This window comes from Myotis nattereri (assembly GCF_964212035.1).
Source record: "Myotis nattereri genome assembly, chromosome: 7".
Classification (NCBI taxonomy): Eukaryota; Metazoa; Chordata; class Mammalia; order Chiroptera; family Vespertilionidae; genus Myotis; species Myotis nattereri.
In genome coordinates this window covers 2,958,638-3,028,752 of record NC_138082.1, presented here as the reverse complement: position 1 = coordinate 3,028,752, position 70,115 = coordinate 2,958,638, and the positions used below count along the sequence as shown (strand labels likewise).

The window sequence follows — 70,115 nt, the reverse complement described above, 5'->3', positions numbered from 1 at the left end:
ATAAAAGCATATATGCTAATTAGACCGGACGACCTTCCAGATGAAGCCGGGGCTGTGAGGGAAGCCCAGGTCCTGGGTGCTGGAGGGAAGCCAGGGTCCCAGGTGCCATAGGGAAGCCGGGGCCAGCAGCCGGGGGAAGGAAGGCCTACTCTTGCACGAATTTCGTGCATTGGGCCTCTAGTAAAAAATAATGCCATAAACTTTCAAAGACGAGGGGCAAAAATAAAGAAGGGAAGAATCACAGCAGGTGTGGATCCCAGCTCTGCAACTTTCTAGCTGGATGTTAAGTAAAACACTAACCCTTCTGGGCTTTGTTTTACTCCTCTGTAAGACGGAGGCGTCCTGATATGCAAGGTTGTTCTGAAGATTAGAGGTAATGTATACAAATGCCTGGCACATAGAGGACCCTGAATTAACCCTAGTAATTATTATCATACAGGGCATGTTATTTTATCTGTCCTGGAAATGCCTGCAGCAGTCAGGGTCGGCAAGGTTATGCTGAGGTAACAAAGAATACCACAGTCTCAGTGGCTTAAAAAAATGCCAACCCCAATATTTATTTTTTACTCCATTTTCCTACTCCTCATAGGTCAGCTTAGGGCCCCTCTTGTGCCTTCCTTATTCTAGGACTCATTTAGAGAGCTGGGATGGTCCAGAACACTTCAGATCACAGGGCAGAGGGAATAAAGAATGTGGCAAGTCCCACACGGATTCTTAAAATGTGTGCCTGGAATAGACACGTTACACTGCTTCCATGCTCCGGCTGAAGCTAGTTACATGGCCACGTCTGTCTTCACGGGAGCAGGAATTACATTTTCTAACATGTGCATAGGAGATGATAAAAGAGATTATTTGTCAACAGCCCCAGTGATTGCTACGTAACTCCTGAGGGAAATATTTTTTATTTTAAAACAAGACATCTGTGGCCCAGGGCGAATAAGTACTTGCCTCCTATATAGGTAGGAAATGGCAAAATAAGAGATTCAAACCCAAGTCTGTGTTGTCTCCTGATCATTCCAGTGAGACCTGGAAACTGAAGCTGTTCTACCCACAAAGCCATGTGAATATGTCTCCCTCTCCACAGTTATAGAAAAAAATTGCATATTTTCTTTGGGAACAAACTGGTACTGCCTTCTCAGAAACCAATTTAGAATAAAAACATTAAGAATCATAAACTGTTCACACACCCTTTGACCCAAGAAATCTAGTTCTGGGAATTTATCCGAAGGGAATCATCCCAAGAAGATGAAAAACTTACACTCATGAAAGGATCTATTGTGACACTGTTTATGATAGTGTAGAACCAGAAAGAATCTACATTTTTGACAAAAGGGAGAGTTAAAAAATGTATTGATTATATACTCAATGAGTTATTATAGTTATCCTTGATAATAAAAGGCTAATATGTAAAATATCCCCTCGACTGGGAGTTTAACCAGGAGTTTGACCAAGGGGCAGGGCCAGCTGGCAAACTGCCCACGGCCACTACCCCCGGTCAGCCCGGCCAGCCTGGCCCAATTGGCCTTGATCAGGGCAGGCCGGCTGGACACCGCCTGTGCACGAATTCATGCACTGGGCTTCTAGTCTATATATAAAAGAGTAATATGCTAAGTGTCCCTCCTACCATCTGACCGGACGCTATGACATGCACTGACCACCAGGGGGAAGACACTCAATGCAGGAGTTGTAGAGCTGCAGTGACTTGGCAGTGGTGGTTCTCGGGTGATGCACCCCAAAACCAGAAAGGAGGGAGCCTGATTCTTCGTGGGGCCACGTGATTCCACCTTCAGCCATGGGTTATGTTGTTGCTGGGGCACTGTTGTTCCTGAAGCTGATTTACTGCACACGTGCATCTGTGTTCCACACCCTGTATGACAGCAAAATGGCAGAGTGCCCTCTCGCACTCCGGGACCCCTTGGGGGATGTTGGAGAGCAGGTTTTGGCCCGATCCCTGCAGGCCAGGCTGAGGAACCCCACCTGCCAGAGGGACCCCGCTCACTCCGCAGACGCCAGGGAGGGACCATGGGAGGTTGGCTCCAGGGCATGTCCAGCCCGTCTTGCCCAGTCCCGCCCCGCTGGCCACCTTCTAATTAATTTCCTTTCATTGTGCACGAATCCATGCACCAGGTCACTGGTAACTTTATAATTAGGAAGACTATGTAGTAACATGAAAACAGCCTTTTGCTATAATGTTAAGGAAAAAGCACAATGCAGCTGTTCTCACTATAAAGCAGCTGTGTGATCAATTTGTGTGACGAAGACTAACACACCCCATATTTGTTCTGCCCTTTTTCCTTTTAGTGATCGAGCCCGTGTCCAGGTTAAGCGGCAGGGACAGCGAGCATGGACCACACTTCCCAGCCTTCCTGAATCCAGGTATTGTCATGTGACCAGGTTCATATATCTTAAACTTAAGTGAAAGATATATGAACAGCTAACACTTGTTGAGCACTTAGTATTTCCACACACGATTCTAAGTGTATTTACATGTATTACCCGTGTTCACTCATTTACTCCTCTCAAGTCCTGTTAGCTACACTGCCTTAATCATGAATCATCAAATCTAACAAAACATATAATCAAGACTTCAAATAATGAATTTGCTCATTGGTCTTCCTTAATGCTTCTGTCAGCCTTTTTAGCCGTGTAGATAAAATAACTAGTTGACAGATTGATTTTGTTTGAAATGAATTACACGGCAGTTACTAAAACAGATTGTAAAGACTGCTGTTCACAGAGCAATTCATTCTTCTCTCAATCAGTGCAACTCCCATTCTAAGCTGGACATACTGCCACCTAGCCACAAGACCACAGCATGGAACCACCTATGCAGCTACATGGACTGTGACTAAGTTCCTCATAGTGAGACCTAAATGGGAATAGGATGGTGACTTCTGGGCCGTCTCCCTAGAGAAAAAGGGCTCACCCTTCTCCTGCTCCTCCATCCTGCTCTCTGGGGAGTGGGTGTGCTGGCTTGCATTCCCTGAGCTGAGAATCACGCCTTAGCCGTGTAAAGAGCAGCAGCTGAAAGCTGTGGCATCGTCCGTGAGAAGCCACTGCTAGCCTCGGGCTAGCTCTCTCCAGACTTCTTTTCACAGGAAAGAGTAATGACCTGTTTAAACTACTATCTTGAGGTCTCTGTTAAGTTACTAGTAGCTGAACTTAATCCAAACTCATATGTAAATAAATCTAAGCTCACGTACTTCCCATTCAGACGTGTGGGACATCAAAATGTCACATAAAGACTTTAATTTAACTACTTCTCTTGTAAATGTCATAAGGAAGTAACTGAAGAAGACTTTACTTCAATGGCTATCGATTCTTACAGTGGGTTTGTAGGCATCTGTTTAAGGCAGTGTTTCCCAGCCTTTCTTATGACGGAGCACAAGAAAAACAATCGTTGTACAGTACCCTGCAAACTGTGGCCCTTGGCCAGAGGCTGCGGATCCGGGCTGTTTGCCTGTTCCAAGAAATGGGGGGCTCAATGCCTCAGTCCCCCACCCCTAACCTGTTTACCGCAGCCCAGCTCTAAGGGCATTCCACAACTGGTGGACTGCTTCCGGTTACTAGCAGATAAAATTTGAATCCGGAACCCACTCAATAATCATTACGGCTTGAGAAAAGCCAAGTGAGCAAGCTGTGCCTTGTACTTCATTGTTGAAAAAATGCACTCATTGAATGGTTAGTCAGATTACACGTTTCTTATTTCGCATAGAGTATTTTTTAGATGACTTCATTATTCACATGTACACTGAGTATGCTTTTCGTACCCAAGGTGTAATGAAAGGGTCTTGTGAATCAGGGACAGAGAGGGTTTCAGACAATGAGACGTTACCACTGAAAACTAGTGCCTGGCTTTATTTGTAAGAGGGGAAAGGGAACTTTTATTGATCATTTTCAATCTACCAGAAGCTTCCAAAGTGTGTTTTTTCATGACCTCTTTATTTTAAAGATTAGGGACCTACAAGCAGCAGGACTAACATTCAAAGGTCTTCCTATGTGTCTACATGCCTGGATTTATTCCTTCGAATTCATCTACAAAACCCAGTGGTTTCATAGCGCGTGTGCCATCGACTCCACTCCTGCTCCCACAGAGACAACCGCTGTCGAGCTTTGCCCTTTAGCTTTCGGGTGGTTCCCCCGTGTCTCAGAAATAACATGCCTACGTTGTCGTTTTCCTTTCTAGAGTTGTTCGCATTTCATTTAAGTTTAGAGGCCAAAATATATCTCTTCAAAGCCGTAAAGAGAAGGAGCAGCCCCATTCCCTGCACAGCCTAGGAGCGCGAGCTCCTCGCCATTCCCCAGAGCAACATGCTCAACGAGGCCGGCTATGCCTTCTGGTCTTTATCGCCACACTTCTACCTGCTATGTCGTGATTTTTCAAGGTTCTACATTTTATCTAGAAAAATATGGATTTAGTCTCTCATATGCTCCTCTTATTCTCCCCATATAGTTCTATCACGTTTTTCTCTGATCACTATTCAGTGTTTGCATAATTAAGTAAATATCATTTAAGGCTGAGGCTTGTAATGTACTGTGATTACGTTGAGTTTCTTGGTACATAATTGCTTTCCCTGGCATTGATAATTTTCTTATTTTATTTGTATGCTCACTTTGCTATTGACCTGTCAAAAATTAATTACCCATTCTTTTCCAGAAATGTAAATCTCTCGGCACATCCTGCCAGGCCCAAGGTCACACGTCCTGGGACGGCCACAGCCAGGGAGAGGGGATGTATTAGTCTGCTAGGGCTGCCATAGCAAAATACCCCGACTGGGCGACGTAAACAACAGACACTCATTTTCTTTTCTCACAATTCTGCGTGTTGGGCGTCCAGGACCAGGCGGCCAGCAGTTGGTTTTCTAGGGGGGCCTCTCTCTTTGGCTTGCAGATGGCCACCTTCTGGCTGTGACCTCACGTGGCCTTTTCTCTGTGGATGCACGCCGCTGGTGTTTCTTCCTTTTCTTATAAGGACACCCACCACAGCGGATCACTGCTCTACCCTGCGGGCCTCATGTTAACTTCGTCACCTCTTTAAAGGCCTCAGTCCCAAATCAAGCCTAAAGGGGCTAAAAGCCTGGCCGTCCGGGCCTGTCGTGGGACAATTCTGAGGAGCCACCCAGCTTCAGTGTTTCCTGTGGACTTGGCCGAAAAGGTCCCTGGGCCTCGAATCACAGTCCCACTTCTTCCTTCTACGGGTGCTGGTCCCAAGGGCATGCCCCGTAAACATTCTGAGCTCAACTCTGCCTCAGGGTCTGCTTCCTGGGGAACCCAGCCCGTGACAGTGTTGATTCTGACTCACTAAACTGATCCCATAGCCCCCTAATCATAACTGATTTCATGCCCCACAGTTTGAAAGACACGGGTCTCGAGGTTCGTTGGCTGGTTAACGAACAGCGCTTGGTTGTGTGGCAGGGAAGGGAGCACAGGCCTCCACCCATTACCTTGTAGACTCCCAGCTCCTCGAGCTGTACACACCCCAGGCCTTGTCCATGGGCTTCTATGAGGCCCGGTTTCTCCGATGCTCCGGCCTTTCCCACTGTGTGTCTCCAGAAAATCATCGTCCCACTGCCCGTCCTCCTGGGGCAGGCGCGTAGCCTGGCTGCTGACTTTCTGTGCCTGGGGGCACAAGACCAGCTGGCTACCCCGTCTGTAAGCTTTCCATTTATCTCATGCTTTGCAACCCACCCCCTCACCCTGCAGTCTCTTCCAAATCCGGTGGCTCCAAGGCCTGAGCCTTTGTCTTATTTCCAGTACCCCCCATTGTTCTATTCTTTTTCCATCAAATATTTGTTGCTACCTCTCAGCCATCAAACCCCTGTCTTGGCCTCTCCTGGGAGGAGCTATATACCTATGCTCATTCCACCATCTTTAGCTAGAGGCCAGCAGCTAGAAATGTCATGGCCATCCTAGCACCACTGTCACTGCGGAATGGGCAGGAAGTGCTCTAAGAGGAAATGTGATTGACGAGAGAAAGTGGCAAATGCATAGGCGAGCAGAGCCAGCATGGCGGAAATTTGACGAAAAGAGTAGTTCTCTTCAACATAAAGAGTAAGATGCTGGTGGATAAAAACAACACAATGGGCCCTCGGTTCAGTGCTGACGACAGAAATGACCCGGATAGGAAGCAGTTTCCCAGTCGTGGACTCAGCGCCCTCCACGGGAGGCCTGGCGCTCCTCCTCCCCGAGATGAACGAGGAGGAGAGGACGTCCCAGCCTCCCTGCGCGCTCACCTCGGTTATAAAACAGAGGAAGCCACAGGAACACACACACACACACACACACACACACACACACACACACACACACAGCCGTGCGCTCCTTACGGCCCAGCGCTCTGCTCCTGTTTCCCCGGGAAGCTCTGCTCCTGTTTCCCCGGGAAGCGCGGATTCACGTTGCCGAGCAGACTCCGCTCCCATGACGTGGCACATAGTCTGAACTCCTTGAAAAGGTCAGAGCAGTTGCCACGAATGGGAAGGGACTCCAGCAATACCTTTCGAATGCTTCACACTTGAAGCGTTGAGAAGGTTCCGGAATTGCTCTCTAGTGCTGCAATGTTGACATGGCAGCATCAAGGTGAGGGTGCTGGGGGAAGAAGACCTTTCTGGTGGCCTTAAAGCACACACACCAGCAGCCGAGGCTGGCCTCCCCACCTCGCCCGGGGCCTCCCCACCTCGCCCAGGGCGAGGGAGCCTGGCAGGGCGTTGCTGGGCTGCCCTTACCCCTGAGTCGGCTCTGGAGTTGCTCCCTCTTAATTCACAGCCAGTGGCTCTCGGCAGGCAGCCTGCTGGTTCCAGACGCTGTCACTCACATCACCGACCCAGTGAGCCTTGGCCTCGGTACCCACAGTCACTCGGACATGTGAGTAAAACATTCCCATTTGGACAAAAGATAAGGGCATCTGTTTTCCCTGAAGAAAGTTGCAACACTCAGAAAAGTGCACACACACGTTGGTACAGTTTTCGAAAATAGAAAATCCACTTACTGTGTATGGGGGAGTTTTGAAAACATAATCTAATAATAAAAGATCTGCTTATCAGCTGCTCATTTGGGCTAGAGCTTGTTAATGAAACACACACACCACAATGGTCATTGGAACAATTATTTCTTCCCTCCCTAAGCCACTATTGTTCTTCGGCTGCGAAGCAGTGGGAGTGTGAATATGTCTGTCTGTGTGGAGGAGGGCAGATGAGTGAGTGGATTTGTGAGGACAAAGCGGAGAGTGGAGAGTGGGCGCCAGGTCACGGAGTGTGCGCGTGGGAGGAGGCAGGGCCGTGAGTCAGCCGGAGTGGGAGGCAGGTATGTGTGGGTGACGAGTGGGCCTGAGGAGAAAACAGTACAGAGCCATTTTGCAAATGTGAAGGTTTTAAGAAGGTATCCACAGGAACCATACAAAAGAGCATCAGAAAATAATTCATTAGCGCCTCTAATTTTAAAAAGCAAAGGTTTCTGATAATGCCATCTTACAGAGAGCTGTTTTGAACTTTTAAAACTATGCTTTTTAAGAATTACTTTTCAATAAAAAAAAGAAAAAAAGAATGACTTTTGTGTCATGGAGGCTGGTGATTGGTGGTGACCCTGCCACTGTCGCTGATGAAGACAGTGTGTGTGCAGTTAGAAGGATGGTCTCTGAGTCGCCGCCATGAACAAGATTGGCCACGGCCGGCCGGCAGGGAGCTGAGCTGAGGACTCCTGGTTGAGACGCATTCACGTCCCAGGGAGAACGGGGCCTTTCCTTTCCCTGCTGCCAAAGGCATCGTGTTCTTCCTTTTGTAACTATAAATGCGATTTTTAAAAGCTGAACCTGACGCAGAGGCTCCCTTAACATCAGGGTAAAATGGGGCCCCAGATCAGGATGAACAACCACGGGTACCAACGGATGAACTTCGATGCAGAGGCAAGGCGGGAGGAGCCCCGGATGGATGAGTGAGTGAACCCGCCCTCGGGGCCAGGGACCTCCCTGCACTCAGGGGTCCTCCCTGCTGACCCCCCAGGTGGTGTGGGCGGTGCAGCCACTGGGACACAGTCTTGCCGGCTCCGCTTCCTGGGCTGAGTTCTGGGTGGGAGGAGCCCAAATCCCAGTTTCCCTGCTCCGGGCTGGCGTTAAGCACTGAAATACTGTATTTGTGTGGGCACACTATTATTAGTTCAGTATTTTCGAAAATCAGAAATCTGAATCACTCCTGTGAAAGGCATGCAGAGAACGCGTACACTGCATAAGTATTTCCCATGGGACAGGGTGGGGCGCGTTAAGAAGCATTTTAATGTGATTGACCGGAAGAGGCGCCTGCCCCCCCTTTGCTCTGGGTGGGGATTCTCTCTGCTTCCGTCATCCTCTGGCAGCTGCCCCTTCTCTCCTCCACAATTCATTTCAAGCAGCGCCTTCGCCAGTCACCCAAGACGCAGGAGCAGGGAATCCCTGTCTTGAGCCTCCACCCTCGGATAGAAAGCGCCTGAGGGCAAAGTGGACACATAATGAATGTGTTGAAGCCTGAACCCCAGGACCTCAACATGTGCCTCTCTTTAGAGGCAGGGCCTTTAAAGGAGCAATGAAGTGAAAATGAGGTGTATGGGTGTGCCTTCGTCAGCCGGATTGGTGTTACAAGAAGAGATCAGGGCGGTCGCACACAGAGGGAGACCAGGTGAGGACACGGAAGAAGTGGGCCGTCTGCCAGCCCAGGAGAGGCCGCCGAGGAAACAGCCACTACAGCAGTGGTTCTCAACCTTCCTAAGGCCGCGACCCTTTAACACAGCTCCTCATGTTGTGGTGACCCCCAATTTCATTGTGACAAATTGAACATAATGAAAGCATAGTGATTAATCACAAAAAACAATATGTAATTATATATGCGTTTTCCGATGGTCTTAGGCGACCCCGGGGAAAGGGTCGTTTGACCCCCAAAGGGGCTGCGACCCACAGGTTGAGAACCGCTGCTCTACAACCTTCAGGACATAAACTCCTGCGTAAGCCTCCCCACCTCCTGGTCTGCGGCCCTTTGTGACAGCAGCCCTAGCAAACGAATACTCACGGGCTTCAGGGTCCTGCCTGGCTGTCTTCTCCTGGGCCTTATTCCACTCACTCGGGTAACCTTTCATCCCATCCTCTGGCTTCAATCAGGACCCAGATCTTGCCCACGTCCCCTCCCTACGCTCCAACTCGCCCACCCACGTACCGATGAGATGTCTTGCATGTACTTTAACATCACTTCCGTGCAGAATTCATTATTTTTCTTTCTCAGCTCGTATTTTTGTTTTCCTATTTTTAGGAAATAGAATGGATAATCACTCACACCAGATGCCCCCAAACCACTTTCATGGGCAGCTGGAAACCACTGCCTTGCTTCAAACCCTATTCATCCTGACCTGTCTGCTGTCTCTCTCCCACCACCCTTCCTCCATGCTGCCACCAAAGCAATATTTTAAAAATATATTGCTTTATTGATTTCAGAGAGGAAGGGAGAGGGAGAGAGAGAGATAGAAACATCAATGATGAGAGAGAATCATTGATCGGCTGCCTCCTGCACACCCCCTACTCAGGATAGAGACCACAACCGGGGCATATACCCTGACTGGGAATCGAACCCTGACCTCCTGGGTCATAGGTTGGTGCTCAGTGGCAGGACCACTGAGCCACTCCAGCTGGGCCAAAACAATTTTTTAAAAAAAATTTTAAATGCAGCCCTAGCTGGTTTGACTCAGTGGATAGAGCTGTAGCCTGTGGACTGAAGGGTCCTGGGTTCGAATTTGATCAAGGGCACTTGCCGAGGTTTCGGTTCAATCTCCAGTAGGGGGCATGCAGGAGGCAGCCGATCAATGAGTTTCACTCATCATTGATGTTTCTATCTCTCTCACCCTCTCCCTTCCTCTCTGAAATCAATAAAAATATATTTTTTTAAAATTTTCTTTAAAAAAAAATGTTTTAAGTGCAATCCCTCAGGGGTTGTGCAACCAATTTAGTGGATTGCATTTTCCCAGATGAACTAGACCAGCGTGGGAAATAAAGGCTTCAGTGTCCATTGGCGTCGATGGCTGAAGCCAAGAAGTCAAGAGAAGGCGGAGCCTCAGAAGGGCGGCGCTGGAGGACTTGGGAGAGAGCAGCGAGAGGAGCAGCTTACTGTGGGTGCTGCTGTAAGAACGTCTTCCTAACTCATTGGGGTGTGCATTTATTTTGCATTGTCTTCTAAACTGTTTACGTTACAATAGGTATGATTAAAAGTAACAAAAAATATTTCACATAAATGGTAGCTATCGCAGCAAAGGGAGAATGTCAGCAAGGTTCTCTCATGCGTGTGATTCAAGATCGATGAAGTACTTAAAGGAGCATTTCCAGCTCAGTAGACCGAGCAAAGCGAAAGAGGGAAACAGGAAAAGGAGATGAAGAACCGGGTGGGACGGGAGGCAGGAAGAGGAACCTCTTAACCCTAAAACAAATCCAACAAATACTATGTGAGCCGTTTAGGTGAGCCGATTTTTTAAAATATAAAGTAGGCTTAGATTTTACACAGACGAATAAATCTCTATAAAGCCCCAGTCATCGGGAGGGTCTGGCCTTTGAAACTCAGAGCCTGAGCATTTCCTGGACCTGTTCTAGCCAGACCTTCATTATCGCTGAGACAAGTTCAGAGCCTTAACTGTTTAGATGGATTATTTTAAACATCATTGTTAGGCGATGATGTTTAAGTGAAAATAGAAACGGGAAAAAAAGGGAGGGGAGTGGGGGGACAGACCAGCCTATTTGAACCTGCATTTCCAGGGACACGCCCGCATGTGGTCAGGGCAGGCAGATTCTAACCTGCAAAACGCATGCCTGACAGGGGAGCCGCCTTCCGCCCGCTCCTGCTTGCTCCGGTCTCAATGGCTTCCCTTGCCCATCATTCCAAGGGGCAAGTGACCTAGTTCACACTCACAGGAGACCATCCCGATTAGTCACTGCTATTCTGCTCCGCCCTCCTTTCCTCTAGGATTCCCATCATCCCCGCCTTTCCCGCTGTAAGGCCCCCTCCTTTGTCGCTCCTTCTCGTTCATGATTAGAATAGAACGTATGCTATTTAGGGAACCGAATCCTCTAGGATAAATGTGCATTATAGATCTACTAAACAAGATCTATAGAAGGCAGAATACATATTTGATATAGAAGCAGCTCCCATGTTGAGTCCATGTGTAAATTTCAAAAAAGAAAACACACTTAACAAAGTTTAGAATGACAAATAAAACTCATTTTTCGCCCTAACCAGTTTGGTTCAGTGGATGGAGTGTCGGCCTGCAGACTGAAAGGTCCCAGGTTCTATTCTGGTCAAGGGCGTGTACCTTGGTTGCAGGCACATCCCCAGTAGGAGGTGTGCAGGAGGCAGCTGGTCAATGTTTCTCTCTCATCAATGTTTCTAGCTCTCTATCCCTCTCCCATCCTCTCTGTAAAAAATCAATGAAATATATTTTTAAAAAACTAACTCATTTTTCAAGGCAGCATAAAACTTCAGATTACCATTTTCAGACCTATGACGGCTCTGTGAGCGGTCCAGCATATCACAGCACCCTGGCCAGTGTGGCTCAGTGATCATTGCTCCAAGCAGAGAGCTTGCTGGTTTGATTTCTGGTCAGGGCACCTGCCTGGGTTGTGGGCTCAATCCCCAGTAGGGGACGTGCAGGAGGCAGCCAATCCATGTTTCTCTCCCTCTCCTTTTCTCTCTCTAAAATCAATTAAAAAAAAAAAAGAATATATATATATATACTTTATATATACATATACACACACATATACCGATAGATAGATAGATAGATAGATAGATAGATAGATAGATAGATAGATAGTATATATACGTCACTTAGTGTTTTCTTCCTGTCTACTTCTATTCCAGTTTTTTCTTCTGTGAAACTTCCCTCTCACTGTAGAGGCTGACACCCACTCCACCCCAGTTCTCCAGGGCCAGCGCTAGTCACTTGCCAATGGGAGCAGCAAGAGAGTTAGTCTGCTGAGGGGGTGCCGGCGAGCGTCTCAGAATGGCTTTCCGTCCCTGTTCAAGGAAGCGATGGGAGGGGAGCCACTGCCCCGCCTTTGGTCACAGTGGTGTGAGGACACAGCATCAGAGCAGTGGCCGGAGGGGACGCTCACAGACAAAAGCCAACAAGCCGAGCGAGCGAGCGAGCTGGTGGAGTAGAGAGCTGAGACTGCGCAGGCCTCCGCGGCTGGCAGCCGGCCCGGCTTCCTTCCCCCTGGCGCCATAAGCGTCTTCCTCGTTTAGGACACTTTTAGCTGGAAATTCTGTTACTTGTCGTGGGAAACATCCCAATACATGCTCTGATGACTCAGGCAGACTTCTGGGCCTGTCCTGTGGGCAGGCCTCTAATCACAGCAAACACATGTGGGGGGGAGGGGGAGGGGAAGAGGGAGTTACTGAAATGAACTAAGTCACACTATTTTTCATCTAAGGCTTTGCTTAATATAAGCAAAAATATATCTAATTTCAGGCAGAAAGACTTTAGAGGCAAAATATGATTAACAACATTAGCAAAAATTAGAAGTATATTAGTTGAATTATTTACACTTTCCACGCCTCATAATCTCTGCTCAAACATGACTAATCTAGAAATTATGATTTTTGTTGTTAAACAGTTCAGAACAGATAGACTTGTGTCAGTTTTCTTCATTCAAATAGAATACTGTTTTTATTATAAATAAAAACTTATAAATTTCCCAACAGTTGACTATACTTTCGCTCCATTCCCAAGATCAATAATAACCTCCTGGAAAGCGAAGGGAGTCAAACCTCTGCACAGCACTCCAGGCATTCTTGGATGCAGCCGGATACCCAACAGAATGGACGGCATGCTGGAAACAGAAGTCACTGAGATCTGACAGAGCGAGGGAGCGAGAGGTGGGGGCAGGAGGGGGCATGCCAGCAGAGGAACAAAGTAGGAGACTTACCTTTCTCCTCCATCTCCCAGGCCCACATGCCCCCTTTAGAAAATGCTTGAGTTCTTTCCAAAAACACATGAAAGGAAATAGACTGAAGAGTTTTCTGGATGGACTGTGGCACTGGGGCCATTCTGAAGTACGTGATCAGGAACTGAAAGCGAGAGGTGGAAATCCCTGTTTTAGCTGAATGGAAGGGCTCCTGATTCACACACAAATCTTTTCCATTGCCCGTAAATGACTAAAACACACACATTAAAAAAAAAAAAAAACAATTAAAGAATTTCATAAAAAGGTTATCTGCAGTTTATAGCTTTCCCTGAAAGAAAAGAAAACACTTTCAAATATAATTATCTCACTATAAACTGTTTTAATAAAACTTAATCCCGTGGCGGGGGGGGGGGGACGGGGGGGAGCCGGCTTACGGTAGATGGTTGAGAATAACCGATTGAGAAACCATGTTTCCTGAGGGTGTGTTGGCTGCAAAGGAGACAGTGGCAGAGGCTCCTTAGGGACAGAGCGACGTGGAATTGGAGGGGGTCCAGGCAGGAGACAGACGAGGGCCCCAACGCCGGGAAAAAGCATTTACAGTGGGAATTGTAATAATGGGAGAAATGATGGCATGTAGCGCCTGGAATCTTTATGGCATTGGCAGGTATCATTGCAGCAACAGACCAAATCTTTATGAAAGAACCAAAAGTAGTAGAACTTAGACTATTTTAAGGCATTTAATTAAATGCTCTCCCTACCTAGAAACCAAGTGAGAGCTCCTAAAGAATTTCTGACACGAGCTAAATTTTACTTCTGATTCATAACGACTGGTTGTAATCCCATGGCAGTCACGGAAGAGTAATTGGATATGAAGAGCAAGAACTCTAGAAATAAAAAATGCAGGGGCTGAAAATGGGTTTGTAATCCTTTTCACAGCAGGTGGAAATGGTTAAATGGAAATAAAGCACTTAGGTCATTAAAATAATATAAAGGAAGCTCTTTATTATACATCGGTCTTATTTTCAATAAAAACATGTCATATTACAGCCATAGGAATTACTTTAAAATGCACACTCAGTATTTTAGTTGGGATTACAACCTTGTCTAAAACCTACTTACTGTCAAGCATGAAACTTGTGAAACTCGAAGTTTTTGAGTCACTTGGGTAAATATTAAGGCACATTGTGGGCTGCCGCCCAGAGGGGCTGAGCCGGTCTCTGGAGGGTATGCCTTGGAGTCTCCGTGTCTGAAGCTGTACGTGTACTTATTACCCACACTGCCGGCATTCTGGGGAGAATGCGGACTCCTTCACTAGCTAGAGCTCAGGTCCCCCAAGCATCAGAGCTTCATTCTGCCTTGGACATGGACCTGGGGTGTTTACCAGAAGCCCACAGCAACATCTGTAGGCACAGTGGGCAACTGCTTCAAAAGAAATGAATGTTGTCCTTTTCACTCACCCCTTTTGGTGTGAAATGTATGGGCTGGTATTCACATCCAGTTACATTTGTCTTATGTCAGTTTAATGGTGAGCCCAACTACAGCGTTCTCACCCTACTGACACCTGGTGGGCAAACTCTTTTTTGTTTTCTAGTGGAACCATGGAGAGCAAGTCTGCATAATGTCCTAGACCAGTGGTCGGCAAACTGCGGCTCGCGAGCCACATGCAGCTCTTTGGCCCCGTGAATGTGGCCACGAAGTTTCAATCGCCCTGTATGTGCGCGCCCGCACGTGGTATTTTGTGGAAGAGCCACACCCAAGGGGCTGCGGTTTGCCGACCACTGTGACCTAGGAGGCTTCCAACAACAGTTTTGCAGGTGCCCTGTGTACATGGGGTTTGGTTGAGTTTAGTTAGTTTAGTTCATGTCCTAGAAAGAGACAGACAAATGCTGGTGTCCCCTAAGGACAGTAGACTGCAATCATCAGCGTGTTAATCCCATCTGCTTCTCCAGAGAAGGCAGCAATGTTCCATGAGGATGTCAAAGGACCAACACGTCTTCCTAAATCTGGCCGCACTCCTGATTCTGTCTTCCGTGTTTTTCCTTCTGGCTGGTGTCTTCATCACCACAAGGAGCTTAGGCAGGGTGCTCACCTGTTCACACCTTTAACACACAGTACTGGCCAAGTACTCTAACGCTCTTTGTACAGTTGTGATTTTATTTTATTTTACTAGAGGCCCGGTGCACGATTGGGCCAGAGGGGGCAGGGAGGGCGGCTGTGGGGAGGGGCCTTGGGTGGTTGGCCCGCCCCACTTCCTGGTTGAACTCTGGGTTAAACTCCCGGTGGAGGGGACAATTTGCATATTAGCTTTTTATTATATAGGGTTTCTTTCTTTCTTTCTTTCTTTCTTTCTTTCTTTCTTTCTTTCTTTCTTTTTGTATTCTCCAAAAAAAAGAGTAAAAAATAAAAACTCGTTATACAGTTGTACCTTGACTTTGAAATAAGACGTTGCTAAAGAGTAAGTGTAGTGTTTTCTAAACTATGTATTATTGTGGTGTTAATACATTTTATTTGGGGAAAAATAAAAATAATTATCAGGCTTACGTTTGGGTGGAGTATATGCACAAGTCAAATGTCTCATCCAGAATTCTTCAGTACCAAGGAAGGTAGATTATTACGGAAACACCACAGCCTCAGCAGGTGAAAATGAACTCTTGCATCTAAACACTGGGTAGGAAAAGTTTCACGTCAGCCGCCTATTGCTGTATAACAAATTACTCCTAATCTTCGCAATGAGAAGAATACGCACCTACTGTCTTACATGTTTTGAGCGTCAGGAATGTAGGGGCAGCTTAATGAGGGGGTTCTGGCTCAGGGCCTCTCCAAGGTCGTAATCACAATGGCAGCCAGTGCGGAACCGCCTGGGAGTTCTATTGGGAAGATCTGCTTACTCCCAGAGGTCTCTCCACAGGGCTTGTCATAACATGGTAGCTGGCTTCCCCCAGTACCAGTGAGAGAGAGAGAGAGAGAGAGAGAGAGAGAGAGAGAGAGAGAGAGAGAGAAAGAAAGAGAGAGAGAGAGAGAGAGAGCCCAAGCTGGAAGCCACAGTCTTTTTATAACCTAACCTTGGAAGTGGCGTCTCATCACTTCTGCCATCTACTATGGGTTGGAAACAAGTCCCTATTTCCAGCCCACACGGAAAGGGAGGGGTTGATGACAGAAGGGCCTGAGCACCAGGAAACAGAGGGGATCACGGAGGCCATCCTGGAGGCCATCCTGGAGGCCGCCTGCTACAGACTTCTTGACCGCAGACATTTTTAAGTGTTGAGTCTGCTGTTCATCACTGTGAATATCTAATGGGGGAAGACAGTCAGCTGCATTTCCCAGCTGTGTGACCTGGGATTTCCTCCTTCTGCCAACTGACCTCCGGGCCAAGGATTTGCTGCGCACGACAGTCCCTAGGCAGCCAGGGAGTCGGTGTGGAATGCAGAGCCCCAGGCTCCACCTTAGACCCACTGGACTCATGGGAAGATTTTTTGTTGCAGAGTCTGCTTTATCTGGTATCAATATAGCCACTCAACTTTCTTGTTTTTGTTTGCTTTTTTTTGTTTTTGATTTTTTGGGTTTTTTTTTGGGGGGGGGGCGGTGCGGGGAGGAAGGAGAGAGAGAAACGGATTTGTTGCTCCACTTCATTCATGTTTTCATTGGTTTCTTCCTTTCTGTGCCCTGACGGGGCCTGAACCTGAAACCGTGGCGTATCCGGATGGTGCCCTCAGCCAACTGAGCCACTCGGCCAGGGCCCCACTCACCTTTCTTTTGATTGGTATTTGGAATATGTTTTTCTTCCTTTTCTTTGTAATCCATATAAGTATATCTTTACACTTAAGGTGTATTTCTAATAAATAGTATATAAATAAGTTTTTCCAATATGACAATGTTTGCCTTTTAATTCGGGTTTTGAGACTTTTCTATTTAATGTAATTATTGATATGATCGGATTAAAACCTGCCATCTTTTGTTCTCTATTTGTTCATTCTTTCTCCCTATATTCTTGCCTTCTTTTAGATTTTTTATTGTTTTATTTCCACTTTCCATAGTACTGTTGCCAGTGAATGTCATAGCTTCTTTTGGCGAGGAGCGGGTTTTTGGCGAGGAGCGGGTTTTTGGTGTTTGTTATGGGGTGCGACCACATTAGTTACAGAGAAACAGAATTTCCGGAGGATGAGGCCCAGAAACCAGGATTTTAAAAAGATGCCCAGGTGATTCTAATGTGCAGCCAAGGTTGAGAACCACTGCAATAGAACATCCAGCACTTTCCAGGTGTGTCCTCTCAGGATTGTGATCTCCACTGATTGGCTGGCACCAGGGCACCGGGTCATTATCCAACGCAGCTGGTCCTGGGGGCAGCTGGGCTGGTTTTGCTGCTTTTCTGGGCCTGGAGCTAAAACACAACTGAGGCCGAGATGTCGTCTCCAGGGGGAAAAGGTCAGGGGGTCCAGACCTCAGGCCCAGGGATCTGCAAGGGGAGGAAAGGTCACCCTGGGGGCGAGGTCCGCCCCTCCAACCGACTGTCCATTGCTAGGCCCGTGGGCTGTCCACCCTGGTGACCTGTACCTGCCCATGGTCCTTGCTCTGCTCACGGCGAACTGCTGCCACAAAACCTTCCTGTGAAGCCAGGGAAAGGCGAGTCCCACTCAGAGTTTTAGGGAAAGTGAGACTGTCGTAGAGGATGCTTACTGTCACACTGGGGTCTCTGAGATACGTCAGCAGAAGACCTGGATTAGGAAAAAGGAACTGACCTTTATTCTAGTAAATGTTTAATATGAACATTGAATCCCATTAAAGGGTCTCCAGGGCCTCGGGAGTGTCTGTTTTTTTAAGTACAAAATTATTCAAGGCTGCGAGTTCTATACTAATTATCAATATTAGCATTGACCTATACTATTTTTCCAGTTTTACTGAGATATAATTGACATGTGTTAGTTTTAGGTGTACAGCATAATGGTTTGATATGTCTATATTTCAAAATGGTCATCAAAATAAGTTAATATCCATCACCGCACGTCATTACCCAAATTTCTTTCTTATGAGAATTTTTGAGTCCTACTCTTAGCAACTTTCCAATATAAGGTGCAGTATTGTTCACTTCAGTCACCACGCTGTACCTCACATCGGAAGAACTCGTTGATCTTATAACCTTCCATCACCTTCACCCATTTCGCCCCCTCACCCCGTCTCTGTCCCTCCCCTGGGGGAGCCACCAATCTGTTTTGGTTTATTTTGGGGTTTTTTTTCTGTTTTGATTCAACGCAAGGTCATCCTAAGGGGCGTGTTGCATCGGTGAGCGGACTCTTCCAGCCCCTGGATCCTGAAACGCGGTGTTCTTGAGCTCAGACCTACAGTTCGGTTTAAGGAACCACCTGGCCCACGTGTGACTGCGTGTCACAAAGAGGAAAAGGAAACCCAAAAGGGAAAATAAGGAAACTGACTTTTACTCCTAAAACGGGAAGTTGCCGAAGGGCCTGCCCCCGGGGCGCCCTCCTGCAGGCGCGGAGGATGGGGCTGAGCCACCGGCAGGAAGATCTTCATCGACAGCCACCGCGCGGCCCTCCCCAGCCCGCCCCGCGCCCGGCGCCCGGGAGGGGGACCCGGAACCCGCGGCCCGGCGGCTGGTCCTCCCCCGGGAGGCGGGGCCTCGCCTTCCCCCGCGGGGGTCCCCGCCCCGCCCTCCCCGTCCGGACCCGCGCGGCCGGGGCTGCGGGCGGCGGGATGCGGCCGCGCGCGGGCCCGTGGTGGCTGCTGCTCTGGGCGCCGCTGGCCGTGGGCTTGGGGCGCGCGAAGGAGGCGCGCGGGGCGCCGCTGGCAGGTAACCGCGGGCGCCGGGGCCGCGGGGGGCGCTCCCTTCCGGGGCGGCCCGGCCCGGGGACCCCACTCTCCACCCTCCACCCTCCACCCCGCCTGGGCTTCCCGTCTCTGCCGGACGGCCCTGCAGCCATGGAGGCGGGAGCCGCGGTCTCGGCCTCGCGTGGGCATCTGGCCGCAGCGCCCGCCTGACCGGCTCCAGGACCGTGAGCGGGTCCGGTACCGGCGCCGTGAACCCGCACAAACAGCCCCGCACGGGACGTGGCTGCCCCGGAGCGCGTGCGCCTGCCCGGCTCGCAGGGGACGGACATGGGGGCGGCTGGGGGCGTCGGTGGGGGACCCGTGCGGTGAGCTCAGGGTCCTGGCCTGGGAGTCGGGGTTCCAGCTCCAGGACCGCCACTCACTTCTGGTCCCTTTTCTCCCATAAAATCCCGTGAAAGGTTTCCTGGAATCGCCGCCCACTTCTCTCCATCGCATTGGCCACCTCTGGCCGCAAGGGGGGCAACCAAGTGGGGACTTTAGCTGGGGCCGCCTCCCCCCACAAACCAGGGCTCCTTGTCTAGGGATGGGGCCCATGGTCAGAGTCCGTCACCGCTGCCAACTGGGGAGTCTTGGGGCACCGCCTCGGGAGCTGTTTTACACCCGTTTCCACCGAACAGACGTTTGTTTTGTCTTTACCGTGTTGGGCAGTGTTTTAACGGCTCTATCTTACTTGGTGCCCACAGTAGTCCTGCGGCGGGGGAGGGGAAGGTAACATTTATGAGCCCATTTTACAGGTGAGAAAATGAAGGCCGGGGAAGAGATGTGACCAGTGTATACTGATGAGGAAGTAAATCACAGCACTGCCAAGGGGGGTTCTGAGCAGGGCAACAGCCCTGGACCCGCACCCCCAGCGGGCCGGCCCAGCCATTAACCAGGCACCACCTGTAGAGGTCCGGCACACGGCCTTTCTGGACTCTGGTTTTCTCATCGGGAGAAGGAAGGTGTTCTGTGGCTGGGTGGTTTCCCATGTTGCCCTCACCTTCTTATCTGTCTCAGTGACTCCAGTGTTTTCCAGATTCTGAGTCCCCAGATCCGGTGCTAACAGCTCACTTCCGTGTGGTGTTCACCGAGGCATGCCCAGCCGCCAGCTTCTGTCCGCCTGGGACTCGCAGGTGCCCCCTGAGCTGATCAGAGGCTGGCCCCCAGCTCGGAAGAATGGCGGCGTGTGAGGCTTACAGCGCCGCTCGCCGCTCCAGGCAGGCCGGGCCTGTGTCTGCCAGCCACGCTGCCGAGGCCGGGACCACAGTGTCTAGGCCAGTGATGGCGAACCTATGACACGCGTGTCAGAGGTGACACACGAACTCATTTTTTTGGTTGATTTTTCTTTGTTAAATGGCATTTAAATTTATAAAATAAATATCAGAAATATAAATCTTTGTTTTACTATGGCCGCAAAGATCAAAAAATTTCTATATGTGACACGGCACCAGAGTTAAGTTAGGGTTTTTCTAAATGCTGGCACGCCGAGCTCAAAAGGTTCGCCATCACTGCTCTAGGCTGTTGCTGCTCTGAAAGCGCTGGTTTTAATGAGGAGCCCTGAGACCAAACGGCTGGAACTTCCTTTCATAAACTAGATTAGAGGCCGTTTCCTGTTCTAAATTCCATCTCCAACACACACACACACACACACACACACACACACCATCTGGGAATGGAGGAAATCGGCGGAGGCCAGCGTCTGTCACCCTGTCCGAAGTCAGGTCAGGGGCAGGTCTGGCCGAGAGGAGGAGAAACTTCGCACTAAGAGCCACTAGTGGTTTGCAAGCAGTGGGTGAAGTTCCCAGGAACCACACTGTGTCCTGGGAAGAAGTTCAGGCCTCTGGACTGCATTCCCAGGCGTGGGCGTTAGCAGGATTCAGATTTATCTGTGGGAGAAGAAAAATCAGTGCTTGAGATGAAGATCATACTTGAATCCACGCTAGCATGTGCTAATTTCAGTTTCAGTTTTATTATGCGTGTTCTTGGAGACATAAAATATCAAGACGTAGATTTAAGTCATGTTAAAAAACAACACAAAAAAACTAGGGTTAGTAGAACCGAGAAGTTACCCTTGTCACGTTGGTGCTCCGTGCTAACTCCTGTGACAACGTGAATTTACAGTGTACTACCCAGAAACACCCTTTTTCCATGTCAGCTTTCAGGAGTTCAGGTTCAATGGGTTTTGCTTTTTGTTGTTCCTATTCTTCTGCCTCCCTTTCGCTGTCCCCAAAGAGGAGCCGTTGTGGCCGAATGGAGGGCACGAGAGTGTAGTCAGGGGTTTTATTGTTCTGGTTTAGTCTCACCTTAGGTACTTGCTTCTCATCTGAGGACCGTGAGAGGTGACGTTCAGGGGGAACATGGCAGAAGTGTTTTTATGTTGGAGGTTGTTTAAGATCTGCTAAGATCTGAGGAGCATTTTATCTGTAGGGTACTCTCTAAGTAGGTTTCCGTACCACCTGCCCCTTTCTCAAGTTCCGACTGAATATTTTTATCTTATGAATGATTAGACTCTAACTTAAATATGTCCTTGTACACGTAGGAAAAGTAATACATGACAAAAGGACTACAACGGCGTGATTTTAAAGTTACTAGTTAAAGCAGGTGATACGCCGCTGTCCCAGTTTATAGACGCATTCAGTATTTATAAATTGGGTGGCATTCAGAAGGAGCTAAGGGGTCTCATTGGTTAAGGTCATCCTGGCTCGAATCCTTGGGTGACGTAAAGAATTGTGCTGTGTCTTGGCAGTTAGGGCACAAATATTACTGAGTCAGTTCAGGTTTGTTGAAAGGATGAGAGAGCCTGCCAGGGACTGGGGAGTTCAGGAGGGCGATGCTCATTCACGGCTTCCAGGGGTGGGCAAACTTTTTGACTCGAGGGCCACAATGGGTTCTTAAACTGGACCGGAGGGCCGGAACAAAAGCATGGATGGAGTGTTTGTGTGAACTAATATAAATTCAAAGTAAACATCATTACATAAAAGGGTACGGTCTTTTTTTTTTTAAGTTTTATTCATTTCAAACGGGCCGGATCTGGCCCGAGGGCCGTAGTTTGCCCACGGCTGGCTTAGACGCTGCCTTGCTGGGGCAGCCGAGTGAGGACGGCATCCCGGGCTGGTCCCCAGATCCTCCAGGTGCTGGGAGATGAGCCGGAGCTGGGATAGCCCATGCTTCCAGTCGTTTCCCAGATCGGACTCAGGTCTGAGGGAGCAAACACCTCGTTGGGGGCACCCTCCCGGTGCAGACGGGTTCCAGCCCTAGTGGGAGCAGCGGCTCTCACTGGCAGCTGTCCCTCCCGGTGAAGGGTTCTTGCTGCGTGTTCAGATCCGGGAAACTCCTCTGTGCGTCCTGGATGCCCTGGGCGGGGGGTTGGCTGACATTGCTGGGGGCCAGCAGGTCCGTCCTAGTGGGACGAACCCGCGGAGGCCGAGGCAGCATCCATGGGAGACACCTGCCGGGGCCTGGGGCTCGCAGCCTGCGCTTGGGCTGGAACCAGCGGTGGAGGTCAGTGAGCTGTGGGGCTGGCTGCACTTCCCACGCTCACCCTCAGGTGGCGATAGAGGAAGTAGAAACAGCGATGCCATTTCCAGGAGATCACCGAAGGGAGGAGAGGAGAGGCCTGGGAAGGACATAACCTGACGAACAGTCTGAAGCCAGTTTTCAACCTTTGCCATCTCCCGCACTAACCTAATTACTAACATCCCGCGGCACACAAACAAAAGCCAGGTGTGCCTTGCTGCATGCGCACGAGCTGGTGATTGGTGGCCGTTGCTATTTCTCTACCTGACAGTCTGCGGGGAGGAGGCCGGTGCCCCCGGCTCGCCGTCAGGTGGGGCGTGTGTCAAACACCCCGGCGGCACACGGCTGATCTGGCAGAAGGCCTGGCTCTCTCGGGAGGCCCTAGGCCAGCACGACACCAGCTTGATTGTCACGGTCACCGCCTCCTGCCTCATCCAGCCAGCCTGTGTCCGGAGGTCCACAGGAGCTCCCTGGAGCCAGGCGTGCGGCTTCTCGTGGCTGCGAGTTTCTCACTTCCTCGATGTGTAGGAATTCCCTCGCGGGTGGATGGAGACATTCAGCGTAGGAGGGGGGATAGTGCGGGCAGCCAGAGGACACCATGCAGTGTCGACACCTGGTCGGTGGTGCCCCAGGTGTTGTATGAGTTCCACATCAGGTGCATCTCAAAAGCAGAGGCTACTCTGGAGATCTCCTGGGGAGACGCCGTCTGCAACGTGCTTTTCAGGGGGTTTCTATCGTATCCATAGTCACCTCTGCTCGCACTCTCCCCACCCCCGTCTGGTTGAAGATGGGCTGACATGCAGAGCAAGTCCCTGTTCTGGGAGTGCCCTCGCACCCAGTACACACATGTGTCAAACAGGAGGAAGCAGCAAGTGGGAAAAGTGGAGGCGCCTGAGGACAGGAGGGTGGGTGTGGCTGGAGCAGCCCAGCGGGGGGAGGCGGGAGAGAAGGTCAGAGGTGCCCAGGTTCCCTGGGAAGCCCGGGGAGGGTTTTACCTAGGTCAGTCGTGCGCTCCGATGGATGTGTTTGTGCAGATTAGGGAACAGGTTGTGGGGAAATCGTGGGGGGCAGTTCTGGAAGCAGGAGGCCAGCCAGAAGGCCTCGCGGGGTTCCAAGTGGAGAGGAGACCAGGGAAGCGTGTACTCCGAAGTTCAAACAGCTCACAGCACCTGAGTGGCATCGTCTCGCTCTTACCGAGTTAGAAATATCAAATGATTTAGGAGACCGTCTTAGGACCAAGTGGAAAAAACCCGGCCCTCTGTGGGAAGATAGCCTTTGTTTGCCAAGCTCAGGCCCCAGAGGACCCCTGCTGGCCTCTCGCTGAGGTGGTGGATGTCCTGTGTGTCCCCTACGCGCCATCCTGTGAAGGGCTGGCACGCTGATGTCCCTCAGCCCCGGTGTTCTGCACACACTTGCCACCCCCACCCCCCGACTTCTCTCTCATTACCTCCAACTTCATTGGTTCTTCGCTCACATCGCCGCTCTCCTGGGAGGCGGCCCTCAGTCCTTCCTCGGTCTCGGGTGGAGGGAGTGCCTGTTCCCTGTGCTCGTAGCATGTCCTCCAAATGTCGTAAAAGCCCTGCACTGGAACTGTTGGTCTGTCTCCTGCTGGGCGGCCTATAATTGCCAGAGAGAAGAATTTTTTGGTCATAGAGTATAAAAACAGCTACCCCATGTCCCCGTGAATAAAAAAAGAAAAGAAAAGGTCAGATTCTGGGCAATTAAATATTTAGAAAATATGTTTTCTTTTACACTTCTCAGTTCCAGGGTGCAGAGCTTTGAAGGAAATGGATTTAATTAAAAATTCGGAGTCAGACTGTTACTGCTACCATCAAAAAACCCAGATCGAGTGGAAATACATATGGTCAACGGTGCAGGTAAGAGGGTACCTTTAAATCTTATCTTACCACGGGGAATTTGTTTATTTTTCTTTGATTTTGAATCAAGCTCCTTAAAAAGGATCGTGGCTTTATTTTTTAAGATGAAAAAAATATGTATTTTATTCATTTTTAAAAATGTGTCGTTATTGTTGACAGTATCCCAGATGCCCCCTGCCCGGCCCGTTGCTGTGGATGTGTTTGATTTTATTGTGATACTCTCGGCGCCCCCGACTGGGCAGTGCGACCACCGTGTGCCCCGCAGCAGGGCTGGTGGCACGGATGCAGGAACAGAATAGGTGGGGGCGGGCTTTGCCGGCGGCCGTGAGAACAAAGGCGGTGCCTGCGAGGGCGTGATTCCTCGTGACGCCCTTGGGATTCCTCAGGACGAGCAGGGGCTGAGTCCTTCGGGGTGAGGAGCAGGGTGGAGATGCCCGATGCATGGGAGGGGGCGTCCAAGGCTTGCCGGGTGCAGTGCCGACGGGCATGCTGGGAAGACAGGAGGTGGTCAGCCAGGCGGTGCATGGAATGCGGCCTGTGTGAGGGCCTTCCGTTCGGGGCTGACAAGGTCCGGGGTGTGGCCGTGGGGGTGATTTGTGGAGGTGGGTGGGGGACACGACCATCAGAGGAGCTCAGAGAACGGGAGGCCAGCATATAGGGGTGCGGTGAATGCACTGGTGAATCCCCGAGATGCGTGGCTGCAGGTGGCACTGGAGAGAGCACAGCCGTGGGCCCGGGGCAAAGTCCACAAGGAGGGGGAGGCAGGCAGTGGGTGATACCACCCGATGCCCGAGGCTCGGAGCTGGTGGCCACGCCCCCCTTCGGGCAGGGAGGAGAAACAGGGACAGACAAGGCAGCAGCCAGGCTGTCATTCGGTAATGCCTGGCTGTAGCTGGTGCTGTGCTGTGAGCCGTGGGTAGGCCCTGAGGCCGGGCTCTGCCCTCAGGAGGTGGTGGTGGGAGACGCCGGGGCTACGTCTGAGCTGACCCAGAGGGGGCACTTCTCAGTCACGGAGAAAGTGGCAGAGATACCCCTCTTCTCGTGGGTTTATAACAGTTGGCCACCTGTTCCTCTATCTCGTCTTTGCTTACGTCTCCGTTGACTCCAAGAACTCGCTAGAACAGTGGTCTCAACCTCGGCTGCACATTAGCATCACCTGGGAATCTTGTTAAAATCCTGATTTCTGGGCCTCATCCTCCGGAAATTCTGTTTCTTTGTGACTAATGTTGTGGCCTCACCCCATAACAGAGACACAGAATTTCCGGAGGACGAGGCCCAGAAATCAGGATTTTAAAAAGGTTCCCAGGTGATTCTAATGTGCAGCCGAGGTTGAGAACCACTGTGCTAGAAGAAGAAGTTGGATCAACCACCACTCAGGGAACAAACACCCACTTTCCGGGCGGGGGTGCACCCGTGGCCTCCACACGGCACCGCGTGCGTCTGCGTGTCCCTCACTCAGCCGGCCGGGGTTCTAGGATGCGTTCGAGGAGCTTTACCTCCTGTGCTAATGGGGCTGCGTTCTCGTTGGCAGGTGAGGCTCACCAGCGCCGACCTGCTCAGTGTCGCCTATATCACAGAAAGACACAACTGCCAGGACCCAGAGACCGTCCTTTCTCTGATCAAGTGTGCGATCCACACGTTCTGGACCCCGAGCGAGTCGCATGAAATATCCGTGAGCATCCGCCCACACGGGGAGACGGTGTGCTTCTCTGTGAAGCCGGCCGGGAGGCACACGGTGCAGGTGGCTCGCAGGGGTGAGTCCGCTCTGGTTCACTGGGCTTCTCGGCCCGTCTTCCTGAGAGGCGTGTCGGTAGACTGGCGTTTCCCTGCGCACTGCCACCGCCTTGACACCAGCCTGTTCCTGTGTCTCCTTTGCTCCAGTTGTGGATTTCGGGCTCATCCTCCTGTTCGTGGCCGGCATCGTCCTCTTCCGCCTGGCGGCGCGCTTGAGCCAGTAAGTACCTGTGGCGCCCTTCTTAACGTGGGGACCGAAGGCGGGGACCGTGCTGGCGCCTGCGAAGGACCACACGGGTTGGAGGGTAGCTCCGTGTCAGGTTTTGCAAACAGGTCTGAAGCTCAAGCTTGCAAAGCCTTTAAAGCCAGGAATGGTCGTTTGTGTAGCGATGACAGGTGAACGTCACACCGTGTGTGCTTCCAGGGGCGGAATGTGGCATCGCCTGCTCACAGACATCAGTGTGTTCGCGTGTGAGCTGTGCTACTGTCCCCACCGTGTAGATGGGGACGGAGATCTGCCGTCACCTGACTGGCCCCCCCCGGGGCTGGGGCGGGGCGGGTTTGCTGGTGCAGACGCCTGGTCCCCTCTCAGAGGCCGCCTCCCCAACGTGCAGCTCGGATGCCCAAGGAGGGATTGCACAAACCTCTGATCAACCTGCCATTCTGGTTTTTTGTTTCTGACAACTTTACTCATGAGGAAGGAGTGTCCTTCCAGATGTTTTCACTGTTCAGTGCGCTGTCCTGCACACGGCGTATGTCTGAGCCTTTCCTTGTGGCATAACCAAGTGTGAACACCGCTCACGGCCCACTCGTGTGCAACTGGCCGCTGCCGATGCAGCCCGAGGCGGGAAGCGTGGCTCTGCGGAGCTGGCTGCAGCCGAGTCGTCCCGGCAGAGGCTGATGCGGACAGCGCTTTCTGGGCGCTGCGGATGCCGCCACGGCTCAGGCACGCACCCCCCCGCCCGCCCGCCCGCTGCCTGACGGGGCGCAGTTCTTGCCGGGTCCGATCTGAGCAGAAGATAGCGCAGACACTGTGTTTTGAGTTCGTGGCAAGCTGTTCACCCTACATTTCAGGCAGAGATTCCGTTTTTTAAGAGCATGGGACGTAATCAAAGCCGCCGCCTGAGTTTTTCTTCTTCCGTCGTCAAGTTGAACGTGTTTTCCATGCGAACAGCGTGGCTGGGCATTCACATGCCTCTGTCTGCTTGTTGTGACAGGAGCCCCGCTTTCTATTACTCCCTGGGGACGGCGCTCGGCGTCCTGATGGCACCGGTCTTCCTGCTGCTGCTGGTGAGAAGGTGCATCTGTAAGGTGGGTGAGCCGGTGGGTGAGCCGGTGGGTGAGCCGGTGGGTGCCGTGAGCACAGCGTGCAGCTCGGGGTCCTTGTGGGCAGGAAGCTTGGTCAGACCGATCCGCGCTGATTATGGTGACTCCTCATGCAAGCTGTATTTCTACGTTGCACAGACTGGCTTTAAAACGTACCTTTTCTAGAGAGCCCCTGTTTATTTTATTGCCGTCTGTAGGTTTCCGTAGTACGTCTTGCTGATACTTTTCTGGAGACCCTGTCATTCTCTAGGTAACATGTTCATTCTCAAGGGGATGTGTTTCCCTTGTGAGTGACAGGGGCGATGTATGCTAAGAGAGAGTCTCTCTGACCTCGGCCTCGCTGAGGACGCTCACGTGGCCGAGCCATCGGGCTGTGAATAGCAGCGTCGCTGCCTCTGCGGATTGCTGCGTTGTCATCCGTTCCCCAGAACAGAACGAGGAGACGCAAATATTAGTTCACGACGATAATGTTGCCGTCCCTCTGCTGAAAGGGTGCAGCCCCGCATCACCTGGAGATAAATTGTTCCCTGCACAGCGCTGCTCCAGCGACAGGAGGCGTGCCGGCCCGGGCGCCCTGCCCAAGTGCAGGCTGCGGCTCAGGTCCTGGACCTGCGAGTCTGCATCCCCGCAGCTCCCAGGGCGCCGGGGCTGCCGGGCCGGGGCCGCGCCTGTAACCAGACCCGAGGGCCGCGTTGACGGCAACGCGCTTGTGTAGAGCAGCGTCTGGTACGGGGGCTGGGTGCTTGCTTCTGCGGTTACGAGCGCGCGTGACCCGAACGCTGTGCGTTTGTTTTCTCCACACGCAGTGCAGCGCCTTTGGGGCTGTGATGGTTGCTTGTTGGCTTGCTTCAGTGTGTGTGGTGTGCCAGTGGATGGAGAACCTGCCGTGGCTGTGGGGTGAGCACAGGATGTACGTCGTAGGTAGGTAGCGTTTTAAGATCCGTTCTATTATCGGGAAAGCTGCGAAGCGCCACCGGAGGCCGTCTCTTGCAGATGTTCCCGGCGTCGGTTTCCCTTGGAGCTGAGCAGCGCTGTTTAAAATCGTATTTTATTTGTTCCCCTAGTTGGTGATTTCAGTTCATTATTCGATCTCATCTTGGACCCCTTCCCATATGACCTCCTTCTTCGTTGTCTGTCCTCATGTTCAAAAGAGCGAAAACGATTTGCCCCTTTTGGCTACAGATGCTCTGACCACATCTAACTCGTGATGAAAAGGTTTCTATAAAATGTGGCTCTTTCGATCTTTGTCTTGATGTATTCGGCACGAAAGGTGAGACGTCCTACATGTACGTGACAAATGAAACCCTGACTTTCCAGAAACGGAGGCATGGGGAGCCCCCTGTTCTCCTTGTTACCAAAACAGCACCCACTTTTCCTCCTGGTTTAATCGGGAGGTGGTGGGGGATGAGAGAACTGGCTTCCTCCTGACGCCTGACCCCGGATTTCGCACACAAGTTTATGCCCCCAAGTCAGAAGCAGCACATGTTCTGTTTCCTGTTACGATGTTATGTGTTTAGTTCATGGTTCTTATGCTAACGTGTTTTTTTAAAGTAAATCACCCATATGATGGTGTGGTCCCCTAAATACGTCACTAAGCGCTTCTAAAAACCAAGAGCATTTTCCTCTATAGTCAAGATTCAAGTCTAAAAAGAAATTAAAAATCCCATAAAGCATCTGCCACCCAGGCCACGCTGACGTTCCCTCCACGGCCTCGGTGGCGGGTTCGCGTACGCTGCGCTGTAGTCGGGAATCACGCTTTGGATTTCCCCGGTCCCCGCTCTGTGGTGTAAGTCAGCTGCGTTCCTCTCTCGCCTGCGTGTCCTTTAAACGGGACCTTCGGCCTTGGGGCTCGCTCGGACGCAAACGCACGCAGCTGGACCCGCCCGAGACGCAGACCCTCTCGCGGTCGGTCCCTCGGCGTTGGCTGGACCCGGGCCTGGTTGCCAGGGCGCAGCCGGTCCCTCCGCTGTAAAGTTCACTTTCCTTCCGTGGCCGGAACGTGAAAACAAAAAGTCGGGTTTGTAGCTGTGACCGGTGCTGAGGCTTCCCCCTGACCGAGGCCGCCCGAGGACGGTTGTCCTTCTGGGACTCTGGACTGAAAACTAGACACATGTTCCAATAACTGACGATCATTCGCCCTCACTTACACCAAAGATGGTTATTCACTTACTCATTACCGGTCAGCCCGGATCACATGAAGGAACAACGAGCCTTAGGTGCCTTTTTCAATTTTACTTCATTGGAAAAGAAAACAGAAGTGAAGGTTTTTCTGGTATGTTCTTAGCTCTCAGTCCAGGCTATGTCCATTTTTTTTTTAATGTTTTTATTGATTTCAGAGAGGAAGGGAGAGGGAGAGAGAAAGAGAAACCTCAAGGATGAGAGAGAATCATGGATCGGCTGCCTCCTGCACGCCCCCCACTGGGGATGGAGGCTGCAACCGGGGCCTGTGCCCTGACCGGGAATCAAACCCTGACCTCCTGGCTCATAGGTCGATGCTCAGCCACTGAGCCGTGCCGGCCAGACCTCTGCCGGTTTTTACCATAAATTTTCAAGTTCTGAGTGATACTAGTTACATTCTTCTGCTCCTACAGGCTACATCTTGACAGTTGGGTGTCTCAGCTTTGCTGCCTGTTACAGACGCGGGCCCCTGGTCAAGGAGAGGAGCCGGCGCCTCCTGGCATGGACGCTGCGGCTCCTGGCCCTGGCCCTGACGTGCGGCGGCGCCCCCATGCCCCAGGTCGCGTGGACCGCCGTCGGCCTCATGCTGCTGCCCTGGGGTCTGCACTACCCACTGAGAGCCCTCAGGTATGTGCCGGATGCATCTTCTTTTTTCCTTGTAATTTGACACGAGCTCTGGTTGCGTTGATGGTTTGGGGGATATTTGGACATATCGTGTTTGATCGCATAATGGACCGCATTTCACCTGGAGTGTTCCCTCTGAGAGGAGGGGAGGCAGCGAGCCTGAGGGTGCATCTCGTTGCTGTTCTGAGGCTCACACCCATGCGGGTGATGGCAGCTCCCCGGCTCCCTGACTCGTGACAGAGCGCCCTGGGCTCGGGGCTGCCTGGAGTTTCTACTTCATTCTGTCCTTCCTTCCATTGGAGCCAAACACGGCTGCAGAGGTATTCGTGGTGCTGATGAGATAAGAGTTAGGGCTCAGAAATGAATCATTGGGGTGGAAGATGCGATGACATTCAGGGCTTTCTTTTCTCGGGTTCAAGGCGAGGCTTCGGCCTCGTGGAAGCCCAGAGGATGGGGGACCGCGGAGGGGACGCTCTGTGAGGCCGCCTGGTCGGTCGCCGCGTCGGGCTGAGCGCCTGCCTGCATGTCGTGCGCAGATGAGGGCCTCCTGTCCCTGCACTGTGCTTGCTGGCACCGAGGTGTACGCTGTCACGCACACTGTCACGCACGAGGTGCGAACGTAGGCCTGCCCAGCACCAGGCATCGGGAGCTCAGGGGCACTTCTGGAGGAGCGAGCACTGGGCCACATCTTACTGAGTCAGAGGCCAGGTGACTAAGTGTAGGGAGGCTCTCCCATGGAGAGAAAGCCTGATGGGCATCGTGAGGCAGGCGAGTGAGGCGGTGTGGACAGTGTGAGCGGGGCGGGCATGGACGGCATGAGGGGGCGGGCATGGACGGCGTGAGGGGGCGGGCATGGACGGCGTGAGGGGGCGGGCATGGACGGCGTGAGGGGGCGGGCAGGACAGTGTGAGCGGGGCGGGCATGGACGGCATGAGGGGGCGGGCATGGACGGCGTGAGGGGGCGGGCATGGACGGCGTGAGGGGGCGGGCATGGATGGCATGAGGGGGCGGGCATGGACGGCGTGAGGGGGCGGGCAGGACAGTGTGAGCGGGGCGGGCATGGACGGCATGAGGGGGCGGGCATGGACGGCGTGAGGGGGCGGGCATGGACGGCGTGAGGGGGCGGGCAGGACAGTGTGAGCGGGGCGGGCATGGACGGCGTGAGGGGGCGGGCAGGACAGTGTGAGCGGGGCGGGCATGGACGGCGTGAGGGGGCGGGCAGGACAGTGTGAGCGGGGCGGGCATGGACGGCGTGAGGGGGCGGGCAGGACAGTGTGAGCGGGGCGGGCATGGACGGCGTGAGGGGGCGGGCAGGACAGTGTGAGCGGGGCGGGCATGGACGGCGTGAGGGGGCGGGCAGGACAGTGTGAGCGGGGCGGGCATGGACGGCGTGAGGCAGCGTAGGCCATGCAGTGAGTCTAGGCTGATCGGGCACAGGGCGGGCAGAAGCCAGTGCCGCTGAGGGGTGCTCCCTGGCGATGCCCAAGGAGCTCTGTACCCGGCGCTCGGGCCTGCAGGCAGTGCGTGGGTGCTGAGCGGGGCCGAGGCCGTGGGGCCGGGAGGATGTGGGAGTGTCACGGGGGTTGCACTGCAGCTCACCAGGCGCAGTGGCCTCAGCCCGAGCTGGTGCTGCCTGTGGGAGTTTGGGCCCCGCTTTGCCAGGTCTCCTGCTTTTCTGAAAAAGCCAGGAATGTGGATGAGGATGTGATTCTTGTGATTTTTAAATGTTGCCAACTGATCTGAAAATTAAAATATTCAAAAAGCAAAAATCAAAGCCGAGACCAAGGACACCCCCAGGCCGCGGATGTGGCCCATCGTGTCTGGCAAAGGGTGGGTCCGGGGCAGGGGCAGGGGCAGGGGCAGGGGCAGGGGCAGGGGCCCAGTCCTCAGATGTCGCAATGGTCCAGGCCGGAGGTGGGAGGTGAGGAGCACCTGGTGTGAGGCCTGGAAGAGGAGCTAATGAATATTCATGAGGCGAGCGAGGCTGTTGGGAAGGAGACTGGGAGCTGGTGGTTTATGGATCTGTGACTGCGTGTGGGGTGATGCCACGGGCTCGGATGGGCCCGGGCCAGGACAGAGCCGGGTGCAGAGGGTGTGGGTGAGGCTGAGCGGGCAGGGCTGATGGGAGGGGCTGAGGCTGGCTGACGGCTCTGCTGGGGTCGGAGCCCGAAGGTAACCGGGATCCCGGAGGCCCTCGGTGGGAGGAGGCTGACCACTCCCCTCATCCAGGCCCTGCTCATGGCCAGGCCGGCATCCTGCGGGCCAGGGTGGACCTCCTCCTCCTCCCCTTCCACCGGCCGCCCTGCCAGGAGCAAAGGGGCTGCCGCCTGCGCAGTGGCCTGTCAGCCTCGCTGCGCGTTGTCACCGTGAGCGCCGTCACCGTGCACGGGCCCGCCTCCCGCCTCCCGCCACGCGGCTGGTGGGCGATGGCCTGAAGGACGAGGGGAAGACGGGAGCGTATTTATAGGCGAAGGAACGGGCCAGAGAAGCAGCACCCTGGTGCTAGCGTGCTTTCCGGCCTCAGAGCGCTGTGTGAGTTTGTTTCTATAACGTCGGCAGCGTTTTGTTTCTGTACTTACTGAACACTTACTATGGGCGCTCGCTGCGCTGAGCACTTGATGCGAGTGTCGCCTGCAGCCTGTGCGGTGACGGGTGAGGTGGGTGCTGGGTGCCTCCGGGGTCTCACGTGAGCAGCTCGGGCTCGGCACGTCACGGGGGCGGGATTGCCCGGCCCCCACGGTGGGCGGGCCTCGGAGCCGGGCTGTGCCGGTCGTCCCCACAGAGGCCGGCGGGTGCTCAGAGGAGACGGTTTGGAAACCACCGTCAGCGGTCCCTGAGCTAGCACATCAGCCCCCAGGATCTTTACAAGGAAAAGCCTTTCAGGTCCGGATCCCCCAGAAAAATGCACTCGGGACCCCCCGCTGGTGATTCCATGCTCACTCCCATGAGGGAGAATCCCTTAGATTAACATGTGAACGGCCCGCAAACATCTCAGCGCTCATTTATAAATAATCGGTTAAGACCTAGTTCATTGTCATTAGCATTTGTATGAGAGGCTTCCCTTTGGGACTCCCTGGTAGGAAAGCACTTCGGGTCCTGAGCACACGGCAGAGCGAGAGCTGGTGTAACTTACCGACACACACGCCCTGGGCACCGACACACACGCGCGCGCGCACACACATGCACATGCACACACACACGCGCGCCCTGGGCACTGACACACACGCGCGCGCGCACACACACACACACACACAGGCGCCCTGGGCACTGACACACACGCGCACGCGCGCACACACACACACACACACACACACGCTCGCCCTGGGCACTGACACACGCGTGCGCGCACACACACACACGCACAGGCGCCCTGGGCACTGACACACACGCGCGCGCGCACACACACACACACACACAGGCGCCCTGGGCACTGACACACACGCGCACGCGCGCACACACACACACACACACACACACGCTCGCCCTGGGCACTGACACACGCGTGCGCGCACACACACACACGCACAGGCGCCCTGGGCACTGACACACACGCGCACGCGCGCGCACACACACACACACACGCACAGGCGCCCTGGGCACTGACACACACGCACACACAGGCGCCCTGGGCACGTCCCCCCTCCAGGGCCGGCCACTCCGCAGCCGCAGCCGGGGCCACAGGGCCTCCTGCTTTCGGTCCGGACGGGGAGCGGCGAGTCTCCATAGCCGCCCGAGGCCCGCCTCTCGGTGCCGAGAGAAGCAGCCCGTCCCGCACCAGGAAGCCAGGCCTGCGCCGTCCCCTGGGCGGTTCGGTCACCGGGAAGGAAGACGCACTGACCTCTCTCCCGGACGGGCCCTCAGAAGCCACATCAGGGCCTGAGGTCCGTTAGGAGGCCCGAGGAGGGGCGTGTGCCCGCAGGCCCGCGCTGCGCGTTCTAAGGACCGCGTTCACGAGAGCAGCAGGATAGCGTGGTCCCTGCTTAGCATGTACAGCGTGGTACACAGGAGGGGAGGAACCATGACCATGGCTGTTCAGAGTCTTGGGAGTTGAGCTGAATGACCCGACGCGGCCAGGAACCTAGCAGCCGACTGCCGTGTCGTAGGAACGCGAGGAAGTGGCTGAGGTCCCGAAGGCTGGCGGTCAAGTTCCTGACTGAGGAGCAGTACCGGGAGCAAGCTGCCGCCGAGACCACCCGGGCCCTGGAGGAGCTGCGCCAGGCCTGCCGCCGGCCCGACTTCCCGTCCTGGCTGGTCATGTCCAGGCTCCACGCGCCGAAAAAGTAAGCCCCGCTCAGCCCCGGGCCCGGGTTCGAGTCGCTGCGAGGGTCCGTGATGGCTGGTGCAGGCCCCGCGTTAGAAGCATCCGAGCCCAGCAGGCGAGCGAGGCTGCCAGAGCCGCTCCCCTGGGGCCCTGGCCCTGGCCCAGGCCCAGGCAGAACTGTGAGTGTCAGAGCAATAGCTCGGCTCCTACCGGGAAGGGGCTCCTACCGGGAAGGGGCTCCTACCGGGAAGGGGCCCATAAGGGAAGGCGGGAGGCAACGCCCAGAGGAGCCGGAGGGTGGGACGGCTGCGGCCCTGCTTCTGCTGGTGCGGGCAGTGATGCTGGAGGCCTCTCTGCCCGCATCCTCCCCTCTGCTCCCCTCCTGCAGGCTTCAGTCAGACCCCCTGCCCCCAGGGAAAGGTGGGGTGCTTCAGTCAGACCCCCTGCCCTCAGGGAAAGGTGGGGGACTTCAGTCAGACCCCCTGCCCCCAGGGAAAGGTGGGGTGCTTCAGTCAGACCCCCTGCCCCCAGGGAAAGGTCGGAGGGGAAGTGTCGACAGTAAAATAAGGCAAAATCCAGGCTCAGGGGAGAGGAGAGCGTTAGGGAGCAGAGTGGGTCTTGGAGCGCTGGGCTGGTGTCTGCCCCCGCCCTCCCTGAAGGTCCGTCGGCTTTCACCTCCCGTGTAAACGCCACTCTCATTGCCGCCGCCTGCACTTCTCTAAGGGGACACGGAGCAAGGGAGCTGTTTTCTTCCCAGCAAACCTTTCTGTGGTCACATGAACTTTCTTTAAAACAAACACAAAATACTTAATAGGTTTGCAGACTTCGTCCTTGGAGGAAGCCACTTGTCGCGGGAAGAAATGCGTCTTCACGAAGAGTACAGCCTGGGGGGCGCCTTCCTGGAGGAGCAGCTCTTTAACCTGGGGCAGGGGCAACAGCTGAGGCCTGAGTGTCCTGCCCCTGCCCCCTGCCCTCTGCCCCCACCCCCTGCCCCTGTCCTGGCCCTGCCCCCGCCCTCTGCCCCTGCCCCCACCCCTGCCCCCGACCTTGCCCTTACCCTGCCCCCGCTCCCCCGCCCTGCCCCTGCCCTGTCCCCACCCTCTGCCCTTGCACCCGCCCCTGCATGTCACTCAGGACCAAGACATGTGTAGTAGCGGAGGGGATGGTGGCAGAAGACGTGGACGGTCCCTCGCGGCCAGCCTGCTGTTTATCCTGCTGGGCCTGCCATCGCCACTTCCCTCGAGTGAAGATCTCCACTCGGAACAGGGGGACTGTGTCGGCCTCCAGGGGCCAGCGAGCCCGGGTCAGTGCCCGTCGGCCCCGGGCACCGCGTGCTCTCTGCCCCAGAGCCTGTCTCCCCCGATGGTGCCGGCGCAGGTGCTGGGAGGCCGACCCGTGTGCCCAGCGCGTCCGAGTGCTGGTCAGTGCTGCTCAGGACGGGGATTCTCAGGTCAACTCAGATGGACACCGCATGCAGCAGGACTGCCCAGGGCCTCTGAGGGCGCCAGTGCCCACGTGTCTCAGGAGAGATCGCGTCGCGGTTTCCGACTTCATTTGCCCACAGACCCGTGTTCCAGGAGACGAGGATGCCTTGGCTCACGTGTGAAGAACGTGCTACTGATGGAGGCACTGGGGTCTGGGACGCGCAGCAACTTGTCCCAGCCCACACTCAGCGGCGCGTAGGGTGGCGCTTCAGCCCTGGCATGGCCCACGGCCGGGCACCGGGCGAGGAGGCCGCCTCCCCCAGCCCTGGCCTCACTGGACTGGTGACTTTTTTATATTTAGCAACAGCCCTCTAGCTGTTTGGTAGCTGATGAAGAGAAACATTTCCTACGCTTCTATTTTAGCGTTTTGGTAAGGCTTCTACAGGTAGAGTCAGATTAGCATCACTTTTGTGTTTCCGTGTGTTGAAGCTGGAGGCATTTGCCCTCTCGTGGCATTTTGCATCGACGGCTCATTTCTAAAACCGCCGAGTTCTCTATTCGGTAACAGTTCCCTGCAGGACAGACCTGTGATCTCCCTCACGGAGACCAGGCCTTGTTCTGGGCGCCCCGTTAAGACTCCAGGGGAAGGAGGGACTGACTGAGTGCCGCGTGGACCGAGCCCAGGAGGCCCACGCCGAGGACTAAGACGTGGATCCGACGTGGCACAGCGGCCCGGGGGCGACGGTGTCGCCGAGTGGGTTCCGAGACCCTGAGGCATCGAGCGAGCGGCCTTCCACTGGGGAGGAGAGGTCACGGGTGGGGGGGGGGGCGCGTGCGAGAGCTGAGGACGTTCTCCCGAGCCAGGTCTCGTGGTCTCGTGGCCTCGCTCTCACTTGTTGCGTAGCCTGGCTGCCCGCGTGGGACTTTCTAGATTGATCCTCCAATGCTCTTGCCCCTCCAGGCAGCATTTACAGGCCTCCGGTGTTGCCAGACACCAGCTCCTGTGAGGAGCTCTCTTCTTTCTGTAAAATGCACTAAATTCAATCTGTGCTTTCACACAGCCTCTGATTTTACTTATTTTTAATGTTTTTATTGATTTTTTTAGAGAGAGAGGTAGGGAGAGAACAGAGAGATAGAAACATGGACGAGAAAGAGAATCATTGATCAGCTGCCTCTTGCACGTCCCACACTGGGGATCAAGCCCTAAACCCAGGCACGTTCACCGGGAATCAGACCGTGACCTATTGGCTAATGGGTCTCCGCTCGACCACTGAGCCACGCCGGCCGGGCAGTAGCCTCTGATTTTAAAAGTCAAAGTGTCTCCCGTTCAGATTTATGATGAGGTTTCGTAGGTGGTGTGACAGTTCAGGCTGATGTTTTCTAATTGTATTTGCTGGTGACACGTGACACATGCACACGTCAGATGCGTCAGTATTTGTCTCCCTGCACTCCTCTCCCCAGAGGCAGTTGGTGTCCCACCACACGCGTGTGACTGAGGGGGCCCCGGGCCTTGCCTGTGCCGGCACGGAGGTGCTGACCAGCCGGGGTAACCGTCACCATAGAAACAGCTGGCGGGAGAGCAGCAGAGCCGCCTCTCCCAGGGTGCTGGCTTCAGTTATGCCGTAGAGGGCGCCGTGGATTGTCCGTGTCTGTTACGAGGACTGTGGAAGGCTGAGCCATTAAAGCGTCACTTGTGATGTGGGGTGCCTTTCCCTGGGGTTCGTTTGATTTGGGGTTCGTTGTGGTGCTGCTCACAGTTCTGATCCCCATCAAGCACTATGTGGCTAGCTCCCCTGAGATTCTCCCCCTCCTTCCTCCTTCCCCATCCCCTCTCCCTCTCCCGCCTTCCTTTGCCTCAAGGCCTGTACCCGGTAGATGAGCACTCCATGAGCACTCCGTGAGCACTCTGTCCCTCAGGAGGTGAGCTTCGTGCCTCCGGCCGCCAGAGGTGCAGCCGGGGCCTCCCCAGCCCTTGGCCGGCGGTGCTTGCGCCGGTGCCTCACCGAGCTCACTGTCCTTAGCAGGTGGGAGGGGCGCTGACACCAGCAGTGCCTGAGACTCCCAGAGGTGGCCAGGCCTGCACAGTCGTGCCATTCAAACGCCGTGTTTAAAAGGTTTTAGGGCGCATTTTACACATCTCAGAAAACGCTTTGTGAATTGGGTGTGTTGTTTGCCAGTACTGCTGAGGGGTGGACTAGAGGGCAGTGCCCATCTGACACTGAGGAGGATGTTTGAATGTGTGACTTTTTAAAAAATCCAGAAACTGAACAGCTTTGAGATTTTAGGAGGTTTAGGATAGATGATGGGTTACATCAACATGTGTAAACATGTGGATGAATCAAACCCCGGAAATCATGTCCAGAAGAGGAGGAGGATCTTATGTGATTCTGCATGTGATTGTCCCCGAGTTAGAGTGCAGGTTGTTAAACCGCTTTCTGGTCCAGCGGGTGGAAGGGGCTGGGCGCTCTGGCCTGATGGGCGTGGGGTCTGGAGAAGCCCGCAGTGAGGTGTTCAGGTGACGCCAGGAGCCGGCTGCCTTCCGAGCCAGCCCACTGGGTATGACACTGATGAGCTAACGGGTGGCTGTGCCCCTGGGTGTTGACCCAGGACCCCCACTTGGCCATCACCCCTAAGAAGACCTTGCTCACAGCAGCCAGCCGTGTGGTCTGCCAGGCACGGTCCACAGCAGCCGTGTAAGGGCGTGGGGACAGACCCTGGAACCCATAGGACCAGCAGATCCCCCTCGGAAGGCAGCCCCACAGGCGTCAGGCGTAGTAAGAGCCCTGCCCGGTGGGCAGAAAGGACAAGGTTGCTGTGTCGCCCGCGTCAGTGTCACCAAGCCCACACGTGATGCACCCCCCGCCCCCGGGCCTAACCTCACCGAAGTGACAGGATGCCCGGGGTCGGCCACCACCGCCCCTTCCTGGACGCAGGCCCGAGTGCCTTTTCCTCTCGGCGACTCCTTTTCTCATCTTCGGTTCTCGACCGGAAGCCCCTTCGGGAGGGCGTGCTCTGCACTGAGATGTGAGAGGCTGCAGCCTTCCTGTGGCCCAGGAGTCCTGTTGTCTTGAGGTAAATGCGTATTTTTGCTCTGACCCCTGAATGTGCTACCTAACGCGTCACCAGAGATTAGGGATGAGGATGCACTCACCAGGAGAGATCAGGAGGTGCCTTCCGCCCTTCCGCGGGGCAGCTGCTCTTCTTGTTTTAATTGTGGGGGGGGGGGGGGGCGGGGGAGGCTGGCTGGCTGGTGTGGCTCAGTGGATAGAGCGTTGGCCTGCAGACTGAAGGGTCCCTGGTTCGATTCCCGCTCAGGGCACATGCCCGGATTGCAGGCTCGATCCCCAGTAGGGGGTGTGCAGGAGGCAGCCGATCAATGATTCTCTCTCATCATGGATGTTTCTATCTCTCCCTCTCCCTTCCTCTCTGAAATCAATAAAAATGTATTTTTAAAAAAATAATTGGGGGGATGTTTGTTTTGGTTTTGGTCCGCTTTCCAGAAAAGCAGTGATGAAGCGGGGAGAGGGGAGTCGGGGGTTACTGGAGGCCCGTCAGGCACTGTACTAGGCACTCGGGGCGCCTCCTATTGAACCTCGTCGCCGTCTGTCCTGTTTGGTGCTGCATCGAAGAAAGAGTCCGAGGTGCCGAAGCTGCTGAAGACCATTCAGAGCTGAAGCGTCAGCACAGAACTTGAGCCCCAGGGTGTCGATGCCCGAGCCTGGCTACTTCCTTTACTGGTTTTATAAACAGCCAAGGAAGCGGCCCCCAGCCCATCCGTTCTGTCAGTGCTGTGCACCCGCCACCACATGTGCCTTGTAGGTGCGTGTCCACACGGTGCTTCTAAACTGCCTGGGGTGATGGACCGACCCCCCTCCATCCACCACAAACAATACTTCTGTAAAGTTAGAAAAATTAAATATTTTTTAAAATGGACACACCAAGTACAAGCCCCTCCTGGCTCCGGTGGCACTGGTCTTCAGAGTCCCTCCAGCCTGAGTTTCCTCTGCCAAACCCAGTCCCCACCAAGTGTGCGGGGTCTGCACCCCCGCCGACAGAGCTGAGCGGGAGGTGCTGGCTCCCTCGGTGTCTGCGAATGTCCGAAATGGAAACACAGCCACACGCACCTGTCCCCGGCCTCGGCGAGGGAGGGTTCAGCCAGGGGCTTTCTGGCTTGTTCTAAACGAAGCCGGTGTGGGCTCCCCACCCCCCGCATCCTGGGGAGAGGGGGTGCTGGGCACCTGCCCGCTGGCATCCGCTTGGAGCTAGAATCCTGGCCTTGACCCCATGTCTGGGCTGTGTTCGCCCCAGAGACCTCCTAGTGAAAGGGGGTGGCGACAAGGATGAGCCGGTCATGTCAGCACATCACAAGCATGTGGGGCTTTTCCTTTAAATTCTCTTTAAAAAATTTTTCTATTGCTTTCAGAGAGGAAGGGAGAGGGAGAGAGAAACATCAATGATGAGAGAGAATCATGGGTCGGCTGCCTCCTGCACACCCCCTACTGGGCATTGAGCCCCAACCCGGGCATATGCCCTGGCCAGGAATCGAACTGTGACTTCCAAGTTCAGGGGTCAATGTTCAACCCCTGAGCCAGGCTGGCCGGGCTGGTTCCCCTTTCCCGGGAGCCCCTGCTTCACCCCGGATTGGCTGCAGGAGACACTGCTAGGTAACAGCCCGCACCTGCAGCGCCCACCCCAGCAGCAGCGGGGAAATGCGAATCCGAGGGGAGCCCCAGCCAGCGAGTGCTCATCGGCGGGTGGAGCTCCGTGCGGGGCAGTCGTCTGTTCTGCTTACGGCTTTGAGGAATGCTCACCTCTGCAGCCACATACGCAGCACCGTGGCTCGTCCCCTTTCCCGCCATCAGAGGAAACCGTCCGAGTCCGTCATGGAGGCGGCGATTACCGGCCGGGGCTGGGAGGCACCTGGGCATGTGCAGGAAACCTCGGGAGGGTTACACAGTCCTCAAGTCAGAGTTCACTGGAATTCACTTCCATCTGCTTTAAATGGCACCTGGGGGGCAGGGCGCACAGGGGCCTCCCCGAGGGGCTCCGCCCACGGCTCCCACAGGTGGGGACCTGCTGGGACTCATTCCAGGGGAAGCGCTTCCGTGGGGGTGGCCCCTGCGTTATCATTAGGAAACGGTTGGACATGGTGTTTATTTTTATCTCGGCGTAGCAACTGCATTCCCCCAACGGCGGCTTTTCCAGTGACTACGTCAGGACTGTAAACACGACAGACACAGTCAGTTCCACGTCCACCTGCCGTACGTCACCCTCGCGGCGAGGGCCGCCTGCGCGTGCCTTTATTTCTGAAGTCACATGAGCACAATAAATACATCGGATTTGGAAAGGTCACTTTGAGTCATGATGATCTACGGTACAGTACGTCTCAGTTCAAGTGCAAAAATAACGGTTTGCTTTTAATTCCACTTCTTTCCCTTATCATTTCTTTTAAAGCTGTGTTTTGTGGAGCCAGATCTCCACGGTGGGATGTCTCCTCCCCGTGCAGTTTTAGGCGGAGATTTCACGGAGCCGCTCTTACCCGACCACTGACCCGTGGAACGGGGCCCGGGGGTAAGCAAGCGGCTCCTCTTGACCATCCTTCCCTTTCCTCCTCCTCGGCTCCCCGACAGCGACTATCCACGCGGACTGGCCCTCATTCCCCTGGCGGCTCCCTCTCCCCGGGCTCCCCACTTCCCGGGGACCTCGTCTTCATTGTGAGCAGCGAGCTTTGCACGAGTCACCGGCCGTGGCCCCGACAGTAGTGGTATGTTCACAGCAGCAAGCCCACAGCCACGTCCAGTGTCTGACTGTCCCCACCCACAGCGAAAACCCACCCCTTACGTAACTTCAAAAGCTGTATCCCTCCCCCAGGCACTTACATCTTATACTGTTACTTGGAAATAGCACTGCTTCGCTAAAGAAACCCTTAGGAATTCAGCGAGTAAGAAAAAACCCGCCAGCCGAGCCGAGCCCGGATCACCAGGAACCGTAAAGCCTGGTCCAGGCGACTCGCAGCATCACCGTGGCCAGCGCCCCTCGCCTCTCGCCCAGGACACGGAGGCGCGGGCTGGGCTGGAATGTTCCCTGCTCCGGTCCTGCAGCCCGTGGAGAACAAACGGCCTGTGAACGCGCCGCTCGGCTCGCGGGGTCCCCGAGCTCTGCTCAGGGGCGCGGCTGCTTTCCTCGCCTTCCTCGCAGACAAAACGCCCCTGCGGAGCTCGGGGACCCCGAGGCCACGCTCCCGAGGACTCTCCTTCCTCTTCTGAAACAAAAGCACAGCCGCTGCTCACTGTCACCTGCCCCCTGGATTCTTTACGCACAACTTCCAAAGGGTTCTCTTCAAGAGAAGCCAAGCGAGAGGCGGCTCCTCCTCCCGTTCGCATGAAGAACCAGATAACGAATAAATAACGAGAAGGGACCCGCCCTCGGCGCTCACCTCCCTCCACTTAGTGTGACTCTGCACCCCGACCCACCCCAGCCCGCCCGCGAACCCCACTTCCCCCCGCCACTCCAGCGGGCGGGGGGTGGAACGGCTCCTGCCGCTATGCGCTGTGGCTACGTGTGTGTCCACGCCGACGGGTTCAGATACTCAGAAGCGTGTGGTGCGATGCTCAAGGCGGGCGTGTGCCGGCGCGGGAGGCCTCCCGGTCCGAGGCCCCGTTCCATGCAGGGGTGAGGTGGGCAGGGCCCTCAGGGTCCCCCAGCGGCGGGCAGGGCCTGCGGGTCCCCACCCTCGGCAGGCTGGTTGGAGCCGGGGTGGGCGGAGCTGCTCTGCGGCTGCGATGCTGCTGATGGAGGGGGCGGCTGGCTGCTAGGGGGGGCGGAGGGCTTGTCACTGGGGGCGGGCCGGGCTCCGGCAGCGGGAGAGTCTCCCCGGTTCTCACTGGTCCCCTGGAAGGAGAAGAACGGAAGGAAGGCGGCTGTGGTCCAGCAAAGCACCTTTCCCATAGGCTTCCCCGTGAGATGCAGGCACGGGAGGGCATCCGGGGACCGCTCGGGGGCCAGGAGGAGAGGAGGGGAGGAGAAGGGCTTACCTTACATCTCTTTTCCTGTGTGCAACTGCCAGAGCCGCATGAAAAACACAAACACTGTGAGCAGACAGACCTCGTGGGAAAGGAGCATCCCTGTCCACACGCCTGCCACCACCAGGGCGCCACGGACACCCACAGGTGTCGGAGCCGCCAGCCGCGGCGAGTCCCTGGGCTGACGCGGGACCTGCAGCCGGCCTCCCGCTGAGGCCACGCGCTCACCCCTGACCCCTACAACAGGACACGTGCTTTGAACCAACCACACACGGCTCTCCTCTGAGCCAGAGCTGCCACCTCAAATAGCTGGGCGCCCCACAAACGCTTTATTTCTGCGATTGATTCTAAAATGAAAAACCATCGTAGTAATGGCTTCTTCCTAAGACTGAGCCATACCAGCCAGCTTTTATGAGCATAAAATGTTAACATGCCAGCAAAAAAACTGTGCCGGTCCTTAAGCCTCCGAGGCTTTGGTGAACACGAGGAGTTAAGCACCCAAAGTAATGAAAACTGCGCAAAAGCCACCCTTTCTAATCCACTCGTCTGCTGGTGGGCACCTGGGCTGTTTCCAGATCTCAGCTGCGGTGAGTCGAGCTGCTATGAACATAGGGGTGCATATGTCCTTTCTGATTGGTGTTTCTAGTTTCCGTGGTACATCTACACAATGGAGTACCACGCTGCTGTAAAAAGGAAGGAATTCCTACCATCTGCAGCAGCATGGAGGGACCTGGGGAGCATTATGCTAAGCAAAATAAGCCAGTCAGAGAAAGATAAATACCACATGATCTCACTCATTTGTGGAATATAATGGACATAAACTGATGAACAAAAGCAGATCCAGAGAGAGAAGCATCAGTCAGACCGTCAAACCTCAGAGGGAAGGCAGGGGAAGGTGGGGGTGAGGGGGAGAGATCAACCACAGGACTTGTATGCATGCAGATAAGCATAAGCGATGGACGCAGACAACAGGGGGGTGAGGGGGCAAAGGGGGGGGGGGAAAGGACACATATATAATACCTTAATAAAGAAAAAAATAAATAATGAAGATAAGATGCAGCAAAAAAAAAAAAGCCATCCTTTCTTCTGCCTCAAGTCCCGCCCACCGATTGCTCCTTTCTGACACGCAGGGGACCCGGTGAGCTTGTGACCTTCATAAGGAGGGTCATGCCTAGGCCAGAAGGCATCATGCTTCTCAGTGACGACGAGGCTTGGTTTAAATTACAGAAATGTTATGTTAGTTTACAAGGTCGTGATAAAGACAGTTCCAATCTTCTAAAAAGGAAGTTGCCAAACTGCTCTTTATGTTTCAGTCTTTGCCCTTCTCTTTTTCTGATGTGTCCCGAGGCTACGCCAGACACGGGGGCGGCCGTGACCGACCCACCGAGTGGAAGGCGGTGAGTGAGCCGGCAGGGAGGCGGGCCCATTGCCGTGGCCGGGCTGCCCCAGACGCGCACTCGGCACCCCCCGAGGCGGCTGGCGCTGTCAGTTACCCAGTTTCATCCACCACAGTGGACTCCGCTCAGGAGAGACCATACCTCTAAGGCAAGAAAATCGCACCTTTTATTTTTCACCTGAGGCCCCAGCAAAACTACACTTCCACCGAGTTAATGTCCTCATCAGCCCGCACAGGCTCAGTGTGACCACTGCCTCACCAGACACCCTCAGGGCCTGTTCCTTAGCCTGTGCCCAGAGAGTCGGAATCACAGACACCTCTTACTGCAGCTGCAAGCCATCGATGCTGAGAATTTAACGCAAAACCAGAAGATGTATTTCCGCTCCAGCAGGCACAATGCCCTCTCCGGGAGGCTGCGTACACCTCCACTACGCACCTGGCACGGAGCAATGAGACCGCCCCACAGACCTCCCACAAACCGGGGCGCACAGCTGATGGAAGGGAGGCCTGCCCAGGGGCGGGAGGCCGGCAGGGCGGGAGGGAGGGAGGGCGCTACCTGCAGAGGCTGGATCTCCGAGGCGTGGCTCTCCCTGGCCAGCAGCAGCATCTCCTTCACCTGGTAGAGGGCGTAGACGAAGGTCACCCAGGGGGAGGCGCTGACACCCCAGGCGGGCTTGCTGGCGTCCTCCTGCTCCTCCTGGTGCTTGGTCTTCTTGGGTGGGAGGCGCGGCTCCACGCGCGGCAGGACGTCCTCAGGCTGCTGCTGTACCAGGTCGATGGTTGCTATGGGGACAGGGCTGGATGGAACCGGAATCCTCTCCGCCAACATTGTCTTGTCTGGAGAGAAAGTCAGGATCGCATCATTGTTCAGCGTTTTCTAGGCACTTGAACACACACAGAACTAGGTGGGCGAGCCCCCCCTTCCCCCCCCCCAGCCCCCGCCGCGTGCGTGGCAGCCTCCCTGAGCGGCCGGCTCCAGGCGGCTCCTCTGCGGACTCGCTGCTGCTGAGCCATGGGAGTTCTTTACAGACTTTGGGTGCTGACCCCTCCTGGGCACCGCATTGCCATTAAGTGGACCGACTAGTACTGGTCTTTCTTTCCGAGTAAGTTTTCATCAAAGAGCAGAGGAGCGTGAGGCTGGTCTTCCAGGGCCTCCTTACTTTCTGCTTGCTGATGAAATGCGCTGTTCTCTACCTTGGCTATCACACCTGTGGCACAGGCTTCGGCACGGGTGCCGCGGGCCCACGCACAGGCCCGCCCACGGAAAGACGAGCATCACAGCAGGAAGGCCTCGAGGGAAGGCCTGAGACCAAGGCTGCAGGAGGCGGGAGCCAGTTAAGGGCAGGAAAGACCAGCGTGAGAAGAGCAGTACTGTCTCCCTTTCTGAAGGGCTCGTTGACATTAAAATCTGTCCCTGAGTCTCTGCAAGGAGCTGGTTTTCCTAACAAAGCCCCTCAGGTGCCTGAGACAAACGCCACTCAAAGGAGAGGACCCCCAAGAAGAGGCCGGATCGGGCCCTGAGGCTGAGCGGGACTGTCTCCCTCTGCTGGGGGCCTTCGTTAAAGAAAAAGGAAAAGAAGTTGATTTTAAAACGTTGAAAACTGCCTGGCTTGTGTGCTCCCTGGCTGAGCATTGACCCATGAACCAGGAGGTCAGGGTTCGATTCCCAGTCGGGCACATGCCTGGGGTTGCAGGCTCGATCCCCAGTGCGGGGCGTGCAGGAGGCAGCCGATCAGTGATTCTCTCATCACTGATGGTTCTCTCCCCTTCTTCCTCTCCCTTCCTCTCTGAAATCAATAAAAACATTTTTTTAAGTTGGAAATTTGTTCTCATCTAAACATTATAGTTGCCGCAACTTTCTGTGTAACAGTTTTAATGAAGCCATACCTAATTGAGGGAAAACTTCGAAGTTAAGTTAAGGGGCGGGGGGGTGGGGGCGGGGGAGGGGGGGCTCGCCCACCTAGTTCTGTGTTTTATCTTCCTTTTTTCAAAGGAAGATAAAATCATAGAGATTAATAGTATGTCTCATCCCTAGTAGGAAAATTGCTGTATATCAGCGGTTCTCAACCTGTGGGTCGCGACCCCTTTGGGGGTCGAACGACCCTTTCACAGGGGTCGCCTAAGACCATCGGAAAACGCATATAATGACATATATTGTTTTTGTGATTAATCACTATGCTTTAATTATGTTCAATCTGTAACAATGAAATTGGGGGTCACCACAACTTGAGGACCTGTATTGAAGGGTTGCGGCATTAGGAAGGTTGAGAACCACTGCTGTAGAGCCTTACATCTACTTGACTTACATTTTACATACCTTTAGAGCACTAGAGAAATGTAAGACCAATACTTCCAATCAGCAAGGACCCCCCAGGCTACCCGAGTGACCACTGTTCTTTTCAGCACCGAGGTGGCTTCTCCCCCGCAGTCCACAGGAGCCCCTGGGAGCACCGCCGGGAACCTAGTCCCGGCCGCTCTCCACCCGGGTTCCCGGGCACGTGTGGACTCCCCGTGGCTTCACCCTTCAAACCACAGGAAAGCACGGCCGTCTACCTTCTTCCTCGTCTGGCACTGCCAGCCACTGGATCAGGGCGAAGAGCAGGAGGATCACCAGGCAGCCCATGCCGATTCCCCGGAAAGTGGCAGCAGCCCCTGTGGAAACAAGCCGAGCTCTAGGGGAACCCCAGGGGAGGCAGGCAGCCCTCCCCCACACTCAGCGTTCGCAAGTTCAGGGCTAGGCAGCAGAGCGTGGGATGAACAGGTGGCAGCAGATGGCCACAGCTTCACAGAGTGGGACACACCGGGGATGGGCAGGTGTCAGGGGGCCCAGGGGAGTGTCAGGGGGCCCAGGGGGTGTCAGGAGGCCCAGGAGGGTGTCAGGAGGCACAGGAGGGTGTCAGGAGGCCCAGGCGGGTGTCAGGAGGCACAGGGGGGTGTCAGGAGGCACAGGGGGGTGTCAGGAGGCACAGGGGGGTGTCAGGGGGCCCAGGAGGGTGTCAGGAGGCACAGGGGGGTGTCAGGAGGCCCAGGGGGTGTCAAGAGGCCCAGGGGTGTCAGGAGGCACAGGGGGGTGTCAGGAGGCCCAGGCGGGTGTCAGGAGGCACAGGGGGGTGTCAGGAGGCCCAGGCGGGTGTCAGGAGGCACAGGGGGGTGTCAGGAGGCCCAGGCGGGTGTCAGGAGGCCCAGGGGGGTGTCAGGAGGCACAGGGGGTGTCAGGAGGCCCAGGGGGGTGTCAGGAGGCACAGGGGGGTGTCAGGAGGCACAGGGGGTGTCAGGAGGCCCAGGGGGGGTGTCAGGAGGCACAGGGGGGTGTCAGGAGGCACAGGGGTGTGTCAGGAGGCACAGGGGGTGTCAGGAGGCACAGGGGGTGTCAGGAGGCACAGGGGTGTGTCAGGAGGCCCAGGCGGGTGTCAGGAGGCACAGGGGGGTATCAGGAGGCCCAGGCGGGTGTCAGGAGGCACAGGGGGGTGTCAGGAGGCACAGGGGGGTGTCAGGGTGCCCAGGAGGGTGTCAGGAGGCACAGGGGGGTGTCAGGAGGCACAGGGGGGTGTCAGGAGGCCCAGGCGGGTGTCAGGAGGCCCAGGGGGTGTCAGGAGGCCCAGGCGGGTGTCAGAAGGCTCAGGCGGGTGTCAGGAGGCCCAGGGGGTGTTAGGAGGCACAGGGGGGTGTCAAGAGGCCCAGGGGTGTCAGGAGGCACAGGGGGGTGTCAGGAGGCCCAGGCGGGTGTCAGGAGGCACAGGGGGGTGTCAGGAGGCCCAGGCGGGTGTCAGGAGGCCCAGGGGGTGTCCGGAGGCCCAGGGGGGTGTCAGGAGGCACAGGGGGGTGTCAGGAGGCACAGGGGGGTGTCAGGAGGCCCAGGGGGTGTCAGGAGGCACAGGGGGGTGTCAGGAGGCCCAGGGGGTGTCCGGAGGCCCAGGGGGGTGTCAGGAGGCACAGGGGGGTGTCAGGAGGCACAGGGGGGTGTCAGGAGGCACAGGGGGGTGTCAGGAGGCCCAGGGGGGGTATCAGGAGGCCCAGGGGGTGTCAGGAGGTCCAGGTGCTGGTACTGGGCCTGTCACTGGTCAAATTTTAAAACTGCATTTAAGAACGCCTCTGAGAGCCTTTCACCATAAAATTCCATGGTGCTCTCTCCTCCATAGACGCCTCCCTGACTGTACGCCGCCCTATTACTCTGTGGCTGGAGCTCAGACAGGCTAAAGCCAGGCACCCTGGGCCCACCGCCCGCAGCGCCTGAGCGGGTGCGGCCCGGCACAGAGTGGCCTCGTGCTGCCCAGCCCGGCATTCCCGATGGGAGGCCCACAGGGCAGGCACACTGCGCACAGCAGGCTTCCTGGCTCAGATGCTCAGGGTGGACAACGATGATGGGTCTCGCGGCTGGGCGTTCCCGGCCGCGTTAGGATCGCTGACTTCAAACCACAGCCTGTGCTCACGCCTCTGCTTGGCCCCTCTGGGCGTGTGTGGCCTCTCACTGGCTGTGGCCGGGGGTGTGCCCGGTGACAGCGCTGCCCTCGCCCTCGTGGCAGGCACATGGGTGTGCAGTCAGACCCCACGAGAGCCGGGGAGACTGTGACCGGGGGCTCCCCTCTGCCGATCTTCAGGAACAATGAGAGTGTCCATGGAGGAGTCGCTGGAAAGTCGTACGTTTTCACCCAAGAAGAAAGGGAGAAAGAGAACGCCGTTCTTACCGAAGTAGTTGACCAGCACGCCTCCGATCATGGCCCCGCAGCCTCGCCCCAGACCCAGGTGCAGGCCCTGCAGGATGCCCTGCGCCGACGTCCGCAGCTCGGGGGGCACCGCGGCGCTCAGGTAGGAGATGCAGGCCGCCCAGATGGCCGCGTGCGTCACACCTGGGGGGGGGGGCACGGTGAGCAGCAGCTCAGGCTCCCTTTCCAGACAGGAGTCCCTCCCTCAAACGCACACACATCTGCCTGTGAGAGACAGGCTTCATTCGCCTCCGCATAACAGCGTCCACCATGTTCCCCATTGGTAAGTGCATCGTTCGTGGCATTAGGCACGTTCACACTGTTTGCAGCCCTCACCACCGTCCATCTCCACAACTTCACCCCACCCTGAACCTCTTCCCCATCTAACAGGAGCTTGCCCCAGGCCCTGGGAACCCCATCCTACTTTCATTATTTTAAAATATATATATATTTTTTTAAATTGATTTCAGAGAGGAAGAGAAAGGAGAGAGAGAGAGAGAAACATCAATGATGAGAGAGAATCATTGATCGGCTGCCTCCCGCACAACCTACACTGAGGATCGAACCCGAAACCCGGGCATGTGCCCTGACTGGGAATTGAACCGTGACCTCCTGGTTCCTAGGTCGACGCTCAACCACTGAGCCACACCGGCCGGGCCCCCATCCAACTTTCCGTCGCTGTGAAGTGAGTGCCTCGGGGCCTCGTGTAAGTGGACCGCACAGTCTGTCCTTCTGTGTCGGGCTCCCTTCCCCCAGCATAATGTCGCCAGAGCCCTCCGCGCTGCAGGGGTCCCGGATTCCTTCCCCCTCAAGGCTAGTACTCCATCGCACGTGGAAAACGCGTTTGTTTGCCCATCTGTCGAGGGACACTGGGTTGTACCCACCTTTTGGCTACTACCGTGAGCAGCGCTGCTCTGAACCAGGGGTGCAGTGTCCGTCTGAGTCCCTGCTGTCAGTGCTTGGGGTGTATTCCCACAAGTGGGGTGACGAGGTCCTACGGGTAATAATCTATGTAACCAGCTAACTGCCGCGATATTGTGAATTTAATTGAAAAGGCCCACCGCGTGCGTCTACAGACACGTATGGCGTACAGATGGTTAAACGTGGAGGCCCTGCCTGCCTGTGTCCACAGCAGCCGCACCCTGTTCCACGCCCAGCAGCGCACAAGAGCTGCGGGTCCTCCTCGCCCTCGCAGCCTTGTTACTGTCCGTGTTTATAACCACAGCAGCCGGGAAGGGGGGGGGGCGTCTCCCCGCGTTTGGACTTGCATTCCCAGTGACCTGTGAGCACATTTCCCCTTTCTCCTTTTGGTTTACTGGCCACCTGTGTATCTTCTCTGGCGAAATGACTGCTCAGATGCTCTGCTCGCTGGTTTAAACTGGGTGGTCAGGTTGTTTTTGGGCTTGGGGCTTTTTTGCTGTTGTGTTGTAGGAGCTCTTTATATATTTTGGGTATCGGGCACCTACACTGACATTAAGACTATTTCCAACTTTTTTTCCACTATAATTAGCAACATGATTACCACTGTTGGAGATACAGCTTTTCATGGATCTCAGATTATGTCCACTGCCTGGCATTCTACAGGTGGGGTTAATCAACAAAGGGCTGTAACAAGTTTTACGCCTTTTCACATATAACTCCCATTTGTTTGCCATTTGCAATGCCTCCTCACCAGTTTCATTATATCTTCACCATTTGTTGGGGGGAGGGGGAGAATAGAGATAACGGGGGGGGGGGTCGTTATTTTACTGTAGAGCAGCTGCACCCTGTGTGGGTTTAAATCTCGAGCAGAGCGCTGCTTTCAATGTAATAAGAAGGTAGTAACACGACAGCCTTCACAACGGAGGGACGAGGAATTGTGCGGGCCTGGGAGGCTAAGACATGGACTTGCTCCCTGAGAAATAACCCACGTGGAGGCAGTACCATCAGAAGCTCTTAACCTGTGTTTGGAAAACGGAACTAAAGGATTAGTATAAATGTAAGACTTAATCCGACATTCGTCTGCTCCTGGATGGACCCTCCTTCCTGAAACAGCCAAGACCTGGACAAGACACGGGAGTCATCGTTCCCAGAGCCTGGACATCAGCAGCAAGGACAGTGCCTGAGAGAAGGGAAACGAGGAGCCCCGCCTACTGCCTGGGGAGGGTCTGAGGGCGTCAGGCAGAGGGGGGCCCTGGGCTGGGGAGGTGGAGTGGACAGTCTGGGGGCCCAAGGCGGCTGGAGGTCCAGAGGTGAGGACCAGAAAGGAGATAGAGGACCAGGGAGGAGAGAGAAGACCGGGGAGGAGAAAACTGGGAGGAGAGAGAGCACCGATCAGCAAAGCAGGTGCCGCCACTTGGCAAAGCCAGGAAAGAGCCCCTGAGAGCCTTTGAGAACGGGCTCAGCCCCAGGCCGGGCCAGGAAGAGGACTGGTCTCACCGGCCAGACCGGAAAAACTCGATTCCTGGACGGCCGGGTACTCAGAGCAGAATCAGCCCTGGTCTAACAGGGCTCCACCTGCTGATCTTTAGCAGCGAGACCTGAGGGTCCCACTGTTTCCCAGTAAGGAGCTGTGTCCCAGAAGGAGGCTCAGGGCAGAAGGACACAGCTTTACCCAGCAGCCAGCAGGGTGGCGTTCACAGTGGCCGGCGTACGGTCCCTTCCCGGGACCATCCTACTCCCTGGATCCATATGGAGCAAACACCACTCTTCCTGGTCACCTTCGATCACATGCCCCACAGTTAACAGGAACACAGCACACTAGCTCCCCGTGGGCTTACATGTGTTTCAGGAGTCATTTCAACGAGGTTATTTTTTAACTAGAAATGTGGGCTAGCTGATTAGAGGCCGTACGCACACTTATTTAATTTCCACAGACGTCAAATAAAATATTTGCTTTGCTTTACCTGGCGGAACAATTTCAGTACCCTAGGTCATGCGGGCTCTCTCAGAACCGAGCAGTGCCTGCCTGGAATCTTAACTATAAAAGTTGGCACAGTGGTATTATTAAATACTAGAGGCCTGGTGCACGAATTCGTACATGGGTAGGGTCCGGCTGGCCTGCCCCAAGGGGGGCTCGATTGAGGTAGGGCCGGCAGGTGGGAGGGGCCGCGGGAGGTTGGCCGATCGGCCCTGCCCCCAGTCGTAGTGGTGGGGGCCGGCCAGGGGGCGGGGCCACCCCTTCATTGGGCTGGTTGGCCAGCCGCAGTGCACGACATAGCAACCAGTCATTCCGGCATTCCGTTCGCTGGGCTTTTATAAATATAGATATTATTAAAGATGCTGTCAATGCCATTTTTTTTCAGATACATGTGTTGTTGTTTTTTCATTAACAACACTAAGGAAAAAACATGCCGAGAACTAAAATGAATTTATTCAAAATTCATTGAGATTCAACAGGAACATCCAACATAGGTTTTGGAAATCATTTCTTAAAGATGAATCATTAAAGACCTGAAACCTCACCAAATGGCTGCAAAGAAACTGGGATGGTGCCGCCACCGTGTCCATGTCTGAGCAACCAATCGCAGGGCTTACACGTAGAGAAAGATGGGCCCACGCGGTTATGTGACCCGGAAGTAACGAATACGTGGCTGCTATACTTCAGATCAAATATAATTTTAGCAGCTATTCTCTTACGTGGGAAGGCCTGGGCACACACAGAGTCTCCCAATAACAGGGTTTCCCGTCTTTCTTTTTTAATTCTAAGGGTTTTCCCCAAACTTTGAGTCTTCTGAGATCACAAGGCCGAGGGATGGCTTTGGTCGGGATGCTCTGAAGCTATTCTCAGGGCTGCTGGCTGGCACTAACTGGCAGCCGTAAAGGGCGTCCATGGTTGGGCTGCTCGGGCTTCCTTATTGCTCTCTGCGGCGGATTAGATAATGGGCACTGTGTCCTGGAAAGCAGCTCAGGGCATTAACTGAAGGGAAGACGGGGAAGCCACAGTAAAAAGAGGCTCCCCTAATAGCAGAATGAAAGCCGCTCGGCCTGTCTGCTCCAACACTGTCCGAGGCAGACATGGAGCGTAGCGTCTCGGAATAGCCCGTTTCACACTGTCATGTAAGTGGGAGAATCCATCATCCCCTTAAAAAGAAACTCGCAACACGGGACAATCCACAGGAGGGGCCTGGCTGGTAACATCCCCTTCGTACACAAAGGACATTGGTAGCCGTGTGGTTCTTGCTCTTAACCTCCTCGTGATCATGTTAATAATCGGAAACTCTTGCCCATGTTTTTACTCCGGTTCTGTCTGGTCCTCTGATTTTACAAGAATGCAAAAGCCATCCAGGAATCTAGAAACCCTCCCCCATTTTCCTATTTGTAAGACAAGCAAGGAAGTCTGGACCATTGTGCTACCTGAAATGACTTTCCTCTAAGACAGTGGTTCTCAACCTGTGGGTTGCGACCCCCCCTTTGGGGGTCACAGGGGTCACCTAAGACCATTGGAAAACACATATATAATTACGTATTTTTTTGTGATTAATCACTATGCTTTAATTATGTTCAATTTGTAACAATGAAAATACATCCTGCATATCAGATAGTTACATGACAATTCATAACAGTAGCAGAATTACAGTTATGAAGTAGCAGCGAAAATAATTTTATGGTTGGGGGTCACCACAACATGAGGAACTGTATTAAAGGGTTGAGGCATGAGGAAGGTTGAGAACCACTGCTCTAAGATCTGGGGGTGAAATAGATCATCAACTTTACTTTTTATGAGAGAACTGGGAAAAGTAGTCGATGATTATTCTTTGATGAAATAAGTGTGCAAATTTAGTCAGTGGCCTGGGTAAATGTGTTTACACCAGAGCTATAATTTTTTTAAAATAAATCCTCAACTGAGGATATTTTTTCCATTGATTTTTAGAAAGAGTGGAAGGGAGGGGGAGAGACAGAGAGAAACACCGATGTGAGAGAGACACAGATTGGTTGCCTTCCACATGCCCCTGACCCGGGCCGGGAGTCTGCAACCGAGGTACATGCCCTTGACAGGAATCAAACCTGGGACCCCTCAGTCCATAGGCCAGTGCTCTATCCACTGAGCCAAAGCAGCTAGGGCAGAGCTACAATTCCTTAAACCCTTTAGTGTGAGATAACTAAGTTGGTGGATAAAACAATAAGAATAAAAAGATGTCACCCCCTCTCCACCCCCTCCCCCCACACACACACACACAACAGTAGCAAAGGCATCAATCGACTTTCCTTATAATATGTGCCCCCAGCCGTGGGCAAACTACGGCCCGCAGGCCGGATCCGGCCCGTTTGAAATGAATAAAACTAAAAAAAAAAAAGACCGTACCCTTTTATGTAATGATGTTTACTTTGAATTTATATTAGTTCACACAAACACTCCATCCATGCTTTTGTTCCGGCCTCCGGTCCAGTTTAAGAACCCATTGTGGCCCTCGAGTCACAAAGTTTGCCCACCCCTGGGCTAACCCTTCCTTGGCTCCTGTCACAAAGCTCCTGACACCTGCGGGTGCCCATCCACTACCAACGCATGTAACAGGCGCTTCATAAATAAGTCTGAGTGGCAAGTCAATGAGTGACTCTCAGAGGCCACACAGGCCGCAGAAACTGGACTTCTCAGCCCTGCCTCACCGTCGCTGGGGTCTCCCAGGAGTCTCTTCGACGCCCACAGAAGCAGAGGTGTTTCATGCCACCTGCTGCCAGGACCCTAGCTGTTTGGGGACACACTGGCATTGGAATGACCTAGAACCATTAGAAATAATGATGGTGAACGTTAAGTGTTTCTCACTAATAATATTGCTGCAGCTCTAGCAGGAACTCTGCTGTGCTTTGCACAGATTATCCCGTTATTCCTCCCAGTAACAGGGACTATTTTTTCCTTCATTTTTCCAACAAGGAAACTAAGGCACAGAGAGATCAAAGCCAACAGACAACAGGGTAGTGGAGCAATATTTCAACCCACAGTGTCCAGGTTTAGGACTTCGGTGCTCAGATCAACACTGAAACGGTTCTACAGTAACTGCAGCCTCCGCTCGGAGAGGTTTTGTCGGCGATGTCCAACGTGCCCAACCATCTATTCGTTTGAAAAACTGTATATTCTTATCACCTTCTTCCCCTCTTCCCCTAAGAGCTCACAGCATACATACTATCAGGTTTTCATCTGCACCCAAATAACTTTTCCTAATATGCAGCCTTGGTATGGACTCCGCAACATGAATTTCAGGAGTGTTCATTCTTGGCCCGCAAACGTGCTCGATTGCAACACAGGGCTCTGTGAGCGAGAGAAGGCCCTTCCCGAGCTGACAGTGGCTCTTTGTAAGGTTCCGCGTGGCTTGGGCGACGTCACCTCACCATGGCTGAGAGGCGCGCACACTGCCAAGTGCTGGCGAACGGGAATGTTTTGTTTTGTTGCTGTGTTGGCACTGGCCTGTGCCCCCTGAACAATGTATAACTACCCCTGAGCGGCCCACACGGAGTCCACTGTGACAGACCCTCACCACTGACGGACCAGACCAACAGCCCAGCTGGCCTGGCGCACCTGAGAGCTGGGGCAGAGACAGCCTCTGAAGGTCAACCCGGTGAAAACCCTAAAAACAACCAACCAACCACCCACCCACCCAAAAGGCCCCCCGGGCAGGCAGAGAAGGAGAGTGTGTGTGACTCAGGCGACCGCAGCTGCTGGGACAGGCAAACCTTGGGACCCAGCGGTTTCAGGCCTTAGATGTTTCCTTGTCTTGCTCACCACATCTAAGGGGCAGGGGCCAGGCCGGAGCAGCTCTGCTCCTACAGCCACTCAGGGGCCAGGCTGCGGGCTCGCCATTCTCAGCACCTGGTTACCTGGGCACCGGTCTCCGACCGGCTGGGGTAAGCTAAACCTCTTGATCCGCATGGTTTGTGGGGGTTTCTGGGTCAAGTGGATTTTGTGGGGGCTTGAGAGGTCACCTCAGGCCACTCACAGACGAGCTCACGGCAAATGGTCCATCTTGGACCTCATGACGAGACGTGATGCTGATGGGGCCGCGCTGGCGCCCTCCGGGCCAGGGGCCACGACCACAGCGACCTCCAGCTGAGGAAGCTGCGTAATCGGGGACTGTCAGTACAAGTCCTGGCTCAGGCGCCTGGGCGGCCCCAGAAGACCTCACGCCCACGACCTTGCCCCGAACCTTTCTTCTACGCGTCATGCCAACCACCAAATGGCCTGGCCCAGCTGCTGCCAGGGGTTCTCGGGGTACCGCCTGGGGGCGAGCTAACGGGCAGCGAGCTCAGAGCGGGCGCCTGTGCTCGGTGCTCCAGGCCCACGAGGAAGAGCCTTCAAGGCAGGTTCCAGGGTCTGCTGAGGGAGGAGTGCGTGAGGCTCCGGCAGAGCCAGGCCGGCAGGCGGGAGCAGAGGCTGCAGGGAGCCACAGCCCGGCCTGGCGTTAGCCACAGGCCACTGGATGTGGAAAATGACTGAAGCTGTAAAGCGAGTACGACAGCTTTGTCATTACGCGTAGCTGACCCACAAAAACAAAACACCAAAATCTCTACACGACAGACCCATTTAATGTGAAGAACACGCCGGATGTCCACGCCCGTCGATGGTACACGGGAGTTTATTCTCAGCTCCTCTTCCTGTGTTTAATCGCCAGGGTGTGGGCCGCGTCCAGCCCTTTCTGGCTCCACACACACAGGCGGCGTTCGGATAACTGAAGGGCCACGGAGGCCACCTCTTCCTTAGCAACCACCTCAAATCAGACAAAACAGCAGCGCCGCCCTTCCTCTGCGAGGGCCCCCGCCTGCACTCAGGCAGGAAACAGCCCAATGCGGCAGGGGGGGGGGGGTGCGACTCACCTTGGAGCACCTCCATGGGCAGCACGGTCCAGGCGTTCTCCAGGTAGGAGATGTAGATGTAGCGCGCCGTGTTGCAGGCCAGGCCGATGTACAGGACCCTGGGGACGCAGAGGAAAGTGAGTCGGGCCCGGGTGTGGGATACAGAACATGCAGGCATCGCTTCTGTTTTCCCTGCCCAACCTCCCATCACCCAGACAGCCTTCCGGGCTTAGCGGGGGTGGGGGGACGTGGGGGGAGGCGAGGGGTTCTCGGGAGTAAGAGGGTCGCTTCTGACATATCTGCCCTGGCCTCTCCCACGCTGGTCGGTCGGTATAAAGGCGAACACCCCTTCCTGAGCTCCGTCCGTGCAGGAGGAGGGCCCGTAAGCGGGTCCGGGCACCCCGCCATCTGCAATGACGGCCGGCTTCCTTCCGGGGCTGGAGGGGGCACCCGCCTGGGAAGAGTGACCGACTCCCCCCCCCCCCCCCCCACCCGCGAGGGGAGGGACAGGATGGGAAGGAGAGCGTGACTGGACGTGGCCTCGCTGGCAATCCCCGAGACACCGAGCCGTCTCACAAGGACACTCTCAAGGTCACCCAAGCCACCAGCCAATGATGGAGAATAACCTTTGGAAACCAAATACTTTTTCCTTTTAGTGCCCTGTTTATGTTTTTAAAGCATGAGGCCATGTGCTGCCTTCCCCCTCGCAATCAGCACCACCAAACCACGACTGCAAACAAAACAGGCGAAGCCACAGCGGTGTGTGTCCACGCATCTAAGGTCACGCGCGCTCTGAGCGGGGCGGGCTGCTGCTCTGTGCGAACAGCCTGGGGGTGGAGACTCCCCCCTGTTGCTTCCCGGTTCCCGTGGGCTTTCCTAGCCTCAATGCTCTCCTTGTTTTCTGGGTTCAGGTGGGTGAACGCTAGAAGGTAAAAGAAAGAAACCGATCTGGCAGTCAGTGGTACTTTCCTCATCTCTAGCGCTCAACTTTTATGTTGAAATCATTCCTATAAGTACGGCCCTTTTCCAAACATTGGATCGGGGAGGAGATGCTCGAGGCTCCGCTGGTGTTAACTGCAGATCTAGGACAGGAGGGTGGGAGAAAGAAAACAAAAAAAGAAAGAGAAAGGTTGAGGGGTGGGGGTGGGATAGGAAGCGGGTGAGGGGCCGAGGAGGTCTCGGTATTGGAAAGGTCTGGGTCACAGTCTGCGGACATGATGTTCTTTGTACTTGTATGTTTTGAGGGAAAAGTATATGTCTGAGTCCTCTCTGATAGAACATCTGTCCAACACACTTGCTAACGATCCATCAACCGGGGTCCCTCCAGGACATAAACAAGCAAAAAGCCCACGGGAAACTCAATGCAAAATACGCCACACAAGTTACACACGCCCGAGTCTCCTTCTCACATCCTACGCCAGCCCCGTGCAGGAGCCCGACGTAGCCTGACTCAGACAGCAAACAGTCCCACGCGGGCCACGCAGCCGGCAGGCCAGGGCTCTGGGCCTCCTCGACCACGCGCTCTGCCGGGTGTGAAAGCAGCCACAGACACTGTCAGTGAACGACCTCGCTGGCTGTGTGTCAACAAAACCTGAGTTATAAACACCGACATGTAAACCTCACCTGACTTTCACGTCACAAAGTATTCTCCTCGTGACTTCTTTCAACCCCTTCAAAGTACGGAGACCATTATGGTTCCTGGGCCGGGCCATTCGGAGACAGACCGCAGGCCCGACGTACCCATGGCTGCGGCTTGCCAGCCCCGGCCTGGCTCGTCCCTTCTCCTTGGCTGTCAGTTGGGTTTGCTCAGTAACTGTTAGAGCTACAGGGGTGGAGGCCCAGGCGCCTTCAGCGACGACCTCTGGGCCCCGGGCACCGAGCTTCGGAAAGCTCCGAGACGAGCGGTGCCCAGCGGGGGACGACCACGGGGTCGCCATCCCAGGCAGCTCTCAGTAATACTTCCCTAGATTCCCAGCATAAAAAAAGTGCTAATACACCTTCCCTGTGTCCGCACCGCCTCTCCCCACCGTCCCTCTAGGCCCAATCCTGCGTCAGGGTTACCACGACCACCACTGTTCAGTCCAGCCCCAAGGCCCCGGCCTGGAGCAGCCGAGTCCGCCAGCCAGGCTAAGGAACAGACTGGGCTTCGCCTCCAGACCCTGCCGCGTGCACTTCAGCCGCTGGGGCCTGACTGCTGGGCCCCGGGGCCTCCGGGGGCCGCTACCAAGCCCGCGGCTCCGAGTCGATGTGCCCTTCACTCCGTCCCACGTTCTGATCGCGCGGCTGCAGCCCTTCAGGACCCAGGCGCCTTAGGGAGCAGACGCCGAGTAAGGAGTAATACTTACTCGTCCCTCCCTCTCTCCCAGCCCCGTTCCTCGGGTCCAGGAGGGACAGCATCTACTCTGCCAGCTCGTTCAGATCGAGTAAGGAGTAATACTTACTCGTCCCTCCCTCTCTCCCAGCCCCGTTCCTCGGGTCCAGGAGGGACAGCATCTACTCTGCCAGCTCGTTCAGATCACTGCTGCCCAGGGAGTTGCCCCAGGTGAGCACTCAGTACATGGCAGCCTCGTCATTGTTGTTCTTATTTTAAAGCAGAGTAACCAAGGACCCTCTTGTTTCCTGGAAACATTTTATTCCAGAATTTCAAAAGAGAGGGGCGTCCTCGCTTTCCTTCCTCGCCAGCCGTCCTGGGGCAGCCGTGACTCAGGAAGTCGGCCAGATGGGACCGTGAGCGGGGAGGCAGGCAGCGTTCTGCCCTGTGACGAGGGAAAGGCGTGGACATGCATTTATTGAGCGGCCACTAAAAAGTATCGCAGCAACCTACGAATCTCTGATATCTGAGCGGAATATTTAAACCGCCATGTTATTCACTGTTCTGGGGTGAATTGTGTGTGCCCCCCTCCCCCGTCCCGAATACATTTATATGTTAAAGACCCAAGTCCTAAACCCCAGCACCTGTGAGTACCTGTATCTGGAGAGAGGCCTTTAAAGAGGGGTCATGGCAAAATGAGGTCAGGTGGGCAGAGAGACCCCTGGCTGTCCCTGGAGTGTCCGGGGCACCTCGGTTACAAATAACTGGACAACGAGAGGGAAGAGCATGGCCGGAGAGGGAACGGACCCAGGTTGGCGGTAAAGCCGCAGGGGCGTGAGGGCGGGGTCCTCCCCGGAATGAGGCGTGTCTCAGCACAGCCACCCCTTCCGGCCATGGCCCTGAAGATGATGCCCTGTGGTTTGCTGAAGAAGGCAGCAGAGTACCTCCCTCCAAGCTCTTTAGAAAATGATTAAAATATAAGCTTTAAAGCTTTTGAAAGAGTTACATTTTAGTCTAGAAAAGTCCCTCCTTTCTCATACTCACCCCCTCCCCCAACCAGCCCCCACGATGCCATGTGACTGCAAATGTCCCGCGGGTGTCCCTGCCCCTCCAGCAGAATAGGCTGCAACGCTCCAGAATCGCTTGTCCCACCCCCTTCGTGTCCCCTCGTGGTGGCATCTCCTGCCATCCTGTGCCCCACTCCCAGGCCTGGCTGGTTTAAAAGGAGCATTGCTGCCCGGCCGGCGTGGGTCAGTGGTTGAGCGTTGACCTGTGAACCAAGAGGTCACGGTTCGATTCCCGGTCAAGGCACATGCCCGGGTGGCGGGCTCGATCCCAGGAGGCAGCCGATCCAAGATTCTCCCTCATCATTGATGTTTCTATTTCTCTCTCCCTCTCCCCTGCTCTCTGAAATCAATAAAAAAAATATCTATTTTTTTTTTTAAAAGAACACGGCTGGCATTCTCTCAGCTGCCGTCACGGCACCGTCTCCTGCCTCGATGGTAGCAAAGCAGCCAGTCGGAGGGAGACGTGGCCACAGGGCCAGCGACCGAGCGCCGAGGGGCTGGGACGGCCACGCCTCATGCCCAGAGCGGGTGCCTCGCTAGACGTGGCCGAGCGGAGGACCTACTTCTCCCTTTTCCCAAGACACGCCCTCTGCCCGGCACCTCTCCCTGTGCGAGTCCCCGTGTCAGGAGCCATCCCTCCAGGGGACCTCCCAGGGCTCCCAGCGTCACCGGCTGCCTCCCGTCCCTCTGTCCCCGTTTCCATCGGTGCTGGTCACAGCTGCACTCGCACGCAGGGGCTGAGTGCCGGGGGACAAGGCTGTGTCTTCTTTATCTCGGCACTTAGAGGAGCCTGCCTTGCTCAAGTACGCCGTGAGAACACAGCAACATCGTGTCACATAATCTCAACCAGGCTGATGAGCGATGATGACGGCAAAGAGAAGGACTGTTCTCTTCAAAAGGGCTTTTCTCACGTGGCCACGGGGATTTTGGACGGGACGACCCTTTCCCATGGGGGCCCCATTCACTGCGGGGTGTTGGGTCCCTGCCCCCTGCATGCTGAATGCCAGTCTCTGACACAACGGGAAATGCCCCCGTCCATTCTGCACACCTGCTGCTGAGAACCTCTGGGTAATCTCTGAAAACAGTGTCTTCCTGGTCGTAGTATCATCAAGTGTGTGTGTGTGTGTGTGTGTTTCCATATTCTAGTTACGTTAGCATATAAACAAACCTAGAAGGAGATAGAAACCAAACCATGATCAACGGCTATCTTGGAAATCTCTGATTACAGGGCCCTTCATTGTCTAGAGAATATATTTCTGTAGATTTTGAGTTTGTATAGTGAATTATGTACTTTTCCCCCCTATACATATTTTTATTGATTTCAGGGAGGAAGGGAGAGGGTCAGAGAGATAGAAGCATGAATGATGAGAGAGAATCACTGATCGGCTGCCTCCTGCACAGCCCCTACTGGAATGGAGCCCACAACCTGAGCATGACCGGGAATCGAACCGTGACCTCCTGGCTCATAGGCCGACGCTCAGCCACTGAGCCCCGCTGTGAGATGGTGAGATGGGTGGTCCACAGCCACAGAAGCCACATCCACTGGGAGTCAGCCCTGTGCTCTTTAATCGGTGAGAGCCTCGGGCCACCGAGCAGAGGAGAAAACCAGCCAGTATGACACTGATCACTGCATTCCCCCGACCTACTCGCAGCTCCTGCCAACAACGGCCTTTTGTTCTGACCTATGAATAGCTCAAGGAACAGTAAGGCTGTATTCTCCACTCAGCCTAGCAGCCATGACATCATACGGAAACACACTTCTCTGCAAAGATGTTCTTTCCAACGGGCTGCAAAAAACAAATCACACCCTTTCGGCTCTTGATCAGAACTTCTATTTTTGAGACTCGGCAGCTTATAGTTTAATAATGAGAATCTACACTCGAAGTAGCTCTAAGCGGCTTTTCCTATACAAAGGAATATCAACGTCACTGCAGGCAAAGTGGGAAAGGCACCGAAAGATAGAAGTCTACCCACGCACAAGTAACGACAGCTGTCATTACCGCCACCTGTGCGCCAACGACGGCAGAGACGGCAGCTCACTGCCACGGAGCCCTCAGCAGCGGCACCATGGAGGACATGAACGATCGACAGCGTCATAAATTATCGGGGAGGAAACCCTAACTGACCAAGGTGTTTTTTGAGGGGGATGTTAGTTATTTTGAAATCCACAAACATTTTAACTCGACAGCCTTAACTATTATACAGAGTCACTGTACTTTCATCAAATTCCATGGGTCTTATAGTCATGATCAACATAATATATCGGAAGACTGACAAAGTAATAGCAAAAAAGAAAAGAGAAAAGGAACTGCACCTACTATACGCCAGGCACCGTTCTGAACAGCTGCTATGCTTTCTCTCACTCGGACCTCATAAAAAACTAGGGGGTAGGCACTGTGACGCTCCCTGTTTACAGATGACAAAACAGGCTGGTGTGACGTGTCCCGGCCTCAGGCTCGCGTGCAGAGCCAGGAGCTGGCCAGGCAGCCTGACGCCACGCCCCGCGGTACCCACCGCGTACACGGCCTTTCAGGACAGCCCTTCCTCTTCCCACGTTTCCTTCTCCCCGTCTGTTCCTCTCCCTCCTCTTCCCTTTGCTTCCCTCTCTCCCTTGCTGTGTCTTCAGCCCACGGGCACGCCCAGAGGCCTGGCTCAGGCGGCGGCATCGGAGCGAGACGTGGGCCCAGGTACAGGAAACAGCGTGAGCACGATCCCTCGTAACACAGAGTATCCTTCCTAGTACGTCTGAGGGAACTCACTCCAAGCAAGAAGGCACAGGCCACCGTTTCACTAAGACCAGGAATGTGAGAAACAACCGTAGCCGGCCTTCTTCAGCCCGTTTCTCTTCCTCCGCGGTACCTGCTCGTCCTCTTATCCGTGTTCCTGGGGGAGACCCGTGCCCCCAACCCTCACCTCTCCAGTAAGCTCCAGGCTTATGACCGTCAACTGTGCGAGACATTCCCGTCTGGACGGACCAACTTCGAGCTAAACAGCCCCAGCGCTGCCTGCAGAGGGCTCCCCAGTTCTGAATCTCCTGAACTTTCTCTTGGATCCAGTGGAGCCTACGCTGAAGGGTGGAGGTCTCTACCTCACTTTCTGCGTCCAACCCGCTCTGCCAGCTTCACCTCCAAACCCCTCCCTTCCCTGGCGTCTGCTGCCCCCGCGGCAGCTCAGGCCCTGTCGCCTTCACCCGGCGGGCTCCCACTCACTGCCACTGAGTGCAAACAGTGAGGTCCGTGCCTCCCCTACTCTGCGCCTTGCTAGGGTCCCTCCTGCCCCAGGATGAAGTGCCTGTTCCTCCTTCCAGCACCCACCTGGCCTCGGGCCCCTGGTTTTCCAAGCCCCTCTCCCAGTGCTCATCTCCGCGTCCTATCACTGGGGTGCTCTCAGCCTAAATTCTGCACGCCTGCCTTGAACAAACAGGCAGGGTTTGATTTTTCAGCAGCACGGAGTAACCCTGGCTCCTTGAGAGCATGTGTAACTAATAATTTCAAATTCACTATGAGAACGAAGTCTTTACACTGTTTTTATTGTGGTGACAGTTGTGTGTAAGGAAGAAATCACATTCCCTTAAGAACTGAGGCGGAAAAAGGGGCTGGTTCCGGCCACCATCTTTCTGTCTCTTAATCGGGAACGGCGCTCGGCAGCCTGGCCACACAGGGAGCCACTGGGGGTCCTTGAAGTCTGAGCGCCTGGCGCACCCACGGGGGTCGGTGGGAGGGTCCGGGTGCTGGGAGCTGTGAGCTCCTGCTGGGCCTGCTGGGCAGCACCGGCCCGAGGGAGCCCAGGCTGAGGCCTTCGGGCGTCAGGGCGCTCCCCGGCCCGGCGAGGAGAGGGCCCGAGACCCGGTGGGTCCGGGAGACAAATGGCACCAAGAGGGGGTAGAAACAGGGAGAGAGGATGAGAAACAAAACAAGAAGAAGACATTCTAACCAGGGCCTCTCAGACCCGTGAGGCAGCGCAAACCCCGCCTTCTCCACACACCTCCCCCCCCACCCCCCAGCCCAGCTGCGCTTCCTCCTTTGTGGTCTGACTGCCCTTCCTCGGGGAACACACGTGCACCCCTGTCCGCTATCGGGGCTCCTGCAGGCCCCAGAAAGCCGCGTGCTCCTCCCTGCCGGGTGCATCCTGTGTTTCCTCCTGCCCAGCCGCCGGCTAGCTCACGTGGGTCCGTGGCTCCTCTTAAGTATAACTAACGGCGAGTCGTGGTTACCATGTCACCCTCCCGCAGGACCGGGCCTGGCCACGCTGCCCGCAGTGCAAGGACCTCCGGGCGAGGTCAGAGCTGACTGAGTAGGTTCGAGTGTGTCCCTGAGATGCAAACAAAGTTAAATCAGAAACCGCAGGTGGTGGCCTAACACTGGCGGGCAAGGACTGACGAATTTACCAGTGATTCCTTGCCATGTGTCTTGATCACCACTCACAGCTGCTGAGACATCCAGCGAGGTGTTGCGTGTGCCCTTACGATGCATTTACGTTTCTAGCGAAAGGTGTCCAGTTATCATCTTTACAGGGAGTAGCCCGGAAATATACCTGCTGTAAATCCCAAAGCCTTGTGATTTCAAGTCAAAAGAAGTTACGTCTTTTAGTGGAAATATTAAGCATTTCCTGTTTGCCTGAGAAAGCCACGTCCCAGAGGACAAAATCCAAGGTCAAAATCAAAGAAATAATTTACTCTGTGCGTGTGTGCATGTGTGTGGGTGTGTGTGTGTGTGTTTACACAGATAGACAGGCTACTCCCTGAAAAACTGGGCCCAACAGTAAGAGCTGTTCAAATACTAAGTGGATCAAAAGTGGGCATCATATTTTCAGAAATTATCCTGGTATGAACTGTAATTTGTGGAAATTAGGATAGTTACAATTTTTCTGGTGGTGCTGACCCCTAAAAACAAACTCCCAATGAGACCGGCACAGAATGCTGAAAACCATCTGCATCGGTAAGAGCCACAGAGAGCTCCCTCCTTATGCTCCATCCAGGGAAACATAAAGTCCATGAATTCGCAGAAAGATAACTTCTCTTCACCGATTATTCTACCACTGAGCCACCAATGCTCCAACTTCTCTTCACCGATTATTTAATGTCTGATGTTTTTCCAAGGAAAAGTTTAAACTGTCACCACCACATTTTCAAACCCCCAAAGTCAACCACCACCAACTGACGGGGCGCCCAAAATTCTCACCAGAAAAAAACACCCATATGCATCCCACCTGAGCACAGGGGCAGAATCTCACTACGCTATCAGAATCCTTCAAAACGCAGTTAAGATAATACATCCTAATGGGTGGAATTAAAATGCCAAAGAGGTGAGTGATCACAAATTGATGAATCCCAGCAGGCCCCTGGGAGCAGCAGGTGACCACGGAGCCTTCTCCCCCACATCGCTAAGAAACAGAAGGTGCCTGCTGTACATAAAACCAGAAAAGCTAAGGGAGCCGTAGGCTTCTAACTGGTGAGTAACTCCAAATGCTTAGGAAAGAAAAACACGCGGGTAAGCTCACGCCATTACCAAAATTACAGTAAACCTGCTAGAGTTTTATCGTGAAGAAAATGGACCTCCGACCACAGGCAAGGGCAGGGACGAAGCTTCTGTTAGCACGGGAGAACCTACACACACACCCTACACTGAGTCAACACGCAGGTAATCCTACTGACGGATGAAATGAGGGCATCTGGAGCTCCTGTCGCTGCTGAGACCGCGCCGGGTCGCTGTCTGGACATGAACGACTGGTTTTAACAGCGAAAGCAGATGGCACTCAGGCACCCGGGCTGAGGAGAACTGTCTAGTTCATCTCTGCGACTCGGAGAACGTACGCATGACCCGGACGAGGCCAAGGTCATCCCACCTCCTAATATTGCAGCACCGTCTGCGGCTTGGCCCCCCGGAGTGTGCCCGGGAGCTCTGGGTCTGGGAACCACCCACACGGGGCCTGGCTTTGTTCAGTGGCCACGAGGGGGTCAAAGGTTTGAGAAAGAAGGGATAGGGCACAGCCTCCCAAAGCGAAACCAAACCAAACATGGGGAAAATGTACAGTTGTTTGGGGAAAAGAACGGCTCTAGGTTGAAACTTTAAATGATAACATATTCTCTTCAGTGAGTAAAAGGGACATGAACAGGAGGGATCAGGGTTTCTCAAGTCTCGTCCGTGTCTGTTTCTCCTTCCTGATTTCTCGCAGGAACAGCAGGTGCGGAGACTGCCCTGCACACGCGGACGCACACAGTCGCCTCTTCTGTTACGGCAACTCCCAACGTTAGGAGCGGCCGTGCCAGACTTGCCTGTGAGGTCAGAGCGCCTGGCGTGGGGCTGGCTCCTCCTTGCAGAGCCAGTGACGAAGCAGGACTCAGAGGGCAAGCGCTGCCCCACCCACTCCAGACCGACACCAGGGGGAGAAACAGCACTCAGAGGAGAACCGAGCATTTCGTTTTTTCGGCTAAAAGGGTTCCATGGAGCATTTAGGGAGGAGGAGGATGTGGAAATGCCCCATGTGTTCGTGGCAGATAAAAACACAGAAACTCATGTCATAACCAGGAAGCTCTGATAGAAGCGTTTTCCTCCACGAACTCGCAGGAAGTGGGGGTTCTGGGGGCCACACCACAGCCGACTGAACGGAGCAGACATCTATACCCCAGGTCAGTGGTCGGCAAACTCATTAGTCAACAGAGCCAAATATCAACAGCACAACGATTGAAATTTCTTTTGAGAGCCAAACTGTTTAAATTTAAACTATATAGGTAGGTACATCGTTATTAACTTAATTAGGGTACTCCTAAGGCTTAGGAAGAGCCACACTCAAGGGGCCAAAGAGCCGCATGTGGCTCGCGAGCCACAGTTTGCCGACCACAGCCCCAGGCGGTCGAGGTCTGTGTGTCAGCAAATGGCCAAGAATCACCGAAGGCTGAGAAAACAGAACCCTCTTCATCCCCTCCCTCCCCCTCCGCTGGTGCCCGCGATGGGTGGGCCCCGGAGGCCCAGGGTGACATGCTCCTGCAGCTGGTGCTCCCACCGCTGGTGCTCCCACGCCTCAGAGCACTCACTCCCAGGCTCCTTGCTGAGAGCACGCAGCATGTTCTGCTTGTTTGTTTTAGATAATCCAGGGAGGCTCCCTCCTTCCTTCCTTTCGTTTCTCTCTTAAAGAGAAAGCAACAGAAAGCCCTGTTCTCACCCCAACACACATGATCATATCCACCCATGTGACCACAGGAGCTATAAGACCATGGAAAGGGAAGGTCCGATGCCCCAGGAGCTATAAGACCATGGAAGGGAAGGTCCGATGCCCAAGGAGCTATAAGACCATGCAGCAAGGTTCCTACCTGATGTGGCCGATCAACTCAATGAGCTTGTGACTGAAAAAATAAGCCGTCAGCTCGGACACGTGACTCAGCACGGAGCACACCCCGAAGAGGGTGGTGGTCCCGTTCAGGTCCTCCAGGTGCCAGTAGAGGAAGGTGAACACGAAGCCGTAGCCAAAGCCCATGAACCAGGCCACGAAGAGCACGGAGCCGTACTGCACGCTGCACAGCAGGCGGATCAGGTCCCAGAAGCTGGCGGCCTGCGCGTGGCTCGCGGCGGGCACCTCCTCGGCGGACTCGGTGGGGCTGCCTCTCTCCACCGGGGCGATCTCCACCTCCTTGCCTCGACCCTCCTCACTTTTGAAGTGGTTGTAGCGGAACCGGAACTGAGTGGCCACGATCAAGGCCATGGTCATGAGGACCCCGAAGACGATGAAGACGATCTGGTAGTTGCGGTACTCGGGGGGCCGGCACCCCTTCCCGTGGACGAGCACCTCGATGTGGGTGTAGTCGATCCCGATGCCCACGGACAGCATGGCCAGGCCCCAGCCCAGGGACCCCCACATGCGCTGCAGCCCATAGCGGTCCCTGTGTTTGCCCAGGTACTGGAGCGTCACCGTGTCCACAATGGTGACAGAGGAGGCACTGAAGAACTCTCCGATGATGACCACCACCAGGATCACCAGGAAGATGGCTTCTACTTCTTGCTGGTCGTAAAGCAGAGTGACCTGGTCAGAAGGTAAAGACCTGGTGGTAGTGACGATGGTAGTGGTGGGCTCTCTGGTTACAATATCCGGGGGGGCAGGGGCTGCCGTACTTGGGATCAAGGTCAGGTCCTTGCTGACGTTTGTCACGTCCTCGGTCTGCGGCGGCAGCGTGCGCGCGCTGGTCCTGTCGGCGGCTGTTGGGAAGGTGAGAGGCTCCGTGACGTTGGGCCCGGGGTCTCCCGCCGCCGTGGGCCCGCTGGCAAGGAGCAGGCCTCTCCTCTCCCGCGGCCTCGGTGGCGGCGTCGCCGAAGAAATGAAGGAGGAATTCGCTGGCAGGAGGGTTAGCAGGTGACTCGCGTTGGCGGGGCGGGCTGTTGGGGGCATCTTTGGTACACACCTCAAGGTCGCGGGTTTGACAAAGCCGATGCCCAGGTTGAATAAAACCCAGCACAGAAGGGAAAAGAGGAGGACGATTTTGCCCTTCTTAAAGCGATCCGCAACCACGCCCCAAAAGGGGGCGCTGCAGAACTCAATGAAGTAGCGGATGCCCACCAGCAGCCCGCTCTGGCTGGGGGACATGCCCAGCTGCTTATAGTACACGGGCAGCAGGGGGTACAGAGAGCCGTACGCGGCGTAGAAGAAGAAGTAGAAGACCTTGGAGATGAGCAGGTCGTTGTTGATCTTCACGCAGTGTCTCTCGATCCAGTCCACCTCCTCCTCGGGGGCGGCCTCCGTGGCTGTGGACGAGGGGGTCTCGTGAGGCGGCGGCTCCTGCTCCCTGGAAATGCCATTGAAAGGATCGGCAAGCACGTACTTCCGCTTCTGCTCCTCCTCGTCATCCGTGAGGATGGCCACTTTATCATCGGCCGCCATGGCTCGTCACCACCATCGGAAGTGCCACTTCACAGTGCTGGCTGCTGGCCTGTTAGAGTAAAAGGCAAAGGATGGCTTAGTGACGACACCGATAACATGTGAGCACGAAGCTTCGTCTTGCAGGACGCAGAGGCGTTTCAAGCGACAGCTAAGAGTAACCGTGGGAGTGAATCCCCACCACGGGTCACCTGCCGCCATACTACACTGGCTCTGAACACCCTTCGAAACATCAAATGTTCTTTCTGGCCACTGACTGACTCATCGCATCTCCCGGTGACAGGTTGATAGCTCAGGCTCATTCGAATCTTTTCACGGATTCCTACCAAAAACGCCCAAAGGATAGGGATTAGGTCTAAACCACATAGGGAACTGAAAATAAATAGTATTTCTAGTTTCTGGGTTTTACTGCTCAAACATAGCCACTGAACTAGGAAGTCTAGAATATTTAGGAAATCAAGGTAGCCCAGCCCATTCCGTTCCCAGAGAAAAACAGAAAGCAGCTCCTGATTCCAACCAAATGAACGAGAAACACTGGCCTGACCAGGCCTTGGTGCTGCAGCCGTGAGAGGACACAGTGGTGAGGAAGCAGCCTCCGGTGGCTGATGTTACATACGATTCTCCAGGTGTGCTTTCAGGGATTGCAGTTTAAGAAAACGAAAACCAAAGATGAAATCGTGAAAGCAGCGAAACAGGAATTACAACTTACCAATAAGGGAAAAACAACTCCAAACCCACGGTTTCTCATCAGAAACCACGGGTGCCAGACAGAAGGGGCCAATAGTGTTTAGGCGCTGAAAGAACTGCCCACCCAGAACCCTACATTCAGAAAAAAGTCCAACAACCAGAAAACTACAGAACCATATTCCTTATGAATATAGATTCAAAAATCCCTAGCAAAATACTAGGAAAGAAAGTTTAGAAATATATAAAAAAGAATTGTACACGATGACCAAGATGGGTCTATTCAAGGTGCAATATTGGAAAATCAATCAATGTAACCCACCATATCAAGATGCCAAGAAGAAGAAAATAGGGTCCCATCACCCATCTGACAAAATGAAGAAGTCATTCATGAAAAGTCTCAGAAAAACAGGAACGGAGGCGAGCGTCACCGTGGTGGAACCTGCAGAGAGCATGACACCTGATGGTTAAAGGCAGAGAGCGCTTTCTCTCTATGGGAACAAAGCAAGACTGTCTGTCCTCACCACCCTCAGGCAACGTGGAGCTGGAAGCCCTAGCCAGCGCTATGAGGAAAGAGAAGGAAACAGGAGTCACACAGGTCCAAAGGGAGACAGAAACTGTCTTTATTGGAAATGACTGTCC

At 54.7% G+C, this 70,115-nt stretch overlaps 2 protein-coding genes across 3 annotated transcripts; one reads left to right on the top strand and one right to left on the bottom strand.

The window, feature by feature from the left end:
• Positions 1–18,607: 18,607 nt before the first annotated feature.
• Positions 18,608–35,843, top strand: NEMP2 (nuclear envelope integral membrane protein 2; the record flags this gene model as incomplete). Its single annotated transcript, XM_081095460.1, has 10 exons — positions 18,608–18,704; positions 24,005–24,114; positions 25,646–25,868; positions 25,996–26,068; positions 27,066–27,159; positions 27,981–28,095; positions 29,766–29,979; positions 34,080–34,256; positions 35,052–35,180; positions 35,615–35,843. The coding sequence occupies 10 exons, from the start codon at positions 18,608–18,610 to the stop codon at positions 35,841–35,843; spliced, it is 1,461 nt and encodes a 486-aa protein (XP_080951586.1).
• Positions 35,844–40,905: 5,062 nt separating this feature from the next.
• On the bottom strand, positions 40,906–69,803 carry MFSD6 (major facilitator superfamily domain containing 6). Of its 2 annotated transcripts, XM_081095409.1 has the most exons (7): positions 67,234–69,803; positions 56,568–56,665; positions 48,765–48,926; positions 46,633–46,731; positions 44,636–44,916; positions 42,696–42,720; positions 40,906–42,552 (listed from the first exon to the last, which is right to left on the bottom strand). In XM_081095409.1, the coding sequence occupies exons 1-6, from the start codon at positions 68,790–68,792 to the stop codon at positions 42,697–42,699; spliced, it is 2,223 nt and encodes a 740-aa protein (XP_080951535.1). In that variant the 5' UTR covers positions 68,793–69,803; the 3' UTR covers positions 40,906–42,552; position 42,696. The 2 variants fall into 2 exon arrangements, with proteins under 2 accessions (XP_080951535.1, XP_080951534.1); XM_081095408.1 differs by lacking the exon at positions 42,696–42,720.
• Positions 69,804–70,115: the final 312 nt, after the last annotated feature.

Bases quoted from the DNA above. Each gene is read 5' to 3' on its own strand.
- MFSD6 (XM_081095408.1), bottom strand. From the start codon at position 68,792: ATGGCGGCCGATGATAAAGTGGCCATCCTCACGGATGACGAGGAGGAG. The intron at 56,666-67,233 runs GTAGGAACCTTG...CTGCGTCCCCAG, and splicing joins GAGTTGATCGGCCACATCAG to GGTCCTGTACATCGGCCTGG. The intron at 42,553-44,635 runs GTAGCGCCCTCC...TTCTCCTTCCAG, and splicing joins CGGAGATCCAGCCTCTGCAG to GGGACCAGTGAGAACCGGGG.